The 60948-nt window shown below is 36.3% G+C and overlaps 4 protein-coding genes across 5 annotated transcripts; 2 read left to right on the forward strand and 2 right to left on the reverse strand.

Annotated features, from left to right (window-relative positions):
* Positions 1-29254: 29254 nt before the first annotated feature.
* On the forward strand, positions 29255-33260 carry LOC109789628 (uncharacterized). Its single transcript, XM_020348632.3, has 2 exons — positions 29255-32346; positions 32653-33260. Exons 1-2 carry the CDS (start codon positions 29448-29450, stop codon positions 33006-33008), a joined length of 3255 nt encoding a protein of 1084 aa, XP_020204221.1. The 5' UTR covers positions 29255-29447; the 3' UTR covers positions 33009-33260.
* A 3360-nt stretch (positions 33261-36620) lies between these two features.
* On the forward strand, positions 36621-42127 carry LOC109807549 (uncharacterized). The gene is made up of 8 exons (XM_083073784.1): positions 36621-36625; positions 37900-37965; positions 39301-39357; positions 39442-39568; positions 39657-39938; positions 40025-40126; positions 40234-40706; positions 40899-42127. Exons 1-7 carry the CDS (start codon positions 36621-36623, stop codon positions 40699-40701), a joined length of 1107 nt encoding a protein of 368 aa, XP_082929910.1. The 3' UTR covers positions 40702-40706; positions 40899-42127.
* A 1120-nt stretch (positions 42128-43247) lies between these two features.
* Positions 43248-52494, reverse strand: LOC109808769 (subtilisin-like protease Glyma18g48580). Of its 2 annotated transcripts, none has more exons than XM_020371903.3 (11): positions 52337-52494; positions 52087-52196; positions 49039-49136; positions 48803-48958; positions 46407-46530; positions 45367-45922; positions 45046-45140; positions 44686-44937; positions 44411-44543; positions 44096-44312; positions 43248-43938 (listed from the first exon to the last, which is right to left on the reverse strand). In XM_020371903.3, exons 1-11 carry the CDS (start codon positions 52424-52426, stop codon positions 43397-43399), a joined length of 2373 nt encoding a protein of 790 aa, XP_020227492.1. In that variant the 5' UTR covers positions 52427-52494; the 3' UTR covers positions 43248-43396. The 2 variants fall into 2 exon arrangements, with proteins under 2 accessions (XP_020227492.1, XP_082929141.1); XM_083073015.1 differs by having other exon boundaries at positions 52087-52208; positions 52337-52485.
* Positions 52495-59152: 6658 nt separating this feature from the next.
* On the reverse strand, positions 59153-60712 carry LOC145957513 (uncharacterized). Its single transcript, XM_083073785.1, has one exon. The coding sequence runs from the start codon at positions 60710-60712 to the stop codon at positions 59153-59155; it is 1560 nt and encodes a 519-aa protein (XP_082929911.1).
* Between the last annotated feature and the right edge of the window lie 236 nt (positions 60713-60948).

Below are 60948 nucleotides of genomic sequence, written 5' to 3' on the forward strand. Positions count from 1 at the left end.
AAAAAATACATAAAATATTACATGTTAAACAGTATATTAATACAAATTAAAAATATAATAATATGTACATATATAATATGCTTGCAATTAATATCACAAAATAATATGTAATATTTACATAGATATTATATTATTAAATATATAATTTAAAATTAATAATATATTATAAAAGTTATTTAAGTTGTATATATTGCAAATAAATATTTAATAAGACTCCTTGCTTTTCCATTAAGAGATTCAATTTTCATTATTATTTTTGTGGTTTATGGTCCCTTAAAAAAAATTAAAAAATAAATTAAAAAAAGTAGTTGAACCAGTTTGACCCACCGGTTCACCAGTTGAACCGGAAAATTGACCGGTTCAATCCGGTTTGAAACGGGTTGACTGCATAACCAATCCAACTTAAGATTCGGACCGGCTGGACCACCGGTTCCCGATCCAACTGGTCCGACCGGCCGGGTTGGTCCAGTTTTTAAATCACTGATACTAAGTGACTTCTTTTGTTGCTCAATATTTATAGAATGAAAGGACCAACTATGCGAGCAATTCATTAAACATGAATATTAAAAACAATTAATTTAAAATAAAACTTTTTATAATTAAAATTAGAACAGCCAAATTATAATATATCAATTAAAAAGAACTTAATTAGACTTATTAAAGCTAGTAACTAATAAAAAAAAAGTTTTCGAAGATATTTTGAAGTCAAAATTAAAAACAAAATAATTTTGAAATTAAATTATCTTTTTGAAATATCACAAAATATACAACAATCCCCATATATTCAAAAAGTTAAAGAAATCTTTGTGTTCTCATCATATAGGATGTAATGTATTAGACATAAATATAACACACAATATAGTGAGTATAATCAACTATTGAATTCAAAACACTTGATATATGTTAATTAACAATTAATTAATCATAGTAAACCTCTACAATCTTTATCGTGATCATTGTACTATTAGACCGTACACATATTTTTGGTATATATGAGTGTTCTAAAAATTTCAAAAAGATGTCATATATACAAGTTGCCTCATTTGACATTCATATAAGATATAAAAATTATTAAAATATTTATAAGTAGTTAAACTTTCTTATTATCACAAAAAAATAAATAGTTAAAGGCAAGGTAGATCAAATGTATGTTGGATTAATTATTTAACATTAATCAATTACTAAGAAATTTTTTTTAATTATTAATATTAATATATTAATAATTAATAATGATCAATAGTTATTATTATCACGTCTAATTATTTGATAAATGTTGTATTAGATTTTTCCTTTGAATAACCCGTGATGGATTTAACTATTCAATTGATGCTCAACGAGAGATTCTTATCCTCATACAATTAGTTATTTAATTGTTATTGCACAAACGGTTAATATATTTTTTTTTGTTAAACTAATTGTGATTGAGGATAGCTTTTCTCTCATTCAAGTGTTTTTCATAATATTTGTTTGAATTTTATGAAAGGCAAAACAAACAAATTCTTTACAGACCACTAGGATTAGCCTAGTGGTCGGGTGGGGAGGGATTAGGATAGTTAAAAATATGATGACTTAGATTTAATTTTCATTGCAACCATCTTTGTAATCTTTTTTATCTTAAAAAAAAAAAAAACAAATTCTTTACAAAGATATACAAATTCTATTATCTCATTCTTTCTATATTTATATAATAATATGCAATAATTTTGTATCTATACAATTTTGTATGATTAGAGATTATATTTTTACAATCTTTCAATGATTAGGATTTATATTTTTTTCATCTCCGTCAACCCATTTTTCAGTTTTAATAATATTATGATAGTTTATCTGTTATGTTTGGATTTCACTATATTATATTATAATATACAATATTTAAATAAATAGTAACATTGTTTTTTAATTTTTTAATTTTTAGACTTATGATTGAAATTATAATATATATAATTATATATGTATGATAACTAAGCGTAAACAATCATGTTAATCTTTTTATGATTTTTCTATAAATATTATTATTATTAAATATAATAATAATAATAATAATAATAATAATAATAATAATAATAATAATAATAATAATAATAAGAAGTTGGTTCACCGTCAACTTACCAATAAACAATACAAATTAAAACATTTAACCCACTTTTCTTACCAGGTTTAACATTTTGTGCTTTAACAAATATCCACATCTATTTATTTATAATATAAAAGTTAAATTATTTTATATGATTTTGACACGTCAGTTTAAAATGTCTTTAAAATATTGTCATGTCTAACAAAAATATTTACATGTCACTATATATAGTCTCTTTTATTTACGTATTATTCTATAATATTTCTCTTATTTTAATATATATCTCCATAACCACAAATCTTATATTTTTATATCTATAAATCCTAAATATTTAGATTCTGTATTATATCGATACGTTGGCTTAAAATGTCTCTAAAGTGTTATCATGTCAACAAAAATACTTACATATTCTATGAGTTAATCATTCCTACACTATTAGTATAAAGTTTTTTTACACCGGCAGTGTATAGGTGATTAACTCTTTTATATTTACTCTATAAGTTTTACAACTGACTAATTACTACAAGAATGTTTTATTTTAGAGTTGGTCAAAAGTCAACTCTAAGTAATAAAAATTAACATAAAATTATATTTATCGTCGATCATTCATTGGTTTTTTTTAGCTAACTCTAACTATCTTGACACAAATTTTTTATGTCGATCAAGCCATCAAAAGTAATTTTTTTTATAATCAATTTATTATCGGTGTAGTCGACACTAACTTAATAATTTTCTTTATTTTAATTTTTATTGTTAGTTTACTTGATATTAAGTCGATACTAATATAATAATTTTATTTATTTTAATATTTTATTGTCGGTTAAGTCAATACTATGCTGACACTATCTTAAAAATTTTATTTATTTTTATTGTCAACCTAGCTGATACAAAATTTATTTTATTTTATTCCTAATCTTTTTCCAGCTTACCATTTATTCGTTCACATTTTTTTAACTTACCATTTATTCACCTAAACTTAGCATTGTCAAGATTCGATCTTCTGTAACACCCCAGTTTTCATGCTTTTTAATGAGGGTAATTTAGTAATTTTAAGGGTGACTTAGTAGCCCAGAACGGGTCGTTCCTAAATTGGAACGGGCCGTTCCAAACTACCAAAACAAGTATGATTTAGTAGCCCAGAACGAGCCGTTCCAAACTACTAAAATGGCCTACAGATTCTAGATGGGAACGGGGCGTTCCAAACCACCAAAAAGGCTTGTAACCCTAGTTGAGAACGAGTCGTTCTAGTTTTAGAACGGGTCGTTCTAGATGAGAATTTAACACATGATGAAAGGATCCAGAACGGGCCGTTCCGGATTCAGAACGGACTGTTCTGGCCACTCCTGAAATCTATAAATAGAGCACTTTGGCAGTGTTTCTAGACACACTCTCTAGAGACCAAAGAGAACCAACAGAAGAAGATCAACCAGATTTCGCTCTAGTTTGTCTTCTGCTCATCCAGGTAAGGGGGAAGTGAGAAACCTCGCTCGGGAGTGTGAGAATAATTGTTGGGTAGTAGGATTAGCTCCCAATCCCTTGCCTGATGCATGCTTCTAGGAACAGGCAACATATGAACGTTATGAATGTTTTCTGTTTTGTCTCCTGATTGTTCTGTTGGGCTTCTTGTTAGATGTGATGTGTAGATATGTGATTGATTTTGAGAATGATCATGTTTTGATACGTATTAGAGTGCTCTATGGATTCCTATGGGAAATCCTATGAAAAACAGGCAAAATAGGAATATTTTCTGTTTTGTTTTTTGAATGCTCTGTTGCGTTCCTTGTGTGATGTTGAGTTTAAATATGTATTTAATTTCAGAATTAGATATGTTTTGATATAAATTAGAGTGCTCTGTGGGTTCCTGTGCAAAACCCTATAAGAAACAACTATGAATAAGACTGTGTGAAATATGAACAAATGACATGAGACATGATGTGAATGAGAATGTGCTAATGTGAACACTATGACTATGGGGACGTGAAATGTGATGAAATGAGATAAGCTATAACTATGAGAATGTGAGATGTGATGAATGTGATAAGACATGAAATTCCATGACAAGTAAAGTGATGAGTCCATGAAATTGTGAATGTGTGACATGCATCATTTGCATTTATGAGCTAATTAGGTGTACCTTTTGGTCACCAAGTGATGTAACAGGTGTACCTTGTGTCACCACGTGATGTAACAAGCTAACAGATGTACCTTTTGATCACCACGTGATGTAACAAACTAACAAGGTGTATTAGGATCACCAGTGATGTAACATGCTAATAAGGTGTACCTTAGGGTCACCCACGACGTAACATGATGATATGAAGAGATGATATGATGAGAAATGTGATCATGAGATATGTGACTGGTGTAACGACCCGGCTGGTCACTACACACTACACAGTACACCTGAAAACCGGACAGAAAGGAAAAAGTGTATACATATAGTGTCTAGAATATACATATATACATGGTCCAAGTCTGACTAGATTCAAAATGTACAAAATATATACATCCAAAGTTACTACACCAAGTAGCTGAAACAACAAAACATCAACAAGGATCAACTCCGCCTGCGAGCTGTAGACTCACCACTAGCCACCAACCTATCCCTGCTCTGCTCCCATACATAGTATGATCATCGCAGTCCAAACAACAAAGGGTAAGCTAGTGAAAAGAAACAACATACATATATAAAATATGAATGATAAACAGCTATCAGCACATCAACCAGCTTAACAACATCAACCTATAATGTATCACAGCACACATCTCACATCATTCAGCAATATCAGCAGTAAACATCAATAACACACAATGCGTCGTCACGCATATTAGTTAGTATTGGTCGCTTGTAATCGGTATAGCTCGACCTGGCCCTTATACCGTGGTCGCTTTGTACACGTGTGCCTCGACCTTTCCCACACATGGTGTGACACCCTTACTACCCCAACACATATATTGTAATAATAAAAACTTATAAATAAATTTTTCAATTTCGGTAAAAGGGTTCACATGAGAATCTTAAAAATTATCCTTCAATAACCACAATAACAAAAATGAAACGCAAGAGTTTTCAAATTATTTTCAAAAATAACATTTACAATAAAAACCTATGTTCTAAAAAATTCTTTGTCCCGATGTCACAATATCAGAGCATCCCGACAATTCAACCGTTGGCATTCTAGATACCACTCATAGCCAGATCTTCCTCACCTAAAATATCCACAAATCGCACGGTGAGAAAAGAAAACATCTATATATATAGCACATAAGAAAACACAATATATTATCTCATTATAATTTAATATTCATAAATATTTCAACATATCATATTTCAATCAATCATGCATTGTCATCACGTCATAATTCTCAATCACACCAATCATCACAAATATTGCACTTCACATTATGCCAAGGTCACGCTACCCATTTAACAATCTCGGGTCGTGCTCACCCCTGATATAATACTGTGCCAAGGTCATGTTATCCCTATCATAGGGCCGTGCTCACCCCTGACATGTTAATCAAGGTCACGATACCCATGTAACAATCCAGAGCCGTGCTCACCCCTGATATAACACTGTGCCAAGGTCACGTTACCCCTAACCTAGGACCGTGCTCACCCTTGACATGTTAACCAAGGTCACGATACTCATGTAACAATCTCAGGCCGTGCTCACCCCTGATATAACACTGTGCCAAGGTCACGTTTTCCCTATCATAGGGCCGTGCTCACCCCTGACATGTTAACCAAGGTCACGATACCTATGTAACAATCCCGGGCCGTGCTCACCCCTGGTCATAAGTGTGAAGAACCACAATCACATCTCATTCACTTTCACTTTCACATCCACATCCACAATACATACACAATCCACACAAAAATGGTGGTTCACATGCCACTCAAGTAATTCACCATGAATCCTCACCTAGATCATCAATTTTATCAAACAATATAACAATAACATAAATATTATAATCAATAGAATTAGCAATTTAATATAATCTTAACATAAATGGTAAAACCCCTAATTATTCTAAAACCTAACTCACAGGCACTTTTCTACAGTTTCATTCTCCCTCTCAGATCATCATTCTTACAAATTAAATATATATTTCTGTTCTTGCACTGTTCGCCAGGTAAGGCAATTTTCAGGCTTTCGGTGTAGCATTGTCGTGCCGTCTTCTGGTTTGCTCTGACGGAGATAATCCTCCCATCATGCCCTGGGAATTTCATGGTGAGGTGTGGGGTGGACACTACCGCTCCGAGCTGATTCAAGGTTGGCCTGCCGATGATGATGTTATAGGAGGTGTCAGCTTCCACGAGGAGGTACCGAACCATGATCCGCCTTGAATCCGGAGGTGCTCCAAAAGCCGTCAGTAGGTCCACGTATCCCCGAGTGTAAACGCTCCTTCCTGCAAAACCGACCAGGGGTTCTGCGTGAGGTTGTATGAGAGAGTGGGGGATGTCTAACCTGAGGAATGTTGACCAATATAGGATGTCGGCTGAGCTCCCTTGGTCGACCAGAGTCTTGTGAACCTCCCAATTGGCTAGCGCTATAGCTATGACCATGGGATCGTCCTGGTTGGGATTGATCCCGGCATAGTCGTTGTCGGTGAAAGTGATCGTCTGCGAGCTCTGGTGCGAAGCAGAGGTGGTGAAGTGTACGCGGTTGACATTGCGCAGGTGTTTTTTTCGGGCCGAGCTGCTGGCTCCCCCTCCTGCGAAGCCTCCTGCAATTGTGCTGATCACTCCCTGTTGGGGAGTTGATCCTGGCTCCTGGTTTAAATCGGCTCGCATTGCTCCGCTGGGGTTGGGTTGAGAGCCGGAGGGATGATCAGAATATCGTCGCTGGGGTTGAGTGTGAATCCTCTTGTTTTTTGCGTGCAGAGTCGCTAGGTCAGTTTCACTAGCGGTACGCATTGCGGCTAGGTCAGTTTCGTGCTTGACATGCATGCTTTGTAGATCTGCGGCGTGTTGCTGCCGCAGCTGCTCGACCTGCTCGATCAGTCATCTTACTGCTGCTTCGTTATTCATGTTAGTTGTGTGATCTAGGTCGTCTGTTACGCATCTGCTATGGCTTCTGGTGAAAACCATAAGCGTGGCCGATAAGAGCTGTCTTGATCAACCCCACGGTGGGCGCCAAATGTTCTTACCGGAAATCTGCTATAGAGTTGATCCGCCAGGTAAGATCGGCGAGTCTCCTTCGCGGGTACGCTGGTACTCCAAGATGGGGGTGGTACCTGCAAAAGAGACTCTGATGCTCAAGTTAGTGTTTGTGGGAGTATGAATCTCGTATAAGTAATGCACGTACGTTAGTGTGAATTAGGGTTGCTTTGGGCCTTGGGCCTGAGATAAGATGTAATATGATTAGATAACAGACCTCGTTTGGGGCGAGATCCTCGGGAATCGGTTATGATTCACTTAAATGCCGAGTTGATGTCATGCGGTGCGCGTCCGAGGTCGGCTTGCGTTGTGGTGTCGAGCTCGGAGCTCGGTTACGCGGTACGGATAGTACAATTTCTGATCCTCAACACATACGGAATCTAATGGTATAATTAATTCCTCAAATAGAAATAATCCAATTTTTCCAAAACCTAACCTACAGGCACTTTTCTATAATTTCGTTCCCTCTCCTAGAGCATCATTTTTACAAAAAAAACCATATATTTGTTGTCCTAAATATATACAGAATCAAATAATGCCAATAATTCTTCAAACAGAAATAATTCTAAAATTACTCATAATCCTAAGGGGTTCTTCCTCTACCCAATTTCCTCATGTAACTCTATATATAAATAATTTCCTTTTCTCCCGTACCTGGATAAATAGGAACTAGGGCATAACCTCCTCCTTTCTTTCCTTAAACAAGGACCGGGACTAAAACTGGGGCAGAACCTCATCCTCTGAGTTCCTCTTGGTCTTCAGAGAGAAGAAGAGGAAAGAAGAGCATAAGAGAGAAGGAAGAGAAAGTGTGTGAAAATGAGAGAAATGAGGGTCTATTTATAGGAATTCTGGCTCACCTACCGGAATGGCCCGTTCCAAAAGTGGAACGCCCGTTCTGGACCCTTCAAACCTACGTAAATTTCTCAACTGGAACGGCCCGTTCTAAAACCGGAACGGCCCGTTCTCAAACCCAGCAGAACAGCCCGTTCTGCTTCCAGAACGGCCCGTTCTCCCTCTAGAACGGCCCGTTCTCCAAACCAGAACGGCCCGTTCTCAAGTTGGAACGACCCTTCTCCCACTTCATTTTCTAAGCATTTCCTTATTCTGGAACGGCCCGTTTCACTTTTGAAACGGCCCGTTCCGGGCAACGAATTGGGCCCTTGGCCCAGCGAAAAATTGGGCTGTTACAATACTCCCCTCCTTTATGAAATTTCGTCCCCGAAATTTTTGCAATGGTAGACTCCTCGTTTCTTACTTTCTAATTCTTATGCAACCTCCTCTATTCATGTACAACTCTATCAATTTCACCAAGGAATGTCTACGGGTAAGACAAGTAAACTTGGCGAGCCTATCCACTAAAACACAAATAGAATCAATCTCTTAAGTGTCTCAGACAAACCTACAATTAAGGTCCATCAACTCACCATCTCACTTCCAAAATGGGACATCTAAGTGCTACAAAATTCCTTAAGACTTCTAGCATACTAACGAGTATACAATTTCTCTACTCCTCTTCTCACCTTAGGTCACTACACTCTGTTGCGCCACTCTGATACGTCTTAATAGCTCCTAAATGAATGTTAAGAGTACTCTTATGTCCCTTCTCTAAAATCATCTTTCTTAATTCAAGGTTACTAAGCACCCAAGTTTGTTCCCGCTCCTCAAAACAACGTCTATTTCTACTCATAAATGGTTATCTATACTTCTACAAATCTTCTCCACTTGGTTCCCTAAGAAAGGATCTGACTCCTAGACTTCTCTAATCTCATCCATTAATTCACTAGTCACTTTCAACATAATCAATTTAATGCTCCTAAGGATAATCTCACACACCAAGCATAAGTCTTTAAATTCTTCAATCAAATCCAACCCTTAAATCATCAAAAATGATATATCAGAGGTCATCATAATCAAGACATCTGCCACAATATTAGTTTTACTTCTATGATCATTTCTAAAGATCAAGCACCTAAGCATAAGTACACTCGGTATTCATATCAGATCTTTAATTTCACCACTCCATCTATACCCAAGTCATACTTTTATCCATTACCTTATCCTATAGCCTTATATCTTGTCACCAAAATGAATCAACTAATTATGCTTCTCCAATTTCCTTCAACAATCCATTTGTTACTCAAGTCATACTTAGTCTCACACTACTAAGGGTAACCTTATAAGCCAAACTTAAGTCTCTAATTTGAGCCAAAAAGATTCATCTCTCTAATCATAAGGGTAGATAAATATAAAGGTTTCCTATACAAAACATCGATCACCACAATGGCTTTAGCCAAATAATAAATAAGATCAAAATCTTATTCCTTAAGAAATTCCAACTATCTATTTTATCTCATATTTAACTCCTTTGGTCAAAAAATATTTAAGGTTCTTATGATCACTAAATACCTCAAGCTTAGAATCATATAGGTAGTGTCTCCAAATCTTAGTATAAATGACAAAATTGCTAACTCAAGGTTATGGGTAAGGTAATTCCTCTCATGAATTCTCAATTTCCTAGAAGCATAAGCTACTATTGTTCCTTCTTGCATCAACACTCTGTCCAAACCTATCTTAGAAGCATAACTATATACCACAAAAGACTTACTAAAATCTAGTAGTATTGACACTAGTCAATCTTTCGTTAAGAATTTCAAAACTACTCTCGTACTTACTATCCCCCACAAGGACAACACTCTTCCTAGACGACCTAGTCAAAAGTAATGTTACCTTAGAAATTTACTCAATAAATCTCTAGTAGTAATGAGCTAACCCAAGAAACTTCTAACCTCACTAATAGTATCACTCACTTAAGCACAACTTCTATCTTAGGTAGATCTACATTATACCTCCGCCATAAATTACAGGACCTAGAAACTCACTTCACACAATCAAAAATCATACTTAGATGAATTAGCGTAGAGCTGTCTTGGATACATCTTCATTCTCCTCTCCAATATGATGATATCACACCCTAAGGTCAATATTACTAAACACATAAACACTCACTAAATGATCCATAAGGTCATCTATCCTCATATCAACATACATGCATATCAAATCGTATTAGAGTACCTACTTTAAACCTTCATATATACCATTCCTAAGCATGTACGAATCAATCACCATTTACTCCATATAGCACGTACATGAACCAACTTTACCACATAGCATCATATCATCTTAAACAACCTCTCAATGACAAAACCTCAAAACATCATATCCAAATCTATTTTTATCCTTGTTATGCCTAACAACTCAAAAACATCATGACAACATATACCTACCTTCAACAACTGTAAAAGCAATTCACAGAGTTATACTCATCCAAATGATATCAAACCTATCTCAAAAGAAAGCTAAGAAAATAAGCTACAACTCTTATGAAGACATAAGATTCCAAAAAGATCATCTTCTTAGCTAAAAATTTCAAAAACCTCAGCAGATATATTCGGCGCTTATAGCTAGACCTTTGATCACTAAAGTAGCTATAACTAGAGTTCTAGACCTCCGTTTTACCTAATTCCAGTTCCATTGGAAAGATAACGTCCAAGACTATAACTTTTGTGAAGACCGTAAAATCTAAATCTGTCAATATGGTAGTCAAAATGGCACAACAAAACTGCAGCCAAAATATCCTCTACACCAAACAGCAATAGTATATCAATATATCTAAGGCCACAAAAATACATCAACCCTTCCAAACTCACACCTCAACTTCATATTCAAGCTTCCCACTACAATCCTAAACCAAAACAACTCACATATTTAGCACAATAGACTTAGAAAATAAAACTCACATGCTACCTAAACCATAAACGGTAAACATGCCAACACCAACACTCAAGGGAATTACCAACATTTCAATCTCTCATCAAGGATACCAAAACTCCAGTTCTCATATACAATCTCCTTGGATTCAATCGCTACAACTATAGATTCCAGAAATTCCATTACCGTAAACTCTCGACAAATCAATGTCTAACCCAAATCTAAGGTCCCAATAATTTCTAGTTGATTAGCAAGGCTTCGTCCACTACTACTGGCACATATGCTCGCAATACGAGCGATACCACTCAACCACTACTTATTACGTAAGCAAGAAGTATCAAAACAAATAAGCAATCATGAATAGCATCAACTAAGCTATATCATGTCTTTCAGCCAAATTCTGAGAAAACAATATAAGTGTAAGCACAACACTAACAACACAAGGGAAACATCATCATCATCATCATTATCCTCATCATAAAGCAAAACATATTTCATCATTCATCTACCAAACAAGCATAGTAGACTCATAACTCATGGCCGATTGGATCGACCTGCTCTGATACCACTAAATGTGACACCCTTACTACCCCAACACATATATTGTAATAATAAAAACTTATAAATAAATTTTTCAATTTCGGTAAAAGGGTTCACATGAGAATCTTAAAAATTATCCTTCAATAACCACAATAACAAAAACGAAACGCAAGAGTTTTCAAATTATTTTCAAAAATAACATTTACAATAAAAACCTATGTTCTAAAAAATTCTTTGCCCCGATGTCACAATATCAGAGCATCCCGACAATTCAACCATTGGCATTCTAGATACCACTCAAAGCCAGATCTTCCTCACCTAAAATATCCACAAATCGCACGGTGAGAAAAAAAAACATCTATATATATAGCACATAAGAAAACACAATATATTATCTCATTATAATTTAATATTCATAAATATTTCAACATATCATATTTCAATCAATCATGCATTGTCATCACGTCATAATTCTCAATCACACCAATCATCACAAATCTTGCACTTCACACTATGCCAAGGTCACGCTACCCATTTAACAATCTCGGGCCGTGCTCACCCCTGATATAGCACTGTGCCAAGGTCACGTTATCCCTATCATAGGGTCGTGCTCACCCCTGACATGTTAACCAAGGTCACGATACCCACGTAACAATCCAGAGCCGTGCTCACCCCTGATATAATACTGTGCCAAGGTCACGTTACCCCTAACCTAGGGCCGTGCTCACCCCTAACATGTTAACCAAGGTCACGATACTCATGTAACAATCTCAGGCCGTGCTCACCCCTGATATAACACTGTGCCAAGGTCACGTTATCCCTATCATAGGGTCGTGCTCACCCCTGACATGTTAACCAAGGTCACGATACCTATGTAACAATCCCGGGCCGTGCTCACCCCTGGTCATAGGTGTGCAGAACCACAATCACATCTCATTCACTTTCACATCCACATCCACATCCACATCTACATCCACATCCACATCCACAATACATACACAATCCACACAAAATGGTGGTTCACATACCACTCAAGTAATTCACCGTGAATCTTCACCTAGATCATCAATTTTATCAAATAATATAACAATAACATTAATATTATATTCAATAGAATTAGCAATTTAATATAATCTTAACATAAACGGTAAAACCCCTAATTATTCTAAAACCTAACTCATAGGCACTTTTCTACAGTTTCGTTCTCACTCTCAGATCATCATTCTTACAAATTAAATATATATTTCTAATCCTCAACACATACGGAATCTAATGGTATAATTAATTCCTCAAACAGAAATAATCCAATTTTTCCAAAACCTAACCTATAGGCACTTTTCTATAATTTCGTTCCCTCTCCTAGAGCATCATTTTTACAAATAAACCATATATTTGTTGTCCTAAATATATACAGAATCAAATAATGCCAATAATTCTTCAAACAGAAATAATTCTAAAATTACTCATAATCCTAAGGGGTTCTTCCTCTACCCAATTTCCTTATGTAACTCTATATATAAATAATTTCCTTTTCCCCCGTACCTGGATAAATAGGAACTAGGGCATAACCTCCTCCTTTCTTTCCTTAAACAAGGACCGGGACTAAAACTGGGGCAGAACCTCATCCTCTGAGTTCCTCTTGGTCATCAGAGAGAAGAAGAGGAAAGAATTAGAGCATAAGAGAGAAGGAAGAGAAAGTGTGTGAAAAAGAGAGAAATGAGGGTCTATTTATAGGAATTCTGGCTCACCTACCGGAACGACCCGTTCCAAAAGTGGAACGCCCGTTCTGGACCCTTCAAACCTACGCAAATTTCTCAACTGGAACGGCCCGTTCTAAAACCGGAACGGCCCGTTCTCAAACCCAGCAGAACGGCCCGTTCTGCTTCCAGAACGGCTCGTTCTGCTTCCAGAACGGCCCGTTCTCCCTCCAGAACGGCCCGTTCTCCAAACTAGAACGGCCCGTTCTCCAAACTAGAACGGCCCGTTCTCAAATTGGAAAGGCCCGTTCTCCCACTTCATTTTCTAAGAGTTTCCTTATTCCGGAACGGCCCGTTTCACTTTTGAAACGGCCTGTTCCGGGCAACGAATTGGGCCCTTGGCCCAGCGAAAAATTGGGCTGTTAAACACGGGACCACTAAGACTTAGAGGAGAATAGCAAGTTACCACTCCAAGGGTCAGCTTTTCAGGGAGGGTTTTCAACAAATTGGGCTCGTAGAGCACCACAGTCGCTGCATCCACACAATGAGATGAGGTAAATTTCGAAAACAACTCCTCTAGTCTTAGTGATCAACAACTCAGCCTTACGGCCTACAAAAACTAAGCCATTACGGTCTACAACAACTCAGCCATTACGGCCTACAACAACTCAGTCATTTCGGCCTACAGCAACTCAGCCCAACAATCTATAGTACAACAATATTTTAATTCAACATACAGCGTATTCTACACATAATACGACTCATCCACCTTGTTTACAACTCATCTACCTTGTCAAATTACCCACCCAAGCAACACCAATCAACCTAAGCACCTAAAACAACTTTCAACTTAACCAAATCACTAAATGTGAAATGGCAACCTTCACAAAATAACAGCGCATCAGGAGTTATACTACTCCTACCATACTCATCCTTATCTCATATGAAAGATAAGAAGATTTCCTACAACTCTCATGAAGACACCAAGTCCTAACTCCTTCATCTACCATATTAAAAATGATAAAAACAGCAACAACTATAAATAAAGCTAGCAGCTCGACCCCTCTTCACTAAAAAAGCCATATCTAGAGTTCTAAAACTCCTTTTTGAGTGATTCCAGCTCCATTGGAAAGCTAACATCTAAGGCTACAACGTTCATGAAGACTGTAAAGTCAAATTCTCAAAATTAAATGCACGCCCGGCGCATTAAAAGAGAGCCCGGCGCAATTCTCAAGCAGAGACCTTCATAGGTCTATTGCGCCCGGTGTGGTTCTTCCCACGCCCGGCGCGATTCACCCAGGGATTCCCCATTTCAAATCGCACCCAGCGCGAAGAACTGAGCCCGGCGCAAATTCAAAGGCTTACGCTTTTTTTTTCAGCATATGATTTCTGCCTACTCCGAACAGTCTTCATCCTCTCTTGAATCAGCTTCACCTCCTCAGTAGTCTGTAGGATCAGCTCCGGTCCCACAACCACTGATTCACCATCTTGATACTAGCACAGAGGAGTCCTACATCTTCTGCCATACAAGGCTTCAAACGGCGCCATCCCAATACTAGCATGAAAGCTATTATTATACGTGAACTCAACCAGCGGTAGGACCTCCTCCCAGCTCAAAACCAACAGCCTTCTCGGTTCCCAGCAAACCAAGAAGTTTCACTAGCTCAACATCCTACAACTGCTTCTATTCAACCTGCCTCAAGAACTCACTAGTTATGATAATCATCCCACAACTAATGTGAGCCTGAGCTAACTCCACCCAGAGGTTCAGATCTCTAAACTCCTCTACCAGGTCCAGCTCTCTCACCATCATACTAGACATGTGGATGGATTTCCTACTCAGCGCGTCCGCCACAACATTGACCTTACCAGGATGATACATCAACTGGAAATCATAATCCTTCAGAAACTCCATCCACCGCCTCTACCTCATGTTCAACTCCTTCTGATCAAACAAGTACTTCAGACTCTTGTGATCACTGAAGACGCTGAACCGAGCACCATACAGATAATGTCTCCATATCTTCAAGGCAAAAACAACAACTACCAACTCCAAGTCATGAGTGGGATAATTCTCTCATGATTCTTTAGTTGCCTTGAAGCATATGCCACCACTTTCCTGTTCTGCATCAGCACACACCCCAAACCCTGGTAAGAAGCATCACAATACACATCAAAAGCTTCACCAGAGTCGGGCAATGCCAGCACAGGAGAAGTAGTCACCCTCCTTTTCAGCTCATCAAACTCCGCTCACAGGCATCAATCCAAATGAACGGCTGCTCCTTCCTTGTCAGCTGGGTTAGAGGCGCTACTATCTTGGAGAATCCCTCAATGAACCTTCGATAGTAACCCGCCAAACCCACAAAACTTCGAACATTAGTGACAGTTCTGGGACACTCCCACTGCAACACCGACTCCACCTTAGCCGTATCAACAGCAATCCCCTCAACTGAGATCACATGTCCCAAGAACTTCACCTTGATGGAGGACCATCCTTGGTACTTCATGTAAAACCCATCACATGGTTCATGGCTATGACCAATTTGAGTAGTATAGAATTTTATTACTTGTATTTCCAATTTTACCCTTGTATTTTGGGGTATTTAGGACTTAGAATTTATTTCCTTTTGTATTTCCCATTTTACCCTTGTATTATGGGGTGCTCTAGATGATTAGGGTTTTTAATTTTGGGTTAGGGTGTTAATTAGAGGGTGACGCATTTTTAGTACTTATTGGGTCTATTTTTGGTGTTAGAAAGGTTTAGGCCCAAGTGGAGGGCAAAGGTTGCATTGTCTTATCATGCACCTAGATATAGCTAATCTAAACCCAAAGATTCCATCCTTGGCCACCAAGTTACATCTAGGGTTCATTTGCATTTCATTTGGAATGCATTTGCCTACTCCAAATGCAACCCTAGATGCCTCCCCTCCTATAAATACCCAACACCCCACACCTTGTAAATACTTTGAAATATATGAATTTGAGTGAGCCTTTTTGTGCCTCAAATCCTCTCCTTAGTCACTAGGTTACCTTTGGCTAACCTTCTCCTATCTCCACCATTGGAGAGTGAGAACCCTAGAGTGGCCTCCATTTACCTTTGGAGTGAGCCAACCTTGTGAGCACCAAACACCATACCTTAAACACTTCCGCCACCCTACTCCCTTTCTCGCCTATCTCCCTTATTGTCCCATAAACTTCCTTTTGTCTACCCCTTGGTGAACCTAGATCAAGGGCAAGGAGTCTCCTTTCAACCATTGTCATCACCCATGGAAGGAACTACTCCATCACACCTCCTCCAACCAGAACTCACATTTTGAAAGCTTAACATACAGCTGCTTCGCCTTCAAAATCTCCAGCACCAACCGCAAGTGCTCTCATGCTCCTCCAGGGTCCTTGAATAAATCAAGATGTTATCAATAAAACACCACCACAAATTTATCCAAGAACAGCTGGAAGATCCTGTTCATCTAATCCATGAACACTACAGGGGCGTTGGTCACACCAAACGGCATCACGACATATTCATAGTGACCATACTTAGTCCTGAAAGCAGTCTTCGGTATGTCACCCTCCTTCACCCCAATTCTGGTGATATCCTGACCTTAAGTCAATCTTAGAAAATATTGATGCTCCCCTCAGTTGATCCATCAAATCATCTATCCGGGGAAGTGAATATTTGTTCTTAATGGTCAACTTGTTCAACTGTCGGTATTCCACACAAAGTCGACTACCTCCATCTTTCTTCTTCACCAACAACACGGGAGCACCCCACGGCGATACACTCGGCTGCACCAACTACTTCTCCAACAGGTCCTCCAACTGACCTTTCAGCTCAACCAGCTCAGCTAGGGTCATCCTATAAGGAGCCACTGACACTGGCCCCGCACCTGGAACCAAGTTAATGCTAAACTCCATCTCCCTAATAGGAGGCAACCCAGGCACCTCATCCGGGAACACCTCAGCAAAATCCCTCAACAATGATTCAGCTTGACCAGCTGAATCAACAGCTCCTCCTCTAGCAGTAAGCATATGGTGAGTACCTCTCCACCAATGCTCAGCCTCCCCAACCAGCATGTAGACAGCATATGCCAGCCTCCTCTCCTGAGAACATCCCAACACAGTGAAGATCTTCTCCAGCTCATAGATCCAGTGGTCAACTACCTCCGGGTCTGCATCTCTGTTAAACTATAGAGGGCGGCATTTCTGGAACTCAGCTAGATCTCGCCTCTCCTGCGACCCCACGGGCCTTGCTGCACCAGCTGCAGCTCTATCAACGTCCATCCTAGCAAAATAAGCATTTTGCCGCTGCATAGCCATAGCCATCATCTTCATGGCACGGGATATTTGCTCATTGGTTATAGTTGTTGTCTACAGAAGTAACAACATCTTCAGTATACAATAACTAAACCAAACAACCATCAACAGCACAACAATCAATGAAGAAATCAGCACAACAAAACAACATAGCAACGCAACACAACACAGAGCTCAGCACAACAAAAGCCTAAAGGAACCACCCCCACAGAGTGTTTACTAGACTTGAACTGCTCTGATACCACTAAAGTGTAACGACCCGGCTAGTCACTACACACTACACAGTACACCTGAAAACTGGACAGAAAGGAACAAGTGTATACATATAGTGTCTAGAATATACATATATACATAATCCAAGTCTGACTAGATTCAAAATGTACAAAAAACATCCAAAGTTACTACACCAAGTAGCTGAAACGACAAAACATCAACAAGGATCAACTCTGCCTGCCAGCTGCAGACACACCACTAGCCACCAACCTATCCCTGCTCTGCTCTCATACATAGCATGATCATCGCAGTCCAAACCACATGGAAACAACAAAGGGTAAGCTAGTGAAAAGAAACAACATACATATATAAAATATGAATGATAAACAGCTATCAACACATCAACCAACTTAACAACATCAACCTATAATGTATCAAACACACATCTCACATCATTCAGCAATATCAGCAGTAAACAACAATAACACACAATGCGTCGTCACGCATATTAGTTAGTATTGGTCGCTTGTAATCGGTACAGCTCGACCTGGCCCCTATACCGTGGTCGCTTTGTACACGTGTGCCTCGACCTTGCCCACACACGAGACCACTAAGACTTAGAGGAGAATAGCAAGTTACCACTCCAAGGGTCAGCTTTCCAGGGAGGGTTTTCAACAAATTGGGCTCGTAGAGCACCACAGCCGCTGCATCCACACAATGGGATGAGGTAAATTTCAAAAACAACTCCTCTAGTCTTAGTGATCAACAACTCAGCCTTACGGCCTACAACAACTCAGCCATTTCGGCCTACAGCTAGCAACTTAGCCCAACAATCTATAGTACAACAATATTTTAATTCAACATACAGCATATTCTACACATAATACGACTCATCCACCTTGTTTACAACTCATCTACCTTATCAAATTACCCACCCAAGCAACACCAATCAACCTAAGCACCTAAAACAACTTTCAACTTAACCAAATCACTAAATGTGAAATGGCAACCTTCACAAAAAAATAGCGCATCAGGAGTTACACTACTCCTACCATACTCATCTTTATCTCATATGAAAGATAAGAAGATTTCCTGCAACTCTCATGAAGACTGCAACTCTCATGAAGACACCAAGTCCTAACTCCTTCATCTACCATATTAAAAATGATAAAAACCGCAATAGCTATAAATAAAGCTAGCAGCTCGACCCCTCTTCACTAAAAAAGCCATATCTAGAGTTCTAAAACTCCTTTTTGAGTGATTCCAGCGCCATTGGAAAGCTAACATCCAAGGCTACAACGTTCATGAAGACTGTAAAGTCAAATTCTAAAAATTAAATGCACGCCCGGTGCATTAAAAGAGAGACCAACGCAATTCTCAACCAGAGACCTTCATAGGTCTATTGCGCCCGGCGTGGTTCTTCCAACGCCCAACGCGATTCACCCAGGGATTCCCCATTTCAAATCGCACCCGATGCGAAGAATTGAGCTCGGGGCAAATTCAAACAGGAACCCTCAAACTTTCAAAAATTTCTTCAAAACCTGCAAAAAACACCATAAAACCAACATTCAAACCATCCAAAAGTTTACATTTCCGTCAAACAGCAATAAAAGCACCTCATTTACAACATGCAACCTCAAATCAATGAAATCCCAAATTTTTCACCCAAACCTCGAAAACCCCGGAAAAATCCATTTTTCATCAATCTCATCCAAAATCATCCATCATCAAACAACAATGAGCTTCTAGAACTCATCTTCAGCCAACAATCTATAAAAAAAACTAGCTTCCCTTACCTCGATAAAGAGAAATCCGAGCTCCGGGAAGAAGAACGGAGAAGAGAAAGAGAACCCGCACACGACTGGCTCTGAATAGCTTTCAAGTTGGAGAAATTGCACCTCCTAGATCACTCACGACTTCAGCTTGAAGAAGAGAAAAGGAATTCCAAAATCAGCAGGGTTTGTGAGGAGAAGAGAGAATTTGAGTGAGTAGGAAAATGAAAAAGAGTTGAGAGCGGAGGAAGGAAAAAGAAAGAAGAGGGTCTCACAACCTCCCCAACAATAAGAGTTTTCGTCCCCGAAAACAGACTTACTTGGAAAAGAAACGGATACCGCTCCCTGCACTGCTTCTCCACCTCCCAAGTAGTCTCACCAGTAGCTGCATCCCACAACACCTTCACCAGAGCAATGGACTTGCCCCTCAACTCCTTCAGTTTATGATCAACCTTAGTTACTGGTAGCTTCTCAAACGTCAAATTCTCCTTCACCCACACATCATCTAGTTCAACCACATGACTAGGGTCATGGACATACCTTCTCAGCAGGGACACATGAAATACATGTTCCCCTTCCGCAACTCCAAAGGCTTACGCCTTTTTTTTCAGCATATGATTTCTGCCTACTCCGAACAGTCTTCATCGTCTCTTGAATCAGCTTCACCTCCTCAGTAGTCTGTAGGATCAGCTCCGGTCCCACAACCACTGATTCACCATTTTGATACTAGCACAGAGGAGTCCTACATCTTCTGTCATACAAGGCTTCAAACGACGCCATCTCAATACTAGCATGAAAGTTATTATTATACTTGAACTCAACCAGTGGTAGGACCTCCTCCCAGCTCAAAACCAACAGCCTTCTCAGTTTCCAGCAAACCAAGAAGTTTCACCAGCTCAACATCCTACAACTGCTTCTATTCAACCTGCCTCAAGAACTCACTAGTTATGATAATCATCCCACAACTAATGTGATCCTGAGCTAACTCCACGCAGAGGTTCAGATCTCTAAACTCCTCTACCAGCTCCAGCTGTCTCACCATCATACTAGACATGTGGATGGATTTCCTACTCAGCGCGTCCGCCACAACATTGGCCTTACCAGGATGATACATCAACTGGAAATCATAATCCTTCAGAAACTCCATCCACCGCCTCTGCCTCATGTTCAGCTCCTTCTGATCAAACAAGTACTTCAGACTCTTGTGATCACTGAAGACGCTAAACAGAGCACCATACAGATAATGTCTCCATATCTTCAAGGCAAAAACAACAACTACCAACTCCAAGTCATGAGTGGGATAATTCCTCTCATGATTCTTCAGTTTCCTTGAAGCATACGCCACCACTTTCCTGTTCTGCATCAGCACACACCCCAAACCCTGGTGAGAAGCATCACAATACACATCAAAAGGTTCACCAGAGTCGGGCAACGCCAGCACAGGAGAAGTAGTCACCCTCCTCTTCATCTCATCAAACTCCGCTCACAAGCATCAGTCCAAATGAACGGTTGCTCCTTCCTTGTCAGCTGGGTTAGAGGCGCTACTATCTTGGAGAATCCCTCAATGAACCTTCGATAGTAACCTGCCAAACCCACAAAACTCTGAACATCAGTGACAGTTCTGGGACACTCCTACTACAACACCGACTCCACCTTAGCTGGATCAACAACAATCCCCTCAGCTGAGATCACATGTCCCAAGAACTTCACCTCCTCCAACCAGAACTCACATTTTGAAAGCTTAGCATACAGCTGCTTCGCCTTCAAAATCTCCAGCACCAACCAAAAGTGCTCTCCATGCTCCTCCAGGGTCCTTGAATAAATCAAGATGTTATCAATAAAACACCACCACAAATTTATCCAAGAACAGCTGGAAGATCCTGTTCATCTAATCCATGAACATTACAGGGGCGTTGGTCACACCAAACGACATCACGACATATTCATAGTGACCATACCTAGTCCTGAAAGCAGTCTTCGGTATGTCACCCTCCTTCACCCCAATTCTGGTGATATCATGACCTTAAGTCAATCTTAGAAAATACTGATGCTCCCCTCAGTTGATCCATCAAGTCATCTATCCGGGAAAGTGGATATTTGTTCTTAATGGTCAACTTGTCAACTGCCGGTAATCCACACAAAGTCGACTACCTCCATCTTTCTTCTTCACTAACAACACGGGAGCACCCCACGGCGATACACTCGGCCGCACCAACTGCTTCTCCAACTGACCTTTCAGCTCAACCAGCTCAGCTGGGGTCATCCTATAAGGAGCCACTGACACTGGCCCCGCACCTGGAACCAAGTTAATGCTAAACTCCATCTCCCTAAGAGGAGGCAACCCAGGCACCTCATCCGGGAACACCTCAGCAAAATCCCTCACTACACACTACACAGTACTCCTGAAAACCGGACAGAAAGGAACAAGTGTATACATATAGTGTCTAGAATATACATATATACATGGTCCAAGTCTGACTAGATTCAAAATGTACAAAATACATCCAAAGTTACTACACCAAGTAGCTGAAACAACAAAACATCAATAAGGATCAACTCCGCCTGCCAGCTGCAGACTCACCACTAGCCACCAACCTATCCCTTCTCTGCTCCCATACATAGTATGATCATCGCAATCCAAACCACATGGAAACAACAAAGGGTAAGCTAGTGAAAAGAAACAACATACATATATAAAATATGAATGATAAACAGCTATCATCACATCAACCAGCTTAACAACATCAACCTATAATGTATCACAGCAAACATATCACATCATTCAGCAATATCAGCAGTAAACAACAATAACACACAATGCGTCGTCACGCATATTAGTTAGTATTGGTCGCTTGTAATCGGTACAGCTCGACCTGGCCCCTATACCGTGGTCGCTTTGTACACGTGTGCCTCGACCTTGCCCACACACGAGACCACTAAGACTTAGAGGAGAATAGCAAGTTACCACTCCAAGGGTCAGCTTTCCAGGGAGGGTTTTCAACAAATTGGGCTCGCAGAGCACCACAGCCGCTGCATCCACATAATGGGATGAGGTAAATTTCAAAAACAACTCCTCTAGTCTTAGTGATCAACAACTCAGCCTTACGACCTACAACAACTCAGCCATTACGGCCTACAACAACTCAGCCATTACGGCCTACAGCAACTCAGCCATTTCAGCCTACAACAACTCAGCCCAACAATCTATAGTACAACAATATTTTAATTCAACATACAGTATATTCTACAAATAATACGACTCATCCACCTTGTTTACAACTCATCTACCTTGTCAAATTACCCACCCAAGCAACACCAATCAACCTAAGCACCTAAAACAACTTTCAACTTAACCAAATCACTAAATGTGAAATGGCAACCTTCACAAAAAAATAGCGCATCAGGAGTTATACTACTCCTACCATACTCATCCTTATCTCATATGAAAGATAAGAATATTTCCTGCAACTCTCATGAAGACACCAAGTCCTAACTCTTTCATCTACCATATTAAAAATGATAAAAACCACAATAGCTATAAATAAAGCTAGCAGCTCGACCCCTCTTCACTAAAAAAGCCATATCTAGAGTTCTAAAACTCCTTTTTGAGTGATTCCAGTGCCATTGGAAAGCTCACATCCAAGGCTACAACATTTATGAAGACTGTAAAGTCAAATTCTGAAAATTAAATGCACGCCCGGCCATTAAAAGAGAGCCCGACGCAATTCTCAACCAGAGACCTTCATAGGTCTATTGCGCCTGGCGTGGTTCTTCCAACGCCCGGCGCGATTCACCCAGGGATTCCCCATTTCAAATCGCGCTCGACGCGAAGAACTGAGCCCAGCGCAAATTCAAACAGGAACCCTCAAACTTTCAAAAAAAATTTCAAAACCTGCGAAAAACACCATAAAACCAACATGCAAACCATCCAAAAGTTTACATTTCCGTCAAACAACAATAAAAGCACCTCATTTACAACATGCAACCTCAAATCAATGAAATCCCAAATTTTTCACCCAAACCTCGAAAACCCCGGAAAAATCCATTTTTCATCAATCTCATCCAAAATCATCCATCATCAAACAACAATGAGCTTCTAGAACTCATCTTCAGCCAACAATCTATAAAAAAAACTAGCTTCCCTTACCTCGGTGAAGATAAATCCGAGCTCCGGGAAGAAGAACGGAGAAGAGAAAGAGAACCCGCACACGACTGGCTCCGAATAGCTTTCAAGTTGGAGAAATTGCACCTCCTAGATCACTCACGGCTTCAGCTTGAAGAAGAGAAAAGGAATTCCAAAATCAGCAGGGTTTGTGAGGAGAAGAGAGAATTTGAGTGAGTAGGAAAATGAAAGAGAGTTGAGAGCGGAGGAAGGAAAAAGAAAGAAGAGGGTCTCACAACTGGCGCCGCATGCATGCATCTATGAGTCGAGTTCATGAGATCATTGCATGATGAATGATTATGCATGTGTTATTGTTGTATGTATAATTTGAATTTGCATCTGATTAATGAGTAGTTATGACTGTGATTGTATGATTAGTGTGTGTTACCTAACTATTATTTCTACATCTAGAACCGAGTGAGATGTTTCTCACTCCCTTGTTGTTTCTTGTATGTGTTTACAATTGTGTTGCAGGTGATCATCAACATGAGGATGTTGGTGATGAGGCTTAGGCTTTAGTTGGGCATGCTCTGATAGGATATGTGACATCGGAGCATAGCTAGGTGTAGTTAGGATTTCATTAATGTATTTTGTTTGGAGGAACTTATGTTTTATTTTTCCACATTTGATAATGTTTTAAGTTGATGAATGTGAATTCTCTACTCTCATGTTATTAGAATTGTTGTTTTAATTCTAAAGATTTTTAACCCAATAAGATGTTTTGCTTTATAATTATTTCATATGTATGTTGGGGTAGAGGGCGTCACATCTTGGACCCTCAATGTGTTAAGATAACCTAATAATCAATTGCACCACAACACATTATGCGTATATAAGATTGAACAAAATTATCTTTATCTCTCACAAAGTATGTATAATGTCAAAAAAGTTGACATTATTCTTTAAATATAACGTTGGCCTTTCTGACACTAAATTTAAATTAAGTTTAGTGTCGAAAAAGTTGACATTATTCTTTAAATATAGTGTTGGTTTTTCTAACACTAACTTAAAATAAGTTAGTGTCAAAAAAATTGCCACTATATCTTTAAGTTAGTGTTGGAAAAGATGATGCTATTTCTTTAAATATAGCGTCGACTTTTTTGACACTAACATAAATTAAGGTTAATGTTAGAAAAGTCGATGCTATATTTAAAGAATAGCATCAACTTTTCTGACACTAAATTCAAGCTAAATTCAAGTTAAATTTAGTGTCAGAAAAGTTGACGTAGCATCTTAGATTGACTGATAGTATTTACGTCAGCTGTTAGTCGACACTTATTTTTCGTAGATATTAACATTTTCTTGTAGTGTATTCTTAATTGTCTTCTTAACTTATTATATGGATGAGATAGCATATGAGATTCTTGGTGGATTAGATGACACTGCACTCAAGATCTATTTATAATATAAAAGTCAAGTTATTCTACATTATTTTGACACGTCAACTTAAAGTATCTCTAAAATATTATCATGCATGTCAGCAAAAATGCTTAAGTGTCATTATATACTATCTCTCTTATTTACATGTCATTTTATAATGTTTTTCTTATTTTAATATATATCTCTATATCTATAAACCCTAAATATTTGGAATCTGTATTATATTGACACGTCAACTTAAAATGTCTCTAAAATGTTGTCATGTCAGCAAACATATGCTTACGCGTCATTATATATTGTCTCGCTTATTTACATGTCATTCTATAATGTCTCTCTTATTTTAACATATATCTCCATAACCACAAATCCTATATCTCCATATATATAAACCCTAAATATTTGGATTAAGGAGCACCATAGCTATCGTTCTTCTCTTCTTACGACGGCTCACCCCTTCTATTATTTCATAGTCATCATTCTTTATTGAAGGAAAAATCAATAGCTGCACCTCTATCACATACGCGCAACGATTACACCCAATTCAACCATCTTTTTCAGAAAATCGTGATGGCTACTTCTTCATCACGTACGCGCAATAGCCGCACCTCCATTTTAGATTGTCACAGAAAGAAATAGGTGTGATTTCTTCTAATACATACTCTTTTAGTTAAGATAAAAAATTTACTAATATAGCAAACCAAAATTTAATCAATTTTGTTGTACTCAATTTGCTAAACTGAATCTCTTTGTTGGATTACTCTTATAAATTTAAATATTATGTCTTTCAAATTGTTTCTCACCATCACTTTAGTATATTAAATTATTATCTCTATTCTAATGTTAACAGCACTCAATGATGACTTTCCAATATGAAATGACACTGAAATTGAAGTTGTAGTCTTTTTGGGTAGGATTAATTTAAACATGTGATATTTTTTGTTTTAGTTTCATTCTATTTTGTGTTGGATTTTTATTTAGTCACATAATTTCTAATTCAACATTATTTTGCGGTTGAACATTCATGGTAGATCACTAAGTTCACATTCACAATTACTAACACTCATTTTGGACCATTTTTATTTAGAATTGAAAATGACAAATGCTTGTCCGATATAAAATTTTTTTATTACCTTAATTTTTCATTTTACATATTCTCTATGAATTCCAATTATTTTTTTTTTCCATTTTTAAATATAAAATCACTCTTCATTGAAATTAATTACAAAAATTGACAGTTATATGTTTTAATTGATATTAAGTTCATAATTAATGTTAATTAATTATGATAAAATTCTATAATTTTTTTTAATAAAATTCTATACTATCTAACCTAAAATAATGATTTAATATATTTTTTATATTAATTAATGGTACTTTTTTAAAATAGAGAAAAAAAGTCACTCTGATAGCATTTGTTAGTAAATGGATTCTTAATTTAGGCAGAAAAAAGTCGTTTCTTAAATAGATGTTATGATATACTATTATCATACGTTACAATTAAATTATATATTATTTAACCTAAAATAACTATTTAATTATCATGAAAAGGTGTTGAATGCGTCATCGCCTCCACCAATGGTCTATTTGTTGACATAACCTAAAATATTTATCATTAATACAATACAATAATGTAGAATTTGTAATTTGTCATTATGTGTATATAAATTAATACACCTGTACATTTGGTAATAAATTAATAAATAATAATTAAATACCATTTATTATTTTCTATAATTATCATTTTAACCAAATTATTTATCTTAATTATGAATTAATATGTTGTTTAAGATATGTAATTATCAATTAAATATAAAATCAAATTATTAGTTTCTTAATATGAATTTTAATAAACTATAATATCATAATTTTATTTTATAAAAATTTGATTGAAATAAGACTATAATTTTATATGTGCTTTACAGAAAATAGTGACATAATTTATTTGATTATCCAAGTTACCTTAATTAATTGATAAAATTAAATAATAAAAATATATATCTTAACTCATGAATATATATATATGAGTGATGGGAAAAAGTAAATTTGTAAATTTATATGTACAACTTTTAATTAAAATAGAAATTTTAATTATAATAATTCTAACAAATGATACTAATAAACAATCAAACATTCAAATAATATATTTTTTTTCTTTATAACTACTTTTAATAAAATCAATGACTTATTCATTAACCTTTCTTTACAATATTTTGAGATTAGTTGGATTTGTTCAAAACTTTGTTAAAAGGTTGATTATAGAATTGTCTTAACATGACAATCTATAATCAAAATCAAAGCTTCAAATGTTAATTAATTGTATTTTACCATGTATTCTCTAATATGTGATTTTGACAAAGAAAAATAATGTTAAGGACAAAAACATTAAATAAATACTTTTAGAATCAATAAAAATCCATTAACAAATAGAAATAGTTTAATATAAATTAATATTATTCATTTGGAAGTAATTTAAATTAATTAATTGATAGACCAAAGAATTGAGATATAAAAAAATAATAATTACAATATTACTGAATTTTGATATAAATATATATTAAAACATAAGATAAAAATTATGAATTTCGATAAATGCGCGATCCATGTCTAGTAAGACTAAAATTTTCAGAATTAACTTGTAACATATCTCATGAAATAGCTCGGAAGTTATTACAATGCTACCTAATCATTGGCATAAGGCTTACAGCCAGAGAGCGAGAGGAGCAGCATAGGCCAAAAAAAATTGAGTCAATCTTCAACAGTTATATCTTTATTTATCTTCTTTCTTTTTGTGTTTTCTATCTTACTCCAATCAATGATAAGCGTTAGGTTCCAACAAAGTCCAAAGTCTAACGATATCATGATAAAAATAAATAAATAAATAAACGTTCATTCAGTCGTGAATTTGGCCCATAGACAATATATGCCTTTCTCTAAATTGCATCTTTTCCTCAAAATAATCAGTTTTGAACACGATAGTGGAGGACTTAAATAATACAACTTTGGACAAATATGTCTTTATAAAGTTCAGTGTTCGTAAATGTTTATTTTCTTTGTGCAAGAGTTTCAAAAGTGTACTCAATCACACTTTGTTAGTTCCTTTATAAACATTTCCCAACTCCAGCTTCTATCATAACTAATTTACAAGAATATATGCAGCGTTTGATTTTGTTCTAATAAGAAAATCTTGTTACTCTGGAGTCTGGAACATACCCATGTTTGACAAGGGAAAGTCCATTAATATATGTTCCTTTTATTTGCTTACTCTGTTTATTTTCAAGAACATGAAACAAATATTTTCAGAACGTTCTAACTAAAATTATATATAACCAGTTTTATAAAATTGGCTCGACCAGTATAAAGGTTAGGTACTGGTTGGTTCAAATATGGGTTAATTTCTACATGATTAGTTATGCATCTGAACAGATTTTGTGATCACATCAACTTTTAGAAGTGGAGGCACTAAATAATACAACCTTTGGAAAACTTGCAGTCACTTAGAGAAAGATAAGTTGATGACTGTATATGTTTATCGCCTTTGTGCAAGACTTTCAAAAGTGTACTCGTGTCAATTCTCATGACACTAATTGGTTATTTACTTTAATAATGTACCATTTATTTACAAAAATCTACAGCTTTTGATGGTACTCTAGGTTCAAAAAAATTGTTATACTTGAGCATCTGTCCATGTTTCTCAAAGGAAAAATTTTCAGCAACAGCTAAACTGCATTTTCAAATTCTTTATTTATCTTTAATGAGTCTTTCTTTATGGTCATCTTTGTTTATCTCTAAAGTTCTATCTTTATTGAGTCTTTCTTTGTGGTCGTCTTTGTTAATTTCTCTCTTATCATGTGAATGAAATAATGTCTCGTTGAGACGTGATTGCAGACCAGTGACAACAACCCTTTTTCTAAAGCAGCACACGTTTTCTTCAAAGCAATTTGAAAGGCGAGAAAACGAGTTTTGTTGGAGGAAGCTTCATTCTCGATCAAGTATTAAAATTAACTGTTTAGAATTCTTTTATAAAATTTAATACAATAATAACAAGAACATACACATTAAAATGAGACAAGTGCCATCAAACATTCACAATCAGGGGACCAAACAGCACGATCTATGAATAGGATAAGGTAAGGTATCTTCACTTTTAGGAAACAATGTTCATATAAAATGTTTATTGGATTAGTAGTGGACTTTGAAAAGTGTAGTCATGTCACATCTAACAAGTGCACCACTCGTGCCAAATGATTATTCCTTTATAAGAATGTCCTAGCTCCAACTTCTGTCCTCACCACAATACACCATCCACTTAGAAGAATCTGATCTTGGAATGTATTCTTGATCCCCAAATCCTGTGATTTGAACCATGGTATCCTTCAAGAATCTGCGGCAGATTCTTCTTTCGTTTATTTTGGTCTTTCAAACACACTCTTCAACCCAAGTTGCTTGTTTTTCCAAAATCAGTGTTACGGTTGGTGATCAAGCTGCAGCTGAGAACAGTGAAGCAAAGGCACTGTTAAAGTGGAAAGACAGCTTTGACAAGTCCAGTAAATATCTCTTGTCAACATGGACAGGTAATAGTCCATGCAAGTGGAAAGGAATTCAGTGTGACAATTCCAACTCTGTCTCCACCATAAATCTTGCATATTATGGACTCCAAGGTACACTCCACACTCTCAACTTCTCCTCATTTCCCAACCTTGCAGTCCTAAATATCTACAACAACTCCTTTTATGGAACCATTCCCCCACAAATTGGTAACTTGTCCAAAGTAAATGTTTTCAATTTTTCTTGTAATTATTTTAGTGGTTCCATCCCTCAAGAAATGTGGACACTGAGGAGTTTACAAGGCCTTGATGTTTCCACATGCCTACTAAGTGGAACGATTCCTAGTTCCATAGCAAACTTGTCCAACCTGTCATATCTTGCTCTGGGTACCAACAATTTTTCAGGGCACATTCCTCTAGAGATAGGAAAGTTGAACAAATTAGAGCATCTAAATCTTGGAAACATTAACCTTGTCGGTTCCATTCCTCAAGAAATTGGAATGTTGACAAACCTTCAATATATTGATTTGTCAAGAAACAAATTGCTCTCTGGTCCTATCCCTAAAACAATAAGTAACTTGAGTAATTTAAATATACTTTACCTTTCTGAAAATCCCCATTTATCTGGGCCAATCCCATCCTCCATATGGAACATGTCTAACTTGACCGAGCTCTTCCTTAATGAAAACAACCTTTCTGGAACGGTCCCTGATTCCGTAGAAAACTTGGCCAATTTAGAGATACTTCTACTTGATACCAACCACCTTTCTGGGTCCATTCCTTCCACCATTGGAAAATTGACAAAGCTAAATGAGTTGTATTTAAATTTTAACAATTTTTCTGGACCAATTCCTCCCTCAATAGGAAATTTGATCAATTTAACTGGCCTTAGTCTCCAAGGAAACAACCTCATCGGAACAATTCCCGCCACAATTGGGAATTTGAAAAGCCTCACCATTTTAGAATTGTCCACCAACAAACTTAATGGAAGCATTCCACAATCCTTGAATAACATCCTCAACTTTGACACCTTGTTATTAGCTGAGAATGATTTCACAGGCCATTTACCACCTCAAATTTGTTCTACTGGCTCACTACTGTACTTTAATGCTTTTCGCAACCGTTTCACGGGTCTCGTGCCAAGAAGCTTAAAGAATTGCTCAAGTATTCTTAGAATAAGACTGGAAGGAAACCAATTGGAGGGAGATATAGCACAAGATTTTGGTGTCTATCAAAATTTGGAATACATTGATTTGAGTGACAATAAGTTTTACGGCCAAATTTCACCAAACTGGGGGAAGTGCCCTAATCTTGATAGCTTGAAGATATCCAACAATAATCTCTCCGGTGGTATACCAATTGAACTTTTTGAGGCAACTAAGCTAGGGAGGCTTCACCTTTCTTCAAATCAACTGTCTGGAAAGCTGCCAAAAGAGCTAGGTATGCTAAAATCATTAAGTGAACTCAACATCAACAACAATCATTTTTCAGGAAACGTTCCCACTGAAATAGGATTGTTGCAGGATCTCCAATTCTTGGATCTTGGAAAAAATGAGTTGAGTGGCCCAATACCAAAACAAGCTATAATGTTGCCCAAATTAGTAAAATTGAATTTGAGCAATAATAGAATAAATGGAAGGATTCCCGTGGAGTTTAGCAAATTGCAGTCTCTTCAAACTCTTGATCTTAGTGGGAATTTGTTGAGTGGAACAATACCAGGAGATCTAGGAGATTTAAAGCAATTGGAAATGTTGGATCTCTCTTCCAATAATCTTTCTGGTACCATTCCATCCAGTTTTGATCTCATGTTCAGTTTGACTTCGGTCAACATATCAAACAACCAGTTAGAAGGGCCACTTCCAAAAACTCGAGCCTTTCTTAAGGCTCCAATTGAATCATTGAAAAATAACAAAGGCTTGTGTGGCAATGTCACTGGCTTGATGCTTTGCCCAACCAACCACATTCAAAAGAGGCACAAGGGTATTCTGTTGGCATTATTTCTTATCCTGGGTGCTCTTATAGTAGTATTGTGTGGGGTGGGAGTTTCAATGTATATTCTTTGTCGAAAAGCAAAGAAGAAAGAAACTCATGCTAAAGAAAAAGAACAATCAGAGAAAGCACTTGCTGAAGAAGTATTTTCCATATGGAGTCATGATGGAAAAATTATGTTTGAAAATATCATCGAAGCTACCAACAATTTCAATGACACATATCTCATTGGAGTCGGAGGACAAGGATATGTTTACAAGGCTAAGTTGCCTTCGGGTCAGATTTATGCGGTGAAAAAACTTAGTCTGGAAACTGATGGAGAAAAGCCCAATTTCAAAGCTTTTGAAAATGAAATTCGAGCTTTGACTGAAATTAGGCATCGTAACATTATCAGGCTACATGGATTTTGCTCACATTCACGATTCTCATTCTTGGTTTATAATTTCTTGGAAGGGGGTAGCTTGGATCAACTACTAAGCATTGACACAAAAGCAGCTGCATTTGAGTGGGAAATGAGGGTGAATGTTGTTAAAGGTGTAGCCAATGCTTTATCCTATATGCATCATGATTGTAAACCTCCAATAATTCATCGTGACATATCAAGTAAGAATGTTCTTTTGGATTCACAATATGAAGCTCATGTCTCTGATTTTGGAACAGCTAAGATTCTAAAGCCTGGTTCACGCAATTGGACCACATTTGCAGGCACCTTTGGGTATGCAGCTCCAGGTTGGAACTCTTGTCCTCATTTTTAGTTACTTAAAAATATAGATAGAAATATTTATATTTTTTTCCAATTAATTTACACCACTTTTATATTTAAATTTTGTTTAAACACTCTTTATTTGTTTAATTTACACAAGGTGTAGAGGAATTGGACTAATCTGTAAGCAAGAATTAGTATGCAAAATTTGAGTAAAAAGTAATATGTGCAAATACCAAATCCATATGAAAATATAAGTTAGTGACCTTGTAGCTTATACAAAATCCTCTACATCGGTTTATGTGTAACTTCCAAATTTTCAATTATTGTAGAGCTTGCCCAAACTATGGAAGTGACCGAGAAATGTGATGTATTCAGTTTTGGAGTGCTTTCTCTAGAAATCATGATGGGGAAGCATCCAGGAGATCTCATTTCTTCATTGCTATCTTCATATTCAGCAACAGTGACTTATAACTTGAAGCTAATTGACTTGTTGGACCAAAGACCACCTCAACCTCTAAAATCAATTTTTGGGGATGTCATTTTGGTTGCTAGCATGGCATTTTCTTGCTTGAGTGAAAATCCATGTTCTCGCCCAACCATGGATCAAGTGTCGAAAAAGCTTATGATGGAGAAATCACCTTTAGCAGAGCAGTTTCCCACGATTAAACTTGGACAGCTGTTGTAAAGGATTGAACAACTTAAATATTTTATTGTTCTTGTTTTCTTCGCTGTGCAACATTTATCCTTTCTTTTATGTTGTAGGCTTGTTTGTTATGTCATTGTAATATATCACGCATAAGTTACTAAAGCAGCTAGATTTTATTGTTCAAATATTGATTTGGGACATTTGTTTGTGTGGGAAATCCTTAGGGTAGTGTGAGCATGCATATGTACAAATTATTGGTTTGAATAAAGAACTGATCTATGAATTAATTCAGTTGCTATACTTTTCAATAGATAATTGATTTAGGAAATCTTTAGCTTTTAGAATACCGTAGATTCTATATATACCATTTTGATCCTTTGTTATCTCCTCTTTTGGCTAATTGGGAAAGTTGGTTATGGCAATGTTTTTAAACATGATGACCCAATTTGATTGACTCCACCATAGTACTAGATTATCTATTCAATCAGCGAGTAGTGGATCTCGATATATATATCTGTAACCGAAGAAACACTAAAAATTTAAATGTTTAACATAATGTCAAAATCTAACATATTGCAGAGAATAAGTCCAACAAACAGGTCATCAAGACTACTGAAAACATTCATCTAGTTTATCTATGAAAAGTAAAATGGTCTTTAGTCGAGTACACATGTTTAAAATCCCTATAAACCTGAACACCTATAAAATGCATTGGTTAGACAACATTGAATCTACTTATAAATGTCTAAAGTACACATGTTTACTTCTGCTTGACATGCGAAATTGCAATACATGTCAATTTCGGATACAATGGTAAAACTTAAAATTCAAAAAGGATATGAAAGACAACAAACGACATCCTTAAATCGTAGACCTACAGTGCCACTAACAATTTATTGTATTATTCATATTTAATATATAAAAGTAGATACACTTCCTTTTGAAACAGTGTACTTTGTGTTAGCATGACCGTGCATAATTTAAAATGTGAACTTTATTTCAATAATTTAACAATAACTTTAAATCATTTTTTCAACACATTTCTACAAATTCTCACTCTTTTTCACCCACAAGTACCATTCTTCAAAGATAATCATGAAGTAAAAAAAATCTTTTTGACTTTTGTGATGCATTTGGACGTGTATCAACATGGTTAGATATAAGTGAGTATAACTTTAGAGAGTTTATCTTTTGAATTTTTTTTATTTTCAGTAAAAAAAATTCAAAAATACTTTTAGATTTGTATCTAAACATATTCTTTTATAAAATGTGTGAGCTATAGTTGAAAAATAAAAAATAAAAATTGCACTCGCGAATATTTAGATCCTATTCATGAATTAACAAAAAATGCACAAAAGTTCTATTTGTCTTTGATATTTTTTGAATCTCTTTCTTTTTGCATGTAGAATTGTCATTCCCTTTGATAATTAAGAACTTAATTTGAGAGTCATATTTTGATCCCGGACGATTTCGGGACTTCCGTAATAACCAACAAATGACAAGTGTTTTGGCTTGTGTGAATCTTATTTCAATGGAAACTTAACGAATGAATCCGCTTACGCATCCTGATTTTATTACTATATCGATAGTTATTTCAAGTATTACTTGACATAAAACTGATAGTGAATTTGTTTATATTTTTTTCATGAATAAAATCCGTGGATGATGATAAATGGGTATGATTTTATTATTGACTGAAACCTTGTTGCTTTTTTCGCTGTCCGAGTATTAGCTGTGAAGAAAAAACTTTCTTAAAATAGGAACCTACAACAAGTATTCAAAATGCAAAGCTTTAACCCATCAGCAAAAGAAAAATATGCTGCGAGCGAAAATGACAAGGGAGAGGGATTAACATGCACAGAAAAGTATATTTAGCTTAAAAGGCAAAATATTGTGTAGAACATATATATATATATATATATATAAATATATAGAGAGAGAGGAGGGTTATAATAACACTGATTTAATTTTTATTAAGTATTACATTGTTTAATAAGTTTATATTAAATGTGAATTTTGTAAATCCAACCGTTAGATTGAAAGTTCATATCACTTTATACGTGTATATCAAATTTTATTAAAATTGAATAAAAACTTGAAGGAAATCAAAGTGTTCATATTTTAGTATATTTTAAAATGTATATATTACACTACTAGATTTTAATCTTTTAGCAACATTTTTTTGTTTACATTTATTAAAATATTACTATATATTAAATAAATTTTATTTTGTAACATTTTTTTTGAAAAATGTCATTATAGATAGAGTAACATTTTTTATTTTAATATTATTCTTTCTAATTGTTTTCAAAATCAAAGTCCCATATTGAGTAAAAAAAATTTACATAAGTTATTTTGCAACATTTTTTTGAAAAATGTTACTATAATTGCTTCTAAAATCAAAGTCCCACATCGAGTAAAAAAAATATATTTCTCTTATATCTAATTGTAACCCATAATTAAAGTCTCACATTGAATTGATTAATGACTTATAAAGAGTATATATACTCATACAGTTATATTTAAGATAAATGAAATTTGATATTCTATATATAATTAGTGGTGACTAACTAAAAATGTCTTTCCCTAAAAACTTAAGAAACTCTTAGAAGTTTAAGAGACATAAAAATATAATAATTGATAGTAATATTTAAATTAAAATTAATTATTATTTTATAAGATTAACAAAATATTGGCAACAACATTAAAATGTTACAAAAAATTATTAAAATTTTACAAAAATATTACTTTGGTAACATTTTTAAAAAATGTTACCTAATTATACAAAAATGTTATTAAAAGTCTTTAGCAACATGGACTATATACAATATTTGATAATATGTTGCTAAAATAAATTAGCAACATTTATACATAATTAAGTAACATTTTTCAAATGTTGCTAAATACTATTTGTGTTGTAGTGTTATGTCAATTTTGTTTTATAAGAATGAAGTAGCAAATCATCTTGGATTAATATAAAATTGTGTATATATGATTTAAGAGTAAAGAACTTTCAATCTAACGGTTGGATTTACAAAATTCACATTTAATATAAAGTTATTGAGCGGTGTAACACTTAGTAAAAGTTACACCGGTGTCGTTTGAACCCTCCTCATATATATATATATATATATATATTAAGTGTTACACCGCTCAATAACTTTATATTAAATGTGAATTTTGTAAATCCAACCGTTAGATTAAAAGTTCATATCTCTTAGATCATATATGTCAAATTTTGTTAAAATTAAACAACAACTTGAAGGTAATCAAAGTGTTCATATTTTAGTATATTTTGAAATGTATATATTACGTCAATTTTGTTTTACGAGAATGAAGTATCAAATCTTTTTAGATTAATATAAAATTTGATATATATGATCTAAGAGATATGAACTTTCAATCTAACGGTTGGATTTACAAACTTTACATTTAATATAAAGTTATTGAGCAGTGTAACACTTAGTTAAAGTTACACCGATGTCGTTTGAACCCTCCTCTTAAAGTTACACCGGTGTCGTTTGAACCCTCCTCTATATATATAGTGTTGGGACCAGAAGTCCATGTACACTTACTGTAAGTTGATGAATTATTGAAACACAGGAAAAAAAAATATACCACAACTTCTTAGGTGTCGAATCATAAACCATTATGAGGTAATAAGTAAAAATAAAAAATAAAAAAAAAAACTTATCCTGTTATATATGCCTTACATTATGACCTCGGTCGTGCCTCACCTAAGTTAATAAAATCATAGCATTTTGTGCAACTAAACATGGGAATACAAAGTCATACACCCTTTGAGGCAATGCTAATTAGTAATTCTTATTTATATATATCCATGAATCGGAGAAATTAAATGCGTTGAAAAAAAGGCAAGGAAATAAGTATTCAACATTAACAAAAATAAGTAATGATGGAAACCAGAGAAACACTTTTAAAACACTACTAGAAATATAGTATTTTCCTACAAAATTTTATGCAAAAAAATATTTGCATGAAATTACTACGAAAATTTCTACCAAAAAAGAATTTTCAGAAATTGTTATGAGTATTTTTGTGATTTTAAGTTCGCTGAAAATTCTTACAAAATTTTCTACCAAAATTATTAATTTTATAAATTATTTTGCCAATAAAAATTTCTAGAAAAAATCGCAGGAATTTCCTTCAAATTTTATTTAGAATATAAATTTGCAAGAACTGTTAAATTTTTAAGTAATGTCAAAATATGTTTTCTGTAATTTTTCTTATAAATTAAATTAGCAGGAAAATATATTTAATTTAATTTATTTATTTATAGTTTTTTTTATTAATTTAAAAACTAAAAAAAACTCATTTTAGTATGAAACCCACAAAAAATCCACCCACAAGAAACGCACGCACAACATGTTGTGTTTATTCAAAATCAATTTCAGTCCTCCTATGCAATCCACCGCACCGTACCCACCGCATATTAAAAAGTTTTAGTTGTGTTAATCCACCGCACCGTACCCACCGCCTATGAAACGCATCATACCCACAGCTTAGAGAAACACGAGAAACCCACCGCACCACACTGCATACAAATCCACCACGTAGAGAAACTCATTCCTCCGTCACTTCTTAAGATCGTTCCTCCGTCACCTTTTAGATCGCATCGCACCAGTGACTTGCTCAAGTAAATATAATGATTTTCTTTTGATTTTGCGGTGATTTATTTACTCTTTTCGTGCTTCTTCGTTGTAATTTGTAATTTATCTTATTTCGAATTCTATGTATCTTCATAGGTTAAAGAAGAAGACAAACTCTCCTTTTGTTTTGTCTCTCATTTTCCTAATTTATCTTTTGTTTTGTAATTTGTAATTTGTTTTTATCTTATTTTCCTTTTACCAAGATTTTGGTTGTTTTACTCTGTGTAGTGTAATTGATTTTTTACTTTACTAATTTTCAGGTCAAGGAATGTTTTGAATGAGCATGCAACTGATAATACAAAGGAGATTGATTCTACAGTTAATGAGTAATTGATTTTGGCATTGTTAATGGAAGATTTTTCTCCTCTTCTGTAGATTTTGCATGTTTATTCACTTCTAGACATCAATTTCAGCTTTCCAATCTGTAAACAGTGACACATAATGTTTGACAAATTTTAATCATTGTCAATTGTTTGAGAACTTTTCCATAGATAATAAAAAATACTTTTCGACAGATTTTCAGCAATAACTGATTTAAGGATGCTATGTTTGTTCTTTAATTATCTGTTTTTAGTTTATATGTATGCTAGATGCGGTTCATATTCAGATATGCTCAGTCTGAAATTTTTAAATCTCTTGGAACTTATGAAGTGGTTATTCTTCTTCTGTGTAGGGATGAAGTGATACAGAACTCATAAATTTCATTAACGTGAAATTTCATGGTGTCTTGCTTTTGAATTTGTATTGTTGATTCATCTCCTCATTAATTTAGCATTTTTAAACAAAACGGATATAATACATGATGATAGTTCTTGCATTTTTTTTGTCTGTTCAATGATGTTAATAGAATGGATTATCGTTTATGTCAATTTTCTAGGACGGTGATGTGATTTCTGTAATGAAAGGCGGGCAGACTAAGGTTTCCAAAGCCTAATAAGTACTGGGTTGAAAATTCTCTGAAGAGGGTGAGTATGATACTGTGGTCATGATCTATCTATTAATGTGTAAAGGCGTGGCTTTGACTGAAATGACAATGCTGATTTTTGACTGTTAGTGGTTAATATGCTTCTTTCTCACTGCCATATGAATTTACTGTCAAATTGCTATAAGTAAATGCTATTAATATGCTGATTTTTGACTGTTAGCAGTTTGCATTATTCCAGAAAACTTATCTCCTAATGCATATAAAATTTATTTATTTTTTTCAGCATTGAATTGTTATGTAAGTTACCTACTTGTTATATACAAGGTAGGATTTTAATGTTTATTCCTCTAGGAACAGAACAATGCTATTCTGTTTTCTTCTGTATTCTGATTTATTTTGTTTTACTCAGTATGTGCCTAAGGATAATGGATCACGGATGTCCCTCCTTCATACCACTTCTCTTTTAAACGTGTTTTTGCCTAAGGATTCTGTCCGACAGACAAACATACGCACATCACAACATTCACAAATCATGTACACTCTCCTTTTTTTTTCTTCCCTTTTTTCTTTTAATCAATAAACTTTCACATAATAGTTAAATAATTGTCAGACACGACAGGGCTCCTTTGCCAACTGACGGGTGTACAGTCGACTGTGCAATGACTCTCCTTTGCGAGAAGTAGCGTCATTCATCCAGCTCAAAAGTATACCTTATAACTCCATCTTCTTCATCTAGTCATGTTAATGGAGACAATAATGGAAACAAAATCTTGATACTCCCAGAAGGGGATGGGTGAGTCATTTTAATTTATTGGCATATGATATGAATTTTTGTTTGATATTTTAATTAATTATCATTTTTTATTATTTTACATAGGTTTGATCAACACAAGTTGGTAATTGGGGCACTTGCTTCAATCATACGAAGTAACTTGGGGGAGGCAAAACCATCATGGAAGAAGCTATCTATCGGTCAAAGGGATTTGTGGTTTGATATGCTTCAAGTAATCAAACTTTAAACTTTTATTAAAAAGATTCCATTTTGAATATTTGCCTAATAATTTTTTTTCATTTTTATCAAAACCAATGTAGTCAAAATTTACATGGCCACCTGAATATAATGACATGGTGCGACGTAATTTTGAGAAAAGAGGTGCAGCTAAAATGTCTCAATTAATGCAAGAAGTTCGAAAGGATTTAGAGAGAAAACCAATTTGGATAGGAGAAGATGTATGGGCACACTTGAAAGAACACTGGAGATCCTTACGTTTTAAGAAAAAGTCAGAAGTAAATAAAAGAAATCGTGAATCTGTGAATGGTGCATCTCTTCATACCGGTGGATCAATTCCTCACCGTTTGCATTGGAAAAGAATGGTATTATTAATTTATTGTTGTTTTTTATAATTTAGTTCTTGAAATTAATGTCACTAAATCTTTTTTTTTTTTTGTTATCAATGCAGAAACAGGAAAAAGGAATGGATCCATCATTAAGTGAGTTTTATTTTCGTACACATCAGAAAAAGGATAAAAGTTGGGTGGGTCATCATGCAGAATTAACATTTGTAAGTTTTTTGTTGCTGATTTTTTAGAATATTGGAGTAAGGATAAAGGAGAAGTGGAGACTTTTTGTTAGTTCAAGTTAATTTTATTATACAAATTTCATTGGCAGGACAAATTTCAACAGAGGAAATTTGAGTTATCATCTCAAAGGGAGGATGGAGTTGATAGCCAATCATCTATGCCTTCTGACTTGGATATATGGGTAGATTTAGTTGGAAAGAAAAATGGAAGGATCCCTGGTCTTGGATCTTTAGGCAAAATGTTGATTCCATCAAGATTTTCTACTAAATATGAGGATGTGTGTACTTTAAGGGGTCAAATTCAGGCATTAAATGAATCATTGCAAAAACAAGAGGAAGAGAAGTTAGCCATGATGCAAGAGTTGCAAAGACAAGAAAAGGATAAGCTAGAAATAAGACAAGAGTTGAATGAGACAAGGAAACATTTAGTAGCTTTAATGACACATTTAGGATTTGTTGGCTCTTCTTCTCATCAACCTCCATCACTGGAACGTAGCTATGGAAATGTTGACAATGATGATGATGAAGAAGATAGTGATGAGGAGGGTGATATTTGAAAAAGGTGTATTACCTCTTATTCTATTTAGTTTCTTGTCCTAACATATTTGATTTGTGTCTTGAATGCAATAGATTAAATCTTTAGTATTTATTTTTTTTCCAACTGTGAGTGTTATTTAATTTAGTGGTTTTTTTATGATGACATTGTTATAATGATGTTAAATGAGATCTTTGACCTTTTATGTTTATAAATCAGGAACTAACATGGACTGGAATTAGACTGGAAGAGTTTCAGCCATCTTGCTTTGAGAAGGTTATTGTCATTGTTTTGCTTAGTTTTGATTATGATGATAATAGGTTTAAACTTAAAGAGTTCAGGAAAGTTTTGGTCATCCAAATTTGAGAAGGTTCTTGTCATTGTTTAGTTTCTTTACTTGATTTTGGTTAATAATGTGATGACACACATTATCAAGTACATCATCAATGTTGATACTCCAGTTATTAATGCTGTGCATGGCTTTTGTTTGAGCTTAATTAGCATTCGGCTGCAATGAATCATTTTTGTTTTTATTTTTAACTCTGATGCTTGGTTGAAATTATATTGGACTACTGCTATTCACACAAAAGTTGGCATAGAAAAAGAAGATATTTGTTGTTAGGCCATTGGGTCACCTGCAGTCACCGAGTCTTCTGATATGCTGTCAGTGATCTAATGGCCATAAGTTGTGCCATGATCTGAATTTCTTTTGGAGGTTTGGTGTCTTTCATTTTTCCAAGTAGTTGGTTAAGATAACATTATGCTACTGCTTTCAGTACTTTGATGATGCCTGGAGATATTTTGGATGAATTGGAATTCGGTGGCTAATGTGATAGATTTTATATATTTTTGTTTTCACTATTTGTAATTTGAGCCGAAATGCACATTGTATGTTTTATTCAACTCATTTGGTATGCCCTATTAGGTATACCAATTTTTTGTTGGAACCGGTGACGATTCCCTCCTGATTGATGCAAAAACATCACTACTAAATTTGCTTTTCAGATTTTGTTTTCAGTTCAGTAGTTTTAAATATGGCACAAGGCTTTGTGATTGTTCGTCTATACGGCTTGGGGCCCCATTTTGAATTAAATTGTTTTTATTGGTGCAGTTTTGATCTTGGTCAGTATAATTATTTCTTTCTTTAAGTTGAATAAAATCGTGATTGTCATGGTTTTTAGTTGGAAAAGAATGGAGTGGACGGAAGGCAGTTTCATGATTTTTCTTCTTCCTTTCAATCTTTAGGAAAGGAGTATTCATCTAATTTTAGTCCCTCCAGTACGGGGGAATTTGGAGGGGAAGAAGAGGTATAAACCATTATAAAATATTACTTGCGATTTTTCCTAGAAAATTTACTTGCGAATTTGAAATTTTGCAGAAAATTTACTTGGAAAATTTTAATTTTGCAAGAAATTTACTTGCAAATTTTAATTTTCGTGGAAAATCTCTTGCAAAAATTTTGTGGATTTTAAAATTTGTAGAATATTTTTTGCAAATTTTTTAAGAATTTTTTTTCCACAAGAAAGTTTGCTGCCATTTTTTTTTGCAAGAAAGTTTTCTATAGATTTTGTTTTTAGTAAAAATCATAAGAATTTTTTTTGCGAATTTTGAAATTGGCAAGAAACAATTATCCACGAAGGTATTAGCTGCGAAAATAAATTTATAGAAAAATTCGCAAAAAACTTATTTCCTACAAATTTTAATGAAAAATTCCTAGGAAAATTCTTAGGTAATAGAAAAAATTCTAGTAGTGAAATATGAAATACATTTATATTATTTATTAATAATAACATAATTTTTCATTATACGGAAAATATGAGTTATGTATAATTTTTAAATAATATCTATTAACTACATTCTACGTGAGATTTAATGATTTAATAAATTTTATATAAATTTTTGTTTTATTCCAATTTTTGATATGGCTTTACATGGTAGAAGAAGAAAGGGTGGTGAGAGAATTCTCGACAAGGAGAAGAGAGAAAGCGGAGGAGATTCATGATAGAAAAAGAAACTAGGGTGGCGTGTATTGTTGTGATGGAAAAGAAAACAAAAAGAAAGTGAACGGCTTTGTGTGAACACAGGTTCCGTCTATACAGAAGAGGAAATAAACAAGTGAAAAATAAAATAGAAAAAATAAAAAGAATCAAAATTTTAAAAATATAAAAATTTAGTCGTTCAATTTAAGAGAAAAGAAAAATAATAAATAATAAATAGATAAATAATGTTATAATTATTTTTTATAATAAAAATCATTTCATGTAATTTATATCCGCCGTAACATATTTTAATCGATTGTAATTATTTTAATTGGTTTTAACAATTTGTGACGGGTATCTAACTGTCAGTATTGTTAAAAAAATATAAAAAGTTATTGTGGCTATTTATAAACTGTCAACGACTCAACGGTTATATGTTTATTTTTATATATTGATATTAACTCTACGACACATTTATAAGTTTATTTTTTAATTCAATAATTAGATTGTTAAAATTTAATATAAAATATAAATTATTAAATAAAATAAATTTATATAAACACATTCTTAAAATAATTGAATCCAGATCTTTGACTCAAAATTATAAATATATTTTTTCTAATCTTGTTGATAAACAAGTCAAACCTAATTACATTTAATATGAAGTGAAACTTAGGCATCCACACAAACCTAATTATAAGACAAGGATCATAAGACAACCAACTCCAAAAGAATTTTTCATTTGCGCCTAACAGTAATAGGACTCCTTACTATATGTTTTCCATCTGTCCATTGCAATTCTCCGAATCGATAGCCTCTTTGTTTGGTTACATTCCTTGCTTGCACAATAACCTGAAACGTCTTCTTTTCACCAATTTTCTTGAAACTCAACGAATTTGGAACAACGACAATGTTATATCCAGGCAATTGAGCACTTGCGGTGTATGTGCTTGGCGACCCAACATTGGTGACTGTGCGGGTAATGGTTACAGCTTTTAAGCCAAGATTTGGCAATGTGATTGAAGGGTAGTTCAAGTCTGTTACTTTGTGAGAGCCTGAACAAGTGAATCTCCTATTGAAATTGAGTGAGGAAACGAGTTGTTGGTTGTATCCAGAAGCACATAAGAAGTTCAAGTAATCAATGAGGTCTAGATCGTAGACAAGCCCAGGATCTATTGCAAGCTCAGGTTGAACATGCCCTGAACCATAAGCGAAGGGAGTTGCCATTTTTTTAGCAAAAGCATCTTGTATTCGCCTGTTTGTATTATCCCGTGTGGTTGCTGGAGCATGATAGATAGATACTTAAACAAGTTGGAATTTAGAAATTTTGGCAGAAAAGAAAATAGGCATGCACGTATTACGAGTGAAACACACATATTTACTCCTGTGCATGAAGGTTCATGCGACAGCTATTTAAAACTTGAGAGAGATCCGAACCTGTGGTCATAATTGCAGATTTAATAGCAGCAGGACTCCAATTAGGATGAAGTGTTTTGAGAAGTCCGGCAATGCCAGCGACATGAGGGGAAGACATAGAAGTTCCTTGCAATACATTGAATGGAAACCCACGACGAGTATCTGTTAGCAAGTTCGATGCACTTGCAAATAGTGAATATGCAGCTAGTATGTTCACACCAGGTGCAGTTACATCTGGCTGGAACCAAAAAGATAGAAAGAGTCTCACTGAAATATACATATATATGGTCGATATATTACAAATCCAATATTAATAGTAATAATCATGTGTAGCACCTTGAGTATTGATGGCTGAATCAAATTGGGTCCTCTAGATGAGAATGAAGCCATAACTGGAGCTGGCCTTCTCCCAAGGAGTGTTCTTGCTCCAGAGATTTTTATTGTTGCACCTGAGCTTATAGGGTCGTCCCTGCAAAATAATTGTATAACGAAACGTCCATGTGTGCATAAAAAATGGAGCACTTCTTTAATTTGTATCATGTCATTTGCAAATGTTAACGATTTTAAAAGGTGGTGATGTGAGAGATCAATATATATATATATATAATTACGTGGCAGTTCTGTGAAAAGCACTCGGCGTTGTATTTGCATAAATTGCAAGTCGGGTCACAGTAGAGAGAACATGAGGCTCAGCAAGAAGTGTCCTCCCATTTTGATTTTGATTGCCCAAAACCATTCCTCTGGCGCCCGCAGATAGAGCTTCCTGACCCTCGGCAACTGATTTTATTTTTCCTTCACGAGTGCATGACACTATTTTGCCATTTACTTTTGTGGGATCAAGTGTTCCAGGCCTACAAAGTTGACTGCACGAATATGTATGTATAAATAAGAGCTTGTTGCTATTGTGAACCCGTATGTTATATGCAAGGACAATTTTGAAGAAAATTAAGCTAGTGAGATTTTGTACTTACGCATCTTTAAATGTCGCATTAGCAAGTTTTGCATCAATGGAAAGGATCAAAGAAAAGGCCTGATTGGGTGGCAAATTCACAAAAAGACTCGCCCCCTCGTATAATAGAAATGCATATACAACAATAACCTTACGTTTAGATGTCAAAAAAGAAAAAAGGAAAAAGTGAAAAAGAAAAAAGAAAATAAACTTAAAAAATATAGAGATCTAGGTGGTACGTATTTTCATAATTTAGCATATAATAAAGAATTGAAATAATTTAAAATTAGTTTTCCTTAAAAGACTTAAACTAAACATGTATGAAATAGAAGATGAATGATACCGTGATTTGTTGATTATTGTTACCATTAACAATGGTTAAAGTACTACTAAAATCTCTGTCTATTGTGCTAGCAGCAATTGTGAAGACCCAAGGAGCCACATTGACAACAGATCCTGGAGTTGGTCCATCATTCCCTGCAGAGGCAACTAAAAGTATGTTTCTAGCAATTGCATGGAATGCCCCAATGGAAACCTCATCCGTGAATATTCCTTCAGGAGTGACAACATAACTGCCACCAGCCGAAAGATTGATTATATCAACACCATCATCTATGGCTTGGTCAATAGCAGCCAACACATCCGCACCATAACAACTGGCGGGGTCTGTTAGAGACCAACACACTTTATAAGCTGCAACTCGAGCCCTTGGGGACCCTCCCTTTGCAGTGCCATTGCCAACTGCAAAAACACTTGCACCTTCAACAAAGTTGCCTGCAGCAGTTGATAGAGTATGGGTACCATGCCCTACAAAGTCACGTGCTGTATGTAGCAACGGATCAAGTTGGCCATGATATGCCTCAAAAGCTTTGTTAAAGAATCTTGCTCCAATCAGCTTTCTAACAACAAAATAAAAAACCAATATAGGTGAAAATTTATGATTAGTTTTATTTTTTATAACTTTATCTTGTAATTTACCGTACCATGCATACATAAAAGAGCACCACGCATACAAGTAATACACTAAATATACCTCATGGCTCATGCATTGACAAGTTTTATGTGCACAATGTATACAAGGTAGCCAAGCAACAAGTACTTTAGGTCAGATAGGGTACACACGGAAATTAAACATAAAAAATCAAAATCAACTGCATATTACGTCTTCTCATGATAGGAATAAAGTTTAATAGGTCGACAAAATTAATCTCAATTTACTTGTTATTTCTTTTCTAATTAGTCAATTGCAAAATTCTAAAAAATAAATAAATTAAACGACAGCAATTTATTTATATCATTCAATTCTCGTCAATTTATTCTCTACTATTTCAATTCAATCCTTCTTAAATAATAAACAAAGAAAGGGTTAAGGAGAAAATTAACCTGTTGCATGGATTTCTCCGAGAACCTCGAAGTTTGTTAATTTGACAAACATTACCCCCGCGCCATTTTGATGGGACGTCACCAAATCCTTTTCCACTGAAGCTTTGGGATTCAGGCCAAACACCTATTAAGGACCAAATTAGAATTAACCAATACGGATTTGTAACACTTCATATAATTTATTTTATGTTAAATTATTTTTTATTCTTATTTAATTTAATTTTTATATTATTAAAAATTTAATTTAGTGTTTTAATTTTTAAAAGAAATATAATATACTTTTTTTATTAGTGACCAAGATCTAGGATACGTTTCGATTCAAAGAGGGAACCAATCTAATAAATCTATGCATTATATTTTATCATAATACTTATGACATAATATTTATTATTAAAAATTTATTATATTTTAAATTATATTTTTATAATTGTTAAAAAGCGTAAGTACTATATAGATATATAATATATATGGTTAAATTCTATTCAAAATCAATACTAAAATATTATATATAATATATATCAAATATATTTATATCTACATATTATATCTATAATGAAATTTGTGTATATTATCATATGTAACATTTCTTGTAATATCCATTTATTGACTAATATATTTTCTTTTCTATTTAAAATAACGTTTACACTTTGTTTGATTAATGGAAGAAAGATAAAAGAACAAAAAAAAAAGAAAAGAAAGTGAGAAGAAGAGAAAATAAATAGAAAATTAGATAATTATTTGGTTGTTTAGTAAGAATGAAAAGAGAAAGAAAAAGTGAGAGGAAAGAAAGGAATATATATATATATATATATATATATATGACATAAATATTTTTAAGTAAAAAAATATAAAAATAAGTATTAATAAATAAAACCAATAAAAACTCAAAATAAATATTAGGATAAATTTTAAAAAAAATTAAAATTATTTATTTCATTTGGTAAAATAAAATTACAAATTTAATAAAATAATAATATTGTTTTATTTATTTAATGTAGACGCAAAGGGTAAAATTGTAAGTTTATCACATTTATTTCTTTATATTTATTTTCTTTCCAAAATGGGAAGAAAAAAAACTTTATTGTGGGTCTCATATTCATTTTTCTTTTTCTCTAGCTCTAGTTTTCTTGTATATATGCCAAAAACAAAATTCAATGACCAAACAATATATAGCTTAACATAAATTCAACAATTTTATCGTTTTTAAATTTTAACTCCTCAAAAAGAACATCTAGACAAACATATTATTCTAGAAAATTACGTGAGAATGTTTGTTTAACTTTTTTTTTTATTTTCAAAAATATAATGATCGAAACATTTACTTTCATATTTGTTATAATGTTTTGTTAAAAACAACTTAGATATCCCGTATAGAAGAATTTTACTTAGTGGGTACTCCGTAAGAATTTTCTTTATTAATGGGTATTCACTTGAAGAAGAATTTTACTTGATAAATTTTTTTTGGTGGATACTTATGTGTATGTATATTACCTTATGCATCCTCAATTTCTTTATAAGGAGTAGCTATCTAATTAGACTATTTATTTATTATTTATGACAGATTTTATTCATGAAGATCTATAGACAGTATTTTTTTCCATCTTAATTTATCGGTGATTCTTGCCTTCAAATGTGGAGTCTTTATCAAAACTATTACTCTATTATTATATTCGATGATTTGGTGTGAAAAAGTTGGATATTTTTATTGGCAAAAAAAAAAGTGATTACATATTTTGTAAAACAAAACTTTGAATGGATTTTCCTTTTCTTTTTCTCTTTAAAAAAACTTTGTTTAAAAAATATGAGAAGTCGTATTACATTACATGCATAATGCATCTGATATCAAATATGAGAAGTCAAATTACATATACTACCAAAAAAATGAAAAGTCAAATTACATATACCACCAAATATATGAGAAGTTAAATTACATATATACTGCCAAATATGATATGTCACATATTTTTTGTTACATATGAGAAATCACATTACATATACACTGCCAAATATATGTCACATTTTATTTTACATATGAGAAGTCAAATTACATATATATTGCCAAATATGATATGTCACATATTTTTTTGTTACTATGAGAAATCACATTACGTATGTTTTTTTTCCTTTTCCTTTTTGCCATCCCTTATGGAAAGTATTTTAAAAAAATAGAATATTGCTGAACTAACAAATTTAAATAGATTACGCAAAGTACTTAATTTTTTTTTATCCACTTTAGTATATGTATTCGACGCACATTGTGAAGTTAAATTTTTTATATATACAAATGAGATTAATATTTTTACCCGGCTACTCACTTAAATTGTTTTTTCCCCCAAATTTAACATGTCTAGTTGTCTAGAGTACAGTAAATAGTAAGATAAGATAGCAAAGCTTACCCGTGTCGATGTTAGCAATTATTGTATTTTCACCAAATCTTCCCTTTTGCCATGCAGAGTTCTTCCGATTTCTGCGTAGTCCAAGAAATTCCCATGACCTGGTAGTGTGCAATTTATGTTCTTTGCTCAAAAACACAGACACCACATTTGGGTTTTCTGCACCATTATTCCAAATTGATATTAATTGTGTCATCAATTAATTGAAAGGTAATTACAATGGAAGCATATATGCTCACGTGCAATATCAGCAGCTTCTTCCTCCTCAAGTAGCGCGGCAAAGCCATTGATGTGTCTGTTGTATGAGTAAATAATTGCCTCTTTCGCTTTCTCCTCGCTGGCAAAGAATTAAATGTCATCTACAATTCACTGTAAAACTATTTGTTTCTTTTTCTAATAGACTTCAACTTTTAAGACAGTTTGTATTATATAACATCAAAGCATCTATATATACTAATTACTTGCTTTTAGGGCGTGTAATGCTTAAGTTATATAACAAACATTTTCTGATGAAAACTAAAATGATGTCAAAATTATACTCTAATACCTATTATGTTTTATTTGTGCTGTTCAGGTTTCATGATTTTTTTTATTATTTTTCTTAAATAAAACAGAATAATTATAGTTACTAGGTGAAAAGAGACACTACTTTACTCTCAGTTTAGAAGAAAAATAATAAATAAGAGAGATAATATATATGGTGTTAGTGTGGTTAAACATATAAATTAAGACTGTGAGATATTTAGTTAATGAGAAATAAGTGATTTTGTGAGTATTTATAATTTTACCTATAATAATCTATAAAAGAGATATTTCAGTCCATATATATTTTAAAGACAATTATACTCTTATATTATATTTTTTTCTATCAATATATGATTAAGGATTAAATAAGAAAAATTATGCATAAAATATAAATAATTACCTTCTTTAAAAATAATAACTACCTACTTTATTATTTTTTATCTTTTATTATTTTTTATTTGTTAAAAATAATAAACAAAAACATATATTATCCTTATTAATAGCACAAATATTATTTAATATTATGTTATTTTAGAAAATCAAATGTATTCTTATAATTCCCTAATTATCACCCACGGTTATTTAATAACTTTGAGTCAATCTAATAGAAAAGAAGTTTAATTTCAACAAAAATAAGTATACCTGTAACTGTGTGTAGCTTACATACTTCAATTTTAAAAAGGTACGGAGAGAAAGGAGATGTTAGAAATATAATGTAAAATCACTTATTTCTATTGTCTGATCATTTAAACATTTAGAATCATTGCTCAAAACAAAAAGGCATGTTGGCACTTTCAAAGAAGTACTCGAGTTTCTTAAAAATAGTCAATCGCAATGATATCCTTTAATAATATATAAGGGGACCATGACAAGTACTATAATAAAAGGACTAATAAATGAAAAATGCTTACATGCAAGTAAAATGTCAATAACAGACTCTATCATTGGCCAAAATTTACTGAAAATAATAAAAGGAAGAGAATGATTCAATAAATATAGAGTACATTACGCTTTTCTTCTTTGATAAATATAAATATTAATTACACTGTCATTTTTTAATATTAAAAATTAAAGTCTTTTTTCTTGACAGATTTTAATACATGATATTTCATCTCTTTTTTTTTTTTTTTTTTTAATTTTGTTAACTTCCATTAAAAAAATTATCATCAAGATATCTTTTACATTAACATATCTTAAGAGATGTAAAGATTATACTACTCTCTCTTAGTTTTTATGTGAGATAAGCATTTTCTTTCTTAACAAATTCAAACAAGTTACACTTTAACAATTTATCTCTCAACTTACACATTTAATTATTAATTTAAAAATTATTATGAACCTTTTAAAAATTAACTATATAACTTTAAAAAATTGATTTTTATTATTATCTTTACAAAATATTTTTAAAATTATATATCAAAATAAAAATAATATATATAAGTATAGTAAAATCAAATACAAGTATTGAGATACTATTTAATAGTTAAGATAATATTTTTATAAACATTTAAATGAAATATTATTTTTATTATATAGTATTAGTTATATATATTAAAATTAATATATAAATATTAAGGTATTATTGAATTTTCAGTAAAAAAAAAATATTACTTAGTTGATGTTACTAATACAATTTTTTAGTAATATTTAAATAAACTAATGTTTTATGATAAATCATTGCTTATTATATTTAATTAACGTAATGCTAAAATACGTGTGTTAAATATATAATTTTTAAATAAATATATTTATATTAAAATCTATTATTAAATAAAATATAATAAATATAACATTTAATATTTATATATATGTTATTTTATTATATATATATAAATAGTTTCTATTTTATTTATCATTTTAATAAATTAAATTGAATTTAATTATATATATATATATATATATTTATAATTTCATGATCAAGTGAATGAATGAATGTCAATGAAATAAAAATATTTTAAATAAATTTTAACTAAAAGTATACTTTTTATGAATAATTAAATTAAAAATAATTTTTTAAATCTTATAAAGATTATTTTTTTGTAATATTAAGTTAATATAATAGGAGAGTGATTGTATAATATCTGTATCATTAAGAAAATTTTTGGTAGAGGATAAGTTTTTTTATACCAAGAGTTATATATATATATATATATATATATATATATATATAGATAGATAGATAGATAGATAGATAGATAGAGAGAGAGAGAGAGAGAGAGAGAGATAAAAGGAGAGATATTTTCTATTTTAAAAGGGATATAATGGTTTTTATATATACATAAAAATAAAAAATTTCTTAACTCAAAAAAGTTGGATTTTTATCCTTCCTTGTGAGAATGTTTGTGTGAAATAGTGAAATAAAAATGATTCTCGAGAAATTATATTCTTGAGAGCCTACCTTGATTTTTTATTTAAGGTTTCCAAGAAAGTAAGAACATTATGCATACTAAATGTCTTCTAATAGATAAAAGTATAATTTATTTTATATTTTAACACATAAAAGATGAATAATTTAATACTTACATCTTTTAGAAGAAAAGAGTGTAAGTTATATTAATAATATTAAGTTAAATGAACTAAATTATATATTTTAATATAATAAAAAAAAATATATAATACTATTATTTCTCGAGAGAAGTTAACATATTTTACTCTTAAATATATGACGTGGACTTCACAAAAAATAATTTATAATTTTCATTAACTTCTAAAAGAGTATGTTAGACATCAGAATGAAAAACTTAATTCCATGAGGTTTATACCTTGCGAAGATTGAAGCTAGTAAATTATGATGAGAATGCGTAGCAATTTGGAGGTCAAGAGACGTAGGGCTGGGACCGTGAGAATGAGCTCCCAAGTATACAATGTAACACTGTAAACAAAACTAATCCAACGATTAATAGGTGAAATATGAGATCCACATGATGATGGCAAATTCAGCAACATCACAAACAAATCATCATCATAATTTCATCATAGAAACTCATAAATAAATGAGCAACAATAGCTTGCCTTTCTGCGGCCATGAACGGCTCCCAAAAGGAAAATGAAAAGAAAAAAAGATGAAAGGATAAGCTTATGGCCAAAAATGGAGCTTCCCATTCTTTTCCAGTGTCTTGGGAATTGCTTGTGAGATGGACAAATTTGCTATAGAATGGATATCCATATACTAGTATATATATAGGCCCTTCTTTCCTCTCACACTTATCTATCAGAGTAATCTATCAGAGTAAAAACTAGATTATTTTAATATTTAATTATATAAAGGATTAATTGCTATTATTAGTATTGATTATACTCAAAATGAAATTTTATTTACATAAATTGAGTGAAAAGAGACTTTAAAATATTTAATTTTTTAATGCAATAACAAAAATTAATTTTTATGTATTAAATCAACTTTAATAAAATCGTTAAGAAATAATTATAAACTTCAAAATTTTCAACTTTATAAGAGAAACTATTTCTTAAAAAACATATTTCTTTTTTACAAATGTAATTTGTTATCTCAAATACAATGTGTTCTTACTGGAAATCTGCTGTGGAGCTGATCCGCCAGGTAAGATTGATGAGCCTCCTTCACTGGTACGCTGATGCTCCAAGATGGGGGTGGTACCTGCAAAAGAGACTGATGTCAAAGTTAGGGTTTGCACGAATAATAGTCTCATATATATAATGCACGTACCTTGAGGTGGTTTAGGGTTGTATTGGGCCCTGGGCTTGAGATAAGGTCCCCGGGTTCGGGTGTGATCTATCCAGGCTCCGGGCTGTTATTGTTCAGCGCGTGCCTGGTATGACCTTTGTCTCGCTAATCCGGGCTTAAAGCCCGGATGCGGGATGCGGCCAGTACACTAGCCCCCCGAGTTCCGAAAGCCGTAGGTTGAGGAGTTAAGACCGGGCTTGCTAGAGGGGGAGTGACTTAGTGCGTATGCTATCTGGAGCTTCACCACGTGGCGCGGCTGTTCACTTCTGAAACGTGCGGGCGACGCACTAAAGAAAATGGCGATTAAGCGATGATGGCTTGCATTTAATGTTTTGTCAGGCATGCCCCATGGTCGACACGTAGCCTGGCGGTTTTGAATTTCGGGGAGAGACTTTTCCCTTTCTCGCGCCTTTGCCCTTTTCGCTTTACTCTTTTTCTGTCTCTCAGCTTCTTGCGCACGTCTCGTCTTTGCTTGCTCCTCGTTTCCGTTTCCTTGTGTTTTCTTGATGGCTGGTGGTTATGGCGGCAAGTCTTCTGCCTCCACTAGGGGTAGGGTACGTGGCAAAGCGGTGGTCGCCGCCGAGGCAAAAGGGGTGCCTCCGCCCGGAGACTCAGAGCTGGGCATTCCTGGTTATGAGTGGGTCAAACGCGAAATGGCCAGGTTTGCGAGTGTCTTTGATTCGAAACTGGAGGTCGATGCGCTGTGGGAGACGCACAGGATTTGTGACCCCTCCGTCTCTCGGATGGTCCGACTGGAGCCTTGTTCGGCTGGCAAGGGTGTGTACATGAAAAGGTCTGCTGATTCCCCCTCATTTTATGTATATGAGAGCTTTTTCAGAGATTTGGGTGTTTGCCTTCCCTTTACGCAGTTCGAATGTGATTTTTTGAACTATATTAATGCGACCCCCAGTCAGTTGCATCCCAACAGCTGGGGCTTTTTGAGGGCGTTCGAGATCTTGAGTGGAGTTCTAGGGATGGAGGTATCCTTTCCGGTCTTCCTTTCTTTTTACCAGTTGAAGGCGGGTGGTCCTACGTACGGGACCTTGTCTTTAAATGGAGGTAAGGAGGGGGGTCTGTTTACCCCCTACTCCCCTTCATATAAAAATTACAGGCAGGAGTTTTTTCGGGTTACTCTTGCTGGTGTCAACCCTTTGGAGGACGGGGGATTCTACTTTGGCGGGCTGCCAAGGTTTCCTTTCTATTGGTGCCACGACCCTGTTGGGTTTCATGGGGTCGATCCGTCGAAGTTAACGTCGTCGGAGACGGCTGCTGTTGAAGCTTTGAAGGAACTTCCTCGTCCGCTGGACTGCAAGCTCATCCTGTCGCTCGAGCGTTCGGCGCACAGGGAGAGAGACTTGGAGGGTGCGTATTTTGTTGTTTTCGTTTAGCTGTTGGGGTTTTATGCCTGCTGATGTCCTCTGATTTCTGTACTTAGGTATTGTGGGAAGGGACCTGTGGCGTGGCTGGAAGCAGCGCTATGGCTACAATGTGGCCGAGCTTGAGGGTCCTGAGGTCCAGGGGGAGGAGGAGGTTTCCCCGCTGAAGATAAACCGGAAGAGGAAAAGGGTCCCGGCGGAGACCGGGGGAGTCGCTGCCCCTCACGAGGCGGAGGGGGTTGTTGCAGGGGCCTTCGGTGTCGAGGCGGCGGGCTCAGCTGAGACCTCTTTATCGGAGGGGGGGGCTCGGGTGGCGGAGCTGGATATCGAGCCCCTCCGCCCTTCTGCTGGAGTGCCTGTGCAGGCTGCTGGTCGAGGGGTAGGGACTATTTGTCACCTTGTTAGCTTTTCCTTTGCATGCTTTTGCTTAGTGTTTCTGAGTTGGGATCGTTCCTCGTAGGTGGAGGCTGTCGTTGGGTCGACTTCTCGGGCCGTTGGCCAGGCTGGTGTGGCTTCTGAAGCAGAGATTCCGACCGTTGGGCGGCTCGCTCCTGTTGTTGAGGTGGGCAGCGTGTGGCTGTGATCTGCTACTTTGTTGCGCCTCTTGTTTAGTTGGTGAAATTTTTTATATTTTTTGCTCTATATTTTTTGTAGGCGGGGGGGACCGCAGGGGTTTCTGATGGTCGAAGGTCACCGGTGGTGGGGGGGTAACGTCCCGGTGACTGGACCAGCGGTTGGGCCGGTGGCCTCCTCCTCCTCAACCGGTCGTCGTGGTGAGGGCTCTGGTTCTGGGGTTCCAGCTCCTGCGCCTGCGACGAGGGGGCCGCCCAAGCGTCCCTACCTTGCGTATCGTTATGCGCAGGAGGGTGCGCCAGCACGGTTGGAGCACCTGAGTGCGTCGGAGGGGATCGACTCTTGGTGGAGCGCCTCGCTGACGCCTGAGAAGTTTTTTCCGCAGGGCTTCTTGAGTGCGGCCGATCAGGCGATGTTGAATCCGACGGGCCCGTGGCAAGTTTCGACGCTGCCCATATCTTTTTGCAGAGGGGCACGACCATTGTGGATTATTGGAAGCGCAAATGGTCCCGGCAGCAGGAGGAGTTATCAAGGTTGAAGGGCCAGGTGCAGCCCTTGATGGAGGAGAATAAAGTTCTGGCCGCCACTCTGTCCGAGGCGAAGCTGCAGGGGGTCGAGCTTCAGGCGGCGCAGAGGGATCTTACCGAAGCCCGGGGATCGTTAGAGGCGGCCCTCCGTTCTAACGAGGCTTATGCTAGCCAGGTTCGCTCTCTAGAGGAGGAGATATCCTTTTGGAAGGGTGAACTGGCGTCCGTATCTGAGGAACGTCTTTGCGACGAGGTGGTCCTCAGTACTAAGGAGGCGGAGGTGGTCCATCAGAGGGAGAGTCTTTCGGCTCTAGAGGCTGAGAATGCAGCATTGAGGAAGAGACTCGAGGAAGTCGAGCGCTCAATCGTGGTGGAACATAAGAGAGGCTTCCTCAAGGCGGCCCGGCAGGCTAGGCTCCTTGCGCCGGGGCTCGACTTTTCCGGGATGCACTTGGAGAAGGTTGTCTGCTTCGAGCGGTTGGTCCGGGAGGACGACGTCGAGGAGAGTTCTAGTGACAATGCCTCTGTATAGGATAATTTTTGTATTTCCTGTTTCTGACTGTCTTATGAATTATACTTCTCAGTTATGCAAGTTTTGTTTAGGTGTTGCTATTTCCACCCTGATTTTTGTTACGACGAAGTTCAGATTGGCTTTTTGCCCTGTGTTTTTGGTGGTGAGGTTTATTTGCAACCGTTAATAATGAGGTTTCTTTTTGTCTTGTGACGGGGTAAGATGGGGTTCGTTTTCGACCTTTGTTTGAGTAAAGTGGGGTTCGTTTTTGGTCTCCACTTGAATAAAGTGAGGTTCGTTTGCGACCTCTATTTGAGTGAAGTGAGGTTCGTGTTCGACCTCCATTTGGGTGACGTGAGGTTCGTGTTCGACCTCTATTTGAGTAAAGTGAGGTTCGTTTTCGACCTCTATTTGAATGAAGTGAGGTTCGTTTTCGACCTTTATTTGAGTGAAATGAGGTTCGTTTTCGACCTCTATTTGAGTAAAGTGAGGTTCGTTTTCGACCTCTATTTGAATGAAGTGAGGTTCGTTTTTGACCTCTATTTGAGTGACGTGAGGTTCGTGTTCGACCTCTATTTGAGTAAAGTGAGGTTCGTTTTCGACCTCTATTTGAATGAAGTGAGGTTCGTTTTCGACCTTTATTTGAGTGAAATGAGGTTCGTTTTCGACCTCTATTTGAGTAAAGTGAGGTTCGTTTTCGACCTCTATTTGAATGAAGTGAGGTTCGTTTTTGACCTCTATTTGAGTGACGTGAGGTTCGTGTTCGACCTCTATTTGAGTAAAGTGAGGTTCGTTTTCGACCTCTATTTGAATGACCGGGTAATAGCACCGTAAGGGATTTCGAGTATATAAAAGAAACGAGTCATTTTATTGACGAAAGCCGTGTGCCTCGTTAAAAACCCTTCTCAGTTAGTGTGTTTTTCCTGAGGTGGGAAAAAAGTGCACCGTCTATTTGTACAAAGTTTAACTGAAGTAAAATTTGAGGTGGGTAGCGTTCCAAGTTCGTGGAACGGGCTTCCCGCTGAGCTCCTATAGCCGGTAGGCTCCGTTTTCCAGGTTTTCTGCGACTCGGAATGGGCCGCCCCAAGTGGGTGCGAGCTTCCCGTCTGACGTGTCCTTTCGTGCCTCTCCGAGTAGCCGCCATACCAGGTCGCCTTCCCGGAAAGATCGGGGTTTCACCTGAGAGTTGTATCTCCGGGCGGCCCGGAGTTTGCAAGCTTCTGCGTGGATTTGGGCTTCGTCTCGGAGCTCGTCTAGCAGGTCGAGGTTCGTTGCTAGCTCGTGGTTATTTTGTTCATTGTTGAAGACTTGGCGTCGGTGGGATATTTGTCCGACCTCTACTGGGATCATTGCGTCAGCTCCATAAGTTAGTCTGTAAGGTGTTTCTTGCGTGGTTGACTGTGGGGTGCAGTGGTATGCCCAGAGGATGCTGGGAAGCATGTCGGGCCACTCCCCTTTTGCGTTCCCTAGCCGTTTCTTGAGTTCTCGGAGGATGACCTTATTGGCTGCTTCGGCCTGGCCATTGGTTTGGGGGTGCTCCACCGAGGTCGGCAAATGCTTGATTCCGAGTTCTTGGAGGAAGACTTCGAATTCTTCTACGATGAACTGCCGCCTGTTGTCAGTGACAATGGTGTGGGGAATTCCGAATCTGCAAACAATATTTTTCCATGTGAACTTTCGCACGTTTTCCGTGGTGATCTTGGCAAGTGGGCACGCCTCGATCCACTTGGTGAAGTAGTCGATTGCCACCAGGAGGAACTTTAACTGACCCTTTGCGGGGGGAAAGGCCCAAGGATGTCCATTCCCCACTGGGAGAAAGGCCATGCTGCCATCATGTGGTAAAGAGCCTCGGGGGGCTGCCGATGCGCGTTGCCAAACTGCTGGCACTCTTTGCATTTCTGGATGTAGTTTTGGCAATCTGACTTCAAGGTGGGCCAGTAGTATCCAGCCCGGAGTACCCTGGCTGCCATCAAGCGAGCTCCGGAGTGCATTCCGCATACTCCGTGATGAATTTCCTTGACAACATAGGCTGCTTGAGATATGGTCAAACATTTGAGCAGTGGGGTGGAAATTCCGCGTTTGAATAAGTCACCGTCGATGATGGTGAACTTTGCTGATCGCATTCTCACCTTCCTTGCCTCATCCTTATCTGTAGGCAGGGCTCCATCTTTTAGGTAGTTCCATATGTCTGTCATCCATCCTAGCTCTTCGTTGTCGTTGACATTGACAGTTTTATTATCCAGGCTGGGTGAGTGCAAGGTTTCCTGGATAATGGTTCGGTGTTGCCCGGGCTTTTTGGTACTGGCGAGTTTTGACAGTAGGTCTGCTCTGGTGTTCTGCTCTCGCGGTACGTGTTTTATGGAGAACTCATCGAAAGACGAGATCTGTTGGGCTGCGGTACGAAAGTATCTCTGTAGGAGGGCGTCCTTTGCTTGGTACGTTCCACTAAGCTGTTCTACCATGAGTTTGGAATCGCTGTTGCAGCTTACTCTTCGAGCTCCGAGGTCCCGGGCTAATCTTAGTCCGGCGAGGAGAGCTTCGTACTCTGCCTGGTTATTAGTTGCTTTAAATCTGAACTTGAGGGATTGTTCCACAGTGATTTGGTTTGGTCCTTCCAGGATGATGCCTGCACCTCCTCCTTTGGAGTTGGAGGATCCGTCTACATGGAGGGTCCATGCTTGGGGTTCTTCTGTGGTGGCCGGCGTGAGCTCGGCTACGAAGTCGGCTAAACATTGGGCTTTTAGAGGTTCGCGGCTTTCGTACCGGATTCCGAACTCTGACAATTCTATTGACCAGGCAATCATGCGTCCGGCAAGCTCAGGCTTTCGCAGGATTTGTTTGATGGGGTAGTCGGTTTTGACTACCACCTGGTGGCTTTGGAAGTAAGGTCAGAGTCGCCGGGCTGCGGTGACCAGTGCCAACGCCAGTTTTTCGACCATTTGGTACCTTCTTTCTGCGTCTTGGAGGACCCGACTGATGAAGTAGATTGGGGTTTGCGCCTTCTGATGCTCTTGTACAATGACGGCGCTGATGGCGCCTTCTGCCACTGCCAGGTAAAGAAGGAGGTCGGTGTTGTGATCCGGCCTTTGTAAGATTGGCGGGGTTGTGAGAAAATTTTTGAAGCTTTGGAAAGCTGCTTCACACTGGTCGGTCCACGAGAAGTCTTTTGGTTTCTTTAGCAGGGTGAAAATTGGTCTCGCCTTCTCCACAAGTTTGGGGATAAACCAGGACAGTGAGACCAGCCGTCCGGCCAGGCGTTGCACCTCCTTTACTGTTTGTGGGATTTGCATGTGTATGATGGCCTCGCACTTCTCGGGGTTGGCTTCGATTCCTCTGCTGGTGATCATGAAGCCAAGAAACCTTCCTCCCCGGACACCGAAGACGCATTTCTCCGGGTTGAGACGCATGTTGTGCTTTCTGATGGGCGAACACCTCGGCAAGGTCGGAGGCATGGTCCGTTGCCGATATGGTTTTTATCACCATGTCGTCCACGTAGACCTCCATGTTTCGCTCGATTTGGTGGTGGAAAACTTTGTCCATCAGCCGCTGGTAGGTTGCCCCTGCGTTCTTGAGGCCGAAGGGCATCACCCGGTAACAGTAGTTGGCGCGATCAGTGATGAAGGACGTGTGTACTTCATCCGGTGGATACATCATTATCTGGTTGTACCCGGAATAGGCGTCGAGGAAGCTGAGGAGGGCATGCCCGGATGCTCCGTCGACTAACCTATCGATGCTCGGCAAGGGGTACGAGTCCTTGGGGCATGCTCTGTTGAGGTCGGTGTAATCGACGCACATGCGCCACTTTCCCGAGTTCTTCTTTACTAGGACTACGTTTGCCAGCCAGGTAGTGTACCTGACTTCCCAAATGAAACCGGCGTTGAGCAGTTTCTGCGTTTCTATGATGACGGCATCCCGTCTTTCGCCGCCGACCTTCCTTTTTCTTTGTGCGACCGGCTTGGCCTCTTTGTGTATCGCTAACCTGTGGCAGATGAAGTTGGCGTCTATGCCGGACATGTCAGCGCTGGACCAAGCGAAGAGATCGGCGTTCCTGAGGATTTCTTCCTGGAGTTGTTGTCGTAGTTTGGGGTCTAATTGTTTGCTGATCTTTGTTGTTTGGCTGGGGAGCTTTCCGATTTGGAGATCGTCGAGCTCATCGACGGGACTGGGCCGCTCATCGTGAGTGTCGGATCTCGGATCGAGGTCGGTGGTTTCCTCGTGGTCAGCACGGGTTAGAACAGTGAAGTCGCTTTTGTGTTGTCTGATTGAGAGGGCAGTTTCTAGGCTGTCTATGTAGCATTGTCGCGCTTCCTGCTGGTTTGCTCTGATGGAGATGATTTTTCCGTCGTGCCCCAGAAATTTCATGGTAAGATGCGGGGTGGACACTACCGCCCCGAGTTGGTTTAGGGTTGACCTGCCGATGATGGTGTTATAGGTGGAGTTGGCCTCCACCAGTAGGTATCGAACCAGGATTTGCCGGGAGGCTGGCGGTGTTCCGAAGGTCGTCAATAGGTTCACTCGTCCTCTGGGGTGGATGGTTGCTCCTGCGAAACCGACCAAAGGTTCGGTGTGAGGTTGTACGAGAGAGTGGGGAATGTCTAACCTGAGAAATGTTGGCCAGTATAGGACATCGGCCGAGCTTCCCTGGTCGACCAGGGTCCTGCGAACTTCCCAATTGGCTAAAGTTACTGTCACGACCATGGGGTCGTCCTGATTTGGACTGATTCCGACGCAGTCGTCGTTGGTGAAACATATGGTGGGCGAGTCTCGGTGTACAGTATACGTGGCGGGGTGTACGCGGTTGACTTTACGTAGGTGTTTTTTCCGGGACGAGCTGCTGGCGCCGCCTCCTGCGAAGCCGCCCGCAATTGTGCTTACTAATTGGTTTGGGGGGCTAGGCCCTGCTCCCCGGTCTTCTAGGTCCCGGACTGTCTCGC

This window comes from Cajanus cajan, chromosome 4 (assembly GCF_000230855.2).
Source record: "Cajanus cajan strain Asha chromosome 4, NIPB_CcT2T_4, whole genome shotgun sequence".
Taxonomy (NCBI): domain Eukaryota; kingdom Viridiplantae; phylum Streptophyta; class Magnoliopsida; order Fabales; family Fabaceae; genus Cajanus; species Cajanus cajan.

What these genes read in the sequence shown, in the direction of transcription:
- LOC145957513 (XM_083073785.1), bottom strand. Translation starts at nt 60,712, where the DNA reads ATGGTCGTGACAGTAACTTTAGCCAATTGGGAAGTTCGCAGGACCCTG.
- LOC109808769 (XM_083073015.1), bottom strand. Translation starts at nt 52,426, where the DNA reads ATGGGAAGCTCCATTTTTGGCCATAAGCTTATCCTTTCATCTTTTTTT. An exon ending in AATTGCTAACATCGACACGG is followed by an intron (nt 46,531 to 48,802) that starts GTAAGCTTTGCT and finishes GGTCCTTAATAG; the next exon opens with GTGTTTGGCCTGAATCCCAA. An exon ending in TTCAGCCATCAATACTCAAG is followed by an intron (nt 44,313 to 44,410) that starts GTGCTACACATG and finishes TTTTGGTTCCAG; the next exon opens with CCAGATGTAACTGCACCTGG.
- LOC109807549 (XM_083073784.1), top strand. An exon ending in GTTTGCATTGGAAAAGAATG is followed by an intron (nt 39,939 to 40,024) that starts GTATTATTAATT and finishes TTATCAATGCAG; the next exon opens with AAACAGGAAAAAGGAATGGA. An exon ending in ATCATGCAGAATTAACATTT is followed by an intron (nt 40,127 to 40,233) that starts GTAAGTTTTTTG and finishes TTTCATTGGCAG; the next exon opens with GACAAATTTCAACAGAGGAA.
- LOC109789628 (XM_020348632.3), top strand. Translation starts at nt 29,448, where the DNA reads ATGGTATCCTTCAAGAATCTGCGGCAGATTCTTCTTTCGTTTATTTTG. An exon ending in CTTTGGGTATGCAGCTCCAG is followed by an intron (nt 32,347 to 32,652) that starts GTTGGAACTCTT and finishes CAATTATTGTAG; the next exon opens with AGCTTGCCCAAACTATGGAA.